This window comes from Culex pipiens, chromosome 1, assembly GCF_016801865.2.
Source record: "Culex pipiens pallens isolate TS chromosome 1, TS_CPP_V2, whole genome shotgun sequence".
Taxonomy (NCBI): Eukaryota; Metazoa; Arthropoda; class Insecta; order Diptera; family Culicidae; genus Culex; species Culex pipiens.
In genome coordinates, this window is record NC_068937.1 from 106,059,384 (window position 1) to 106,127,781 (window position 68,398).

General features: G+C 39.1%; 2 protein-coding genes across 2 annotated transcripts; both read left to right on the plus strand.

The window, feature by feature from the left end:
* Window positions 1-31,792: 31,792 nt before the first annotated feature.
* LOC120428911 (uncharacterized) lies at window positions 31,793-51,296 on the plus strand. Its single transcript, XM_039594053.2, has 3 exons — window positions 31,793-32,340; window positions 44,988-45,131; window positions 50,114-51,296. The coding sequence occupies exons 1-3, from the start codon at window positions 32,190-32,192 to the stop codon at window positions 50,425-50,427; spliced, it is 609 nt and encodes a 202-aa protein (XP_039449987.1). The 5' UTR covers window positions 31,793-32,189; the 3' UTR covers window positions 50,428-51,296.
* Window positions 51,297-51,775: 479 nt separating this feature from the next.
* On the plus strand, window positions 51,776-57,601 carry LOC120428910 (serine/threonine-protein kinase greatwall). Its single transcript, XM_039594052.2, has 5 exons — window positions 51,776-52,198; window positions 52,262-53,254; window positions 56,112-56,278; window positions 56,336-56,437; window positions 56,492-57,601. The coding sequence occupies exons 1-5, from the start codon at window positions 52,082-52,084 to the stop codon at window positions 57,417-57,419; spliced, it is 2,307 nt and encodes a 768-aa protein (XP_039449986.2). The 5' UTR covers window positions 51,776-52,081; the 3' UTR covers window positions 57,420-57,601.
* The last annotated feature ends 10,797 nt before the right edge of the window (window positions 57,602-68,398 follow it).

Here is a 68,398-nt window from a genome sequence, read left to right on the forward strand (position 1 = left end):
ACTTTTGCAGGGTCAGCTCTGCCGGACTACATTGAGCTGTACAAGCTTCGGCTTCCAGTTCGATTGTACGTTCCGCGTGTGATGAGCTGCGAAAACTGCCAGCAGTTGGGACACACCAAGACCTACTGCAGCAACAAGAGCAAGTGCTCAAAGTGCGCCGGCCCCCACAAGGACGTGGATTGCCAAAAGCAGGCTGAAAAATGCCTGCTTTGTGGCGGGGAACCGCACAAAACTCGGCAGTGCCCAAAGTACAAGGAGCGCGAGGACAAGATGAAGCGATCCTTGAGGGAACGCTCCAAGAAGTCCTTCGCGGAAATCCTTAGTCAGGTGACCCACCCCAATCGCTTCGCTCCTTTGGCGGACGAAGACTCGGGGGACGAAGATTCCGATGTGGAGGTCCTCTTCCAGAGAGACGAGGAAAGTGACTCTTCCGGGCCAAACCCGAAGCGCAACAAGGCTTCCAAGTCCAGAAAAGCCGCTGGCGGCAAGGGTAAGGAAAGTGACTCGTTGAACTTCGAGGAGGATTTTCCTTTCGGTCCGTCGGGTAAGCCCGCTCCGAAGCCGGCACCGAAGCCCGTTCCCAAGCTGCTGAAGCCCGTTCCCAAGCTGCCAAAGATCCCCCCGAAACCGGTTCCTCAACCGAACCCGATCACCGATGCCTTCAAAGGAGTCCTTACCTTTTCCACAATCGTGGAATGGCTGTGCTCTTTTGTGAGTGAACCGACGCGTTTAATCATAAAGCGGTTTGAGCCTCTCGCTAGACACATCGGGAAACAGCTTGCTAGCACGATGCCCCTCTTGTCGTTCATTTCCTTTGATGGGTAATACACCAAAAACGAAAAACGGCATCTCCTTTCTACAATGGAATTGTAGAAGTTTAACCCCCAAGTTAAACGATTTTCAACAATTCGCATTCGAACGGGACTGTGATGTGTTTGCGCTGAGCGAAACGTTTCTTATCGGAGATGAGACGCCAGCTTTCCGGGGGTACAACATCATCACAGAGAGCAGGGCAGGGCCAAATAGAGGTGGAGGCGTACTGATTGGGGTCAGGAAATGCCACACTTTTAGAAAGGTCACGCTCCCGAATCTAGGAGGAATCGAAGCAGTCGCAGTACAGGCCAGGATCAGAGGACTGGACATTTGCATTGTGTCCGTCTACGTTCCCCCACAGGTGTCGTTAACTCGACAAAAGTTGTGGGGTATGCTTGAGTTGTTGCAGGCACCGAGACTGGTTCTGGGTGACTTTAATCTTCACAGCACCGAGTGGGGAAGTCACAAGACAGACCCTCAAGCATATCTGATTCATGAACTGTGCGACGACTTCCAGATGACCCTCCTAAACAGGGACAAGCAAGTTACGCGGATTGCAACACCACCAACGCCAACTTCGTCCGGTACGAAGGCGAGTGCCATCGACTTGTCGCTCTGTTCCAACAGTCTGGCAGTTCTCTGTGACTGGAACGTGCTTCAAGATCCTCGTGGCAGCGATCATTTGCCGATCGCTATTCTGGTTAGCCATGGCCCACAGCAATCGACAACGGTGGAGATGCCTTACGATCTGACGCGAAATATCGACTGGAAACAGTACGCGGAGGCAGTCTCCATTGGAGTTGAGTTGCGAGCAGGGTTGGCACCGCTTGAAGAATATGCGTTTCTGGCTAATTTGATCTATGACAGTGCGATACAAGCTCAGACGAAACCCGTCCCGGGACCGTACATCCGAACGCGCCCTCCACTTCCCTGGTGGGACAAGGAGTGTACGGATCTCTCGGCGGCCAGGTCTGAAGCTTATGTGGACTTCTGCAAGTGTGGAATCCGAGCGAACTTCCAAAAGTACAGAGCTCTTGATCGCAGGTACAGTAATACTCTGAAGCGGAAGAAGCGAATGTACTGGCGGGAGTTCGTTGAAGGACTACCAGCAGATACGTCCATGAGCACTCTGTGGCGCGTTGCGAGGGCCATGCGTAGAGGTTCCGTTCCGAACGAGAGTGTGGAAAAATCGGACAAGTGGATATTGGATTTCGCCAAGAAGGTGTGCCCGGACTCGGTGCCGACACAACCATCATTCGACGTTGTTGATGGGAGCGATTCTAATCCTGATGGTAGAGCTCTCCATAGCACTATTGACGGGCAACAACACTGCTCCTGGTCCGGACAAGATCAAGTTCAGCTTGCTGAAGAATCTTCCGGACGTCGCCAAGCAGCGTCTGTTGAATCTGTTCAACACGTTGGTGGAGCAGAACGTAATTCCACACGAATGGCGACAGGTCCGGGTGGTTGCCATTCAAAAGCCCGGTAAGCCGGCGTCCGACCACAACTCGTATCGTCCAATCAGCTTGCTGTCGTGTCTACGCAAGTTGCTGGAGAAGATGATCCTCGACCGCCTCGAACCATGGATGGAACGAGAGCACTTGCTGTCAGACACGCAGTATGGCTTCCGGAGAGGCAAGGGAACAAGCGACTGTCTAGCCTTGCTGGCCACAGGAATCGACATAGCCCGTGGTAAAAAACAGCAAATGGCTTCTGTCTTCCTAGACATCAAGGGTGCATTCGATTCAGTCTCCATCGATGTGTTGGGAGTAAAGCTGCGGCGGAGCGGTCTCAATCCGACGATGTGCAACTTCCTCATCAACCTGTTGTCAGAAAAACACATGCACTTTGTGCAAGGTGATCTGGCAATCACCCGGATAAGTTACATGGGTTTGGCACAAGGCTCACGCCTTAGTCCATCCATGTATAACTTCTACGTCAGCGACATCGATGATTGCTTGACCGGAGACTGCACCCTTATACATGTCGTAGATTTAGAGCGCTTCAAACCTCAATCGAGCAAAAGTCTTTTGTTGTTCCAAGATCCCACCTCCCACCACTTAAAACAACACCGCTCGCTTCAACACTAAACACCAGACTAAAGACCTCTCTCCGAATTGCGATGCACGAATCTACTCTCCCGATACCAACGACCCGAAGCGCACAAACACACACAGAACTCTCTCATTACTATCTCACGCGTCGCGCGTCTCCAGCACGACACTCAACAGAATCGCGCCGACTACACACAACCCCATCAATGCACCAATACAGTCGCACCCGCGCTGCTGGTCTATTTCATAGCACACCGACGTCGTCTCCTTCGTGTGCGTCGCCGCTCGTTCGAAATTCGACACTAATAATTCAAATGGTCATAAATGGTTTCTCACAAATACCTCGCACTAATTCCGATACTCCAAGCCATTTCTACGGAATAACATAACGTACACGCTCTATCTGCGACATTCTCCTTCTCCTGTACTCTGTTAAAATAGTTAAAGTAGTTCTACTTTCAGCGAAAACAATAACAACCGCAATCTTCATTAAAAACTGGCAGATCCTCTCAAACTTCGCAAGTTTTTCTCAACATCATCCCTTAAATCTCCCCTATAACCTCAATCAAAGTTCCAGCGCAACGCGCTATCAGGCACCGCCTCTCAAAACATTGCATCAAACTGATCGAAACTCTCCACACATTGATTATCCTGTTCGCTGTCATTGTCTTCAAAATTTCGGCTACAAAACATCATCCAAGAAAATCAATCCAAGACTCCAAAACAATGCGTACAAAACCTCAAGGCAATCGATTCTCAAATCATCGCTTCCCACTGAGCAAAATTCTCAAACACATCGACACCCCCTGGCTCGCAATCATCATCTTAAACTTCTCCCAAGAAGCTCAACCAAAACTTCATTGCAAAGCATGCAGGCAAACAGACAACGTTTCTCGAATTTCGGATCAAACCAATCAACACTCAACAAAACGACTCTTTACAACTCCCAATCATCCTTCGTTCTCCATAGAAAATCAATTAAAGGCTCCAACGCAAGACGTGTAGAGCCTCAGACTATAGTCTCTCAAATTCCTGCCTCAAATTAGGCGAAACTCTCAAACACATCGATGCTCGCCATCATCATCTTCAAAATTTTCCACAAAAATTAAAATCCATAGCGATTTCCCGCTCATGACCATTATCCCTTCATTCCTCTTAGAAAACAAATCTACACCCAAAGTTAAAGAACGAGGGGATAGTCCTCACGAAAAGAAACGTGAGGAAAGTGCTATTTTGCGAGAGTATAGTCCTCTCGCGTGTTCATTCGTTCATTGGAACAGTTCATCCTATGAGTGGCTTACATAGACAAATATCCGCCACTTAGTCACCGAACCATGGTGGCAAAGGCACGGTTCAATATGCCGAAGGTCTTGGGTTCGAGTCTCGGTACCGGTACTTTTTTTTTTTTATGGGTGAACTTTTTTTGAAGATGAACCCATGAGTAAAGTACTCTCGGTAGTTTCGGGATTTATCCTCTCCGTCCGCACACAGTACCATTTTACTACCAAATCGTGCTCTTTATCCTCTCGTATGCCGATGCCCAGTTCTGGGTGTAAGGCATCAACGAAGTCTATTACAATAACGCTCCTCAAATCCTCGCATCAAACTGATCGAAATTCGCAAACACATCGTAAACACATTATCCACTAAATTCTAACTAAAAATCAAATTCCTAATGATATCGATTTTTCTCTCACAATCATGATCTTTTAAATCTCCCTAGAAAATCTATCAAAGGATGTGACTCGATCAAAACCAACCCTTTCTGAATCTTCCCCAGAACTCAATCGAAGGCTCTAACACAACTCATATGGACTTTAAAACTACCGCCTCTCAAATCCTCGTCACGAACTGATCCAAATTGATAAACTTATCGCTTATTTTCGCTCAAAACCAACCTTTCCAATTCTCTCCACAGAAACTCAACTAAGGCATATAGAGCTATCAAGCCCGATCCCACACACACTGGCACACCATTTGTTTTGCTGGCTGGTACAAAATTTAACCTCACTTTTTTTTGTGTACGTATACGCAATACATGCGCACGTAGATTACTCTATAGAGCTATCTAAGCCCGATCTCACACACACTAGCACACCATTTGTTTTGCTGGCCGGTACAAAATTTAACCTCACTTTTTTCCGTGTACGTACACGCAATACATGCGCACGTAGATAACTCTATAGGCCATCAAGTGCCCGCCTACCACAACTGACTGACACTCTCAAACTCACGACAATTCTTGTTTGTAACGAACATCATTCAACCTCTCTCCAGAAACCCCATCATAGGCTTCAACGTAAGCGTGAAGGCTACCAGGACACCGCCCTTCAAACTCTCGCCGCAAAATGACCGGAAATCCCGAAATCCTCACCTCCTTCTGCAACCAGCCAAATCCCCACAAACTCAACTATCATCCCCAAAATCTCTCCAGCACGTAAGGCGTGTTTGTTATTGATCCACCATCCATCAGAAGTGACTGATACGCTCCTCCTGGAAAACAAATCAAAGGCTTCAACGCAAGGCGTGTAGGCTTATCAAAATAGCGCTCTTTGCATCGATTTTATCGAAATTCTTAAACACATCGATCATTTGGCTTGCTACCATCATCCGTGAAACCTTCACTAAAAAATTAAATTATTAAGCGAAACGACTTTTCGCTCACAATCATCATCTTTTAATTCTAGCATAACATAGTATAGCATTGGTGTCACAGTTGCCTCAAAAAAATCACTCCATGGACCACAGATGAAAAGAAGGAACCAACCATCACCGCTTCGCAACCTTCAAAAGCCCCCTATCATGCTGATTAATCACGGCGCCGCCACGATCATTATCTTTTGATTCTCTCTAGAAACTCAATCAAAGGCTGTGACTGAAATCATAAACCCGTCGATCACCCTCTATCAAAAACAACTCTTTCTGAATTCTCCCCAGAACTCAATCAAAGGCTCCAACACAACTCATGTAGGCCTCAAAGCTACTGTTTCTCAAATCCTCACCAAATTCACAAACTCAACGATTGCTTTCGCTCAAAATCAGCCTTTCCAAAATTCATAACAGAAATTCGGTCAAAGGCCATTTAACCTCTCTCCAGAAACCCCATCATAGGCTCCAAGCGTGAAGGCTACCAGACCACTACTTTGCAAACTTTCGCCTCAAACCGACTGGACATCCTGAAACCCACGATTCCTCCCGCTTGCAACCAGCCTCATTCCCTGAAACTCAACTATCATCCCCCAACTTTCTCCAGCAACTCAATCTAAGCACACAGCACACAGGCGTGCTTGCTATCAATCTGCCGTATATCATTCGACTCGACTGGTCTTCTCCATTCCACCTCTAACTCTCTCTAGAAACACACCAAGGCTCCATCGCAAAGATTGAACTACTCCAACTCCCTTCAAACCTGCAGTTAACAGTCACGCTAATCCCATGAAATCTTCGCAGCAAATGATCAACGCTCGTCTCATCCCTCAACCTTCATACTTTAGTCAACGAACCAAACTCATCATCTGACTGACGTGTCAAAATACATATGCATTCCTGTGGCCAACCTCTCACAATTATGCATTCTTGTTTCCAACAACTAACGCCCGAGTCTTTAATACACCCCTGTAGCCAACGAGCAACGCCCGTCTTTCAAACACCCCGCTGCAGCCATCGTGCAAAGCTGGTCTTGCAAATACACCCTTGTGGCCAGCGAGTAACGCTCGTTTTACAAATACTCCGTTCTGGCCAACGAGCATAGCTCGTCTCATCAAACATGTACCCTTGTAGCCAACGAGAAATGCTCGTCTTACAAACACACCGCTAAGACCAACGGACAGCGGTTTTCTTGCAATCACGCCGTTGTAACTAAAGAGCCCACTTAACAAACACACCCCTGCGGCCAAGGAGCAACACTCTTTCCACAAAAACAAAACCCTGTAGCCACACTCGCCTTATTTATGCACCGTTGTGGCCAGCGAGCAACGCTCGTCTCAAGAAATTTCTCATGTAGCCAACGAGCAACGTTAATCCAACAAACACTCCATTGTGGCCAACGAGCAACGCTCGTCACACAAAATGACCCTTGTATCCAACGAGCAACGCTCATCTATCAAATGACCCTTGTATCCAACGAGCAACGCTCATCTATCAAATACCCGTTGTGGCCAAAGAGCAACGCTCGTCTCACAAATACTCCGTTGTGACCAACGAGCTACGCTCGTCTCACAAAATGACCCTTGTATCCAACGAGCAACGCTCATCTATCAAATACCCATTGTGGCCAACGAGCAACGCTCGTCTCACAAATAACTCCGTTGTGGCCAACGAGCAACGCTCGTCTCACAAACTCTCCGTTGTGACCAACGAGCAACGCTCGTCTCACAAATGACCCTTGTATCCAACGAGCAACGCTCATCTATCAATTACCTGTTGTGGCCAACGAGCAACGCTCGTCTCACGAATACACTCCGTTTTGGCCAACGAGCAACGCTCGTCTCACAAATAGTCCGTTGTGGCCAACGAGCAACGCTCGTCTCACAAAATGACCCTTGTATCCAACGAGCAACGCTCGTATTACAAATTCACTCCTGTGGTCAACGAGCAACACTCGTCTCACGGTTCTTAACATTGTTAACCTGCAAACAACGGTCATCTCACATTAATATATTTTTCCCAATTACAAACATTGAGGTGTTCACCCAAACAGTCACTCTTCCACACAAAAACACATCCTTCAACTCCAAATTTTCACTACAAAATGCAAAATGAGACGCAAACCATCAATTCCGCATTTTATCGACTCATCGTCAACCCGACACAGAGAGAAAGCAATACTTGTCTCACGGTTCTTCGCATTGCTAACCTGGAATAACGGTCGTCTCACAATAGTCTATCTTTCCATTTACAAAATTGAGCTTTCAACCCAAACAATCAATCCTCCGCACAAAAACGATTCCTTCAACAAATTATAGTTCACTAAAAAGTGCAAAATGTGACGCAAACGATCAAATCCTATCTCCAAAACAATGCAGGAAACATCATTCATAAAATTTCACTTCGGTTCTGGATCAACTTGATCCCAACACAACCCAGACAAAATCAAATAATTCGGCACGATGTCGATTCAACATCGGCCCGACATAGGGCAAAAGCACGCCCACATCGGTTGACACGTCGGCCTTACACTTACCCAACTCAGCACAAACACATCACTGTGGGTTTCTTACCGGTTGCTTTTCGTCATTCCTCTCGTCTCGCTTGCTCACCTTTTACACTTCTTGTGGGGGGGGGGGACCATGAAACATCAAGTATTTTCGAAGGTTTTCTATTCTTAATCACTCTAACCTACCAACTGTGCCATTGTCGTAGATTTAGAGCGCTTCAAACCTCAATCGAGCAAAAGTCTTTTGTTGTTCCAAGATCCCACCTCCCACCACTTAAAACAACACCGCTCGCTTCAACACTAAACACCAGACTAAAGACCTCTCTCCGAATTGCGATGCACGAATCTACTCTCCCGATACCAACGACCCGAAGCGCACAAACACACACAGAACTCTCTCATTACTATCTCACGCGTCGCGCGTCTCCAGCACGACACTCAACAGAATCGCGCCGACTACACACAACCCCATCAATGCACCAATACAGTCGCACCCGCGCTGCTGGTCTATTTCATAGCACACCGACGTCGTCTCCTTCGTGTGCGTCGCCGCTCGTTCGAAATTCGACACTAATAATTCAAATGGTCATAAATGGTTTCTCACAAATACCTCGCACTAATTCCGATACTCCAAGCCATTTCTACGGAATAACATAACGTACACGCTCTATCTGCGACAATACAGTACGCAGATGACGCAGTGGTTTCAATCGCTGCCAAGAAAGAAGTCGATCTGCTAGAACCCTTGCAAGATACTCTGAACAACTTGGCCCATTGGGCAGTTGGAAAGGGTATTGAATTCTCTCCGGAGAAGACGGAACTGGTCGTTTTTACGGGGAAGCATGAACCGCCGCAGCTCAATCTTTCTCTCTCGGGAAAGACTATCGAGCAGTCGGACCACTTCATGTACATGGGTACCATCTTTGATCAGAAGGGAACATGGGGGAAGCACATTAACTACCTGAAACAAAAGTGCCTGCAAAGAACTAATTTTCTGCGCAGTGTCTCTGGCAACCGGTGGGGTGCTCATCCTTCTGACATGCTTCGACTGTACAAGACAACGATACTCTCGGTGCTGGAATATGGCAGTTTCTGCTTCCAAACAGCTGCAAAATCACGCTTGTTGGTTCTCCAGCGGATACAGTACCGAAGTCTTCGCATTGTCTTGGGATGCATGCACTCAACTCACAACATGACCCTCGAGGTCTTGGCGGGAGTGTTGCCTCTGCGAACTCGTTACTACGAACTGTCTTACCGGTTCCTGATCCGGTGTGATTACAGGAATAAACTGGTAATTGACAATTTTGAAACGTTGCTGAACCTTCACGTTGAGTCTCGGCGCATGCTTCTATATTATGACTTTATGTCATCGTGGGAGTGGAGCCCGAGCACAACGGTACAGCGCACGCCTGCGTTAACCAGCAGCACCCTGATTGGCTTCGACACGTCCATGAAAGCCGATACTCGCGGTATCCCAAACCATCTTCTGCGGGGAGTTGTACCGTCGATCTTCGCATCAAAGTACAACCATGTTCCTCCAAACAACAGATTCTTCACCGATGGCTCCAAGCTCGACGGCTGTACGGGCTTCGGTGTTTATCATGAATCTTATCAGCTGTTCTTTAAGCTGAAGGACCCGAGTTCGGTTTATGTCGCAGAGTTAGCCGCGGTTTACTGCGCACTGCGAATCATCGAGACCATGCCACCTGACCACTACTTCATCTTCACCGATAGCTTTAGCTCTGTTGAGGCTATCCGGACTCTGAAGCCGACCAGGGAGTCTACGTTTTTCCTCACGGAAATACGCAAGACTTTAAACAACCTGGCGGCTCAGTCCTTCAGCATCACGGTGGTATGGGTCCGCGCTCATTGCTCGATTCCGGGTAATGAGAAAGCGGACTTGCTCGCCAAGAAGGGTGCTGAGAGTGGAGACATTTTTGAAAGGCCAATTAGCCTACAAGAATGCTACGGTTTTCCGAGGCAGCGTGCGCTTCTGGATTGGCAAACACAATGGGACGGCGACACCAAGGGACGTTGGATGTATTCCATACGACCTAAGGTGCAAAGAAAAGCCTGGTTCAAGGGAATGGACTTGACGCGTGGATTCATCAGAACGATGTCCCGCCTTATGTCGAACCATTACTCGTCCAAGGCTCATCTGTACCGTATCAACATGAGTGATACGAACTTATGCGACTGTGGGCAGGGTTATCAGGACATCGACCATCTCGTATGGGCGTGTCCAGATCACCAGGCTCACAGAATTAAGTTGAAAGTTACCCTCAGGGCCCGAGGAAGACCACCAGAAATTCCGATGCGAGACGCGTTATCTCAACTAGACCTTGATGTTCTCTATCCGATCTATCAGTTCCTCTTAGATTCCAATATATCTATTTAGTTTTTCTTTCAGTTAGTTTTCCTTCAGTTAGTTTTCCTTCTGTTAGTATAACTCGCCTTCGCACAAAGCCGTCGTTTCTGGTTGCACCGGAAGCAAAGCAAGAACGCCCCAGCAGCTGGACACCGAGTTGCGGCTGAGGACAAAACGCAAAGGCCAGCAGAGCCAACCAAGACCCCTACACAATCCCCCTTCCCTTCCCACGCCTTGTCTTTAACATCAATCCCTTCCCTACTAACCCCGAGTAGGCCGCGGGTAATCGGCTCCCCTCCCACTAACATTTACACACAAGATCCTCTGTAATTATTAAGTCAAATGTAATTACAAAAGCCGACTCGGTCCTAACCAGGTCCCAGTACCGAAAAGGACCTAATAAAAATAATTTTATGAGAAAAAAAAAAACCCCGTTCACACTGATCATTTTATTCACATTGCTGGTATGGGATTTAATTTTATGGCGAACAGTACAGTCATCCCACATATTCGGAACACCCACAAATTCGGAACACTTGTGTGGTAATTTGTCAATAGGATGCAAAATGCAACTTTTCTGTTGACCTTACTATTTTTAGGACCTTTATTTGGTCATTCTCTTGCTATTTCACTAGTAAAAGTATTACTTTTTAAACAAAGGCAGGTTTTCAAGACTGTTTTATCCAGAGCAGCAAAACACTACCTCCAAATTGCCTGTTCCATGATTGTGGGATGTTATTGTGCCTCCCACAATTGTGGAACACCTGAATTTAACTGATATTTTCACCAAAAAAAAAATCGGACTGTTCATAAACATTACTAAGCATGAGTTTTATTGGTTTCAGACTGTGAAGTCATTATTTTGTAAAAAATAAGTACGCCTGGAGGGAAAAAAAGTTTGTTTACATTGTAAGAAAAAAGTGTTCCGAATTTGTGGATTTCAAGGGTCAATGTTTTTCTTTAAAAACTTGATATAAAACGTAAAAATATACAGCCGGTCTATACATCAATCGAAAGATCGCAAGAAAAGCTTTCACATGAAGGTAAAAGCAAATCGATATATTCAACTATCGATTTTCTATGATTTTTGGAACATCGGCCGATCTGTAAACCGTTCCGAATATGTGGGATGACTGTATAATCAACAAAAACTTTAAATAAAATTTGTACCAGCCTTACGTAGGGGAACAGCAACTAATTCCAACTTTCCAATAATGTTGCCATATCAGCACTTTGACATACAATTACAGCTAATTAAAAGCGATTTCAACTGAAATCGAGTGATAAATAGCTCAATGAGAATTGAGCAAGCAAGTTTCTATCAAAAGTTTAGAAAAATAAGTTGTTTAAATAGTGTAAATCAGCAAATTGGATGGAGTTAGCAGCGAATGCTTAACCTGCCAAACATATGAGAAATCCGAAAAAATACAAATTTCCTTGCAAATTTCTCAAAAACAACATCTAATTATGCGGTTGAATACAAATGTTAATTAGACAAAAACAAATTTCTATTAATTTAAAATATTTAATCAACAGCATACCCAAAAAGCTGTTTGGTGAAATTGAGAAAGAAAATAACTGTTACACGGAGAGACCGGCCGGGGCAAATCTAAGAAAATCTTGGTTAATTTAACTAAAAGTATGGGTTAATTTTTTACACAGCTTTTTTTTTCAACAATCGATTGTTGATTTTGCTAACCCGAAATTGCTGACCACCGGTAATTAAAATTAACTAAAAAAAATACTTGGAATTGCCATTTTTGTTGGTTAAATGGCCGAAAAAAATTCTAGCAGTCGACTGCTAGAATATTTTTTTCAGAAAATTAACTAAAAATTTCTTGTTTTCAGCTGAAATTTTGTGGAATATTCTGTTAAAAACTGGCTGGGAAATGTTTTTCAACTATTTTTCAACAATTTTTTTCGTTGTTTCAACCGAAATATTTTTGCATGCAGTAAATTATTTGTATTTTATAACAAAACATTTCTTAATTAGACATAATTTATGTAAGTGTTGATATATATTTTCTGTGATTATCTAACGATATAGGCTGGACCGAATTTCTAGCTATATTTTAACTATTGTCTTACTTGAATACAGAAAAATATTCGTACATGTAGTCAATAATTAGCTGTTGTTAGCAATATTTTTAATGAATTTGCAGTAAATTTTGTAATAATGCCTCAGAAATTAATGCTGAGTGTTTTTATTTTCGCATTTATTCTGCTTAAAAATTTAACGTTTTGTACTTATTTGTTTTTTTTTTTGCATGAAGTTGTTAAGTTACTGTTCAAAAGCATCAAAACAAAACTTTTTTTTAACTGTTGTTATAAAACATGTAAAGTGTGATTAATGTTTTAAAAAATTACGTTGCATTAAACTAAAAATAATGAAAAGCATATTACAAATTTTGTTGAACATATTTAAAAAAGATGTTTAATTTAACATGAATTCCTGAAAAATAGAAATCGAGCAAAATTTTCACAATGTTTTAAGCTTATATTTTTATTATGTTGTATAAAATTAAGCGTTGTATTCACTTACCATCACTGTGAAATCCGGGTCCAGTGGCGCAGTGGTTAGCGTGGTAGCCTCTCACCCCAGTATGGCCTGGGTTCAATCCCAGACGGACCCGGTGGCATTTTTCGAAACGAGATTTGTCGATCACGCCTTCTATTGGATGGGGAAGTAAAACGTCGGTCCATTAGCGTAAAAGAGGTTTTGAGTGACTCACCACACATAACCTTCGGACGCCTAGAAATTGATGGCAAACTAAGCAAACTTGCAACATGTAGAGAATACGACCAACAGGAAACTAATAATAAACAAAAACATTCGTAGCAGAATTGATGTTGATAACAAAAAGGTTCTTTTGCAGACTTTTGAATTCATTCAGGTGTTTTTGGCATCACTGCAATTGTTTACGAGAGAAAATGTTGACGTTTATGGATAGGGAGCTGATGCGTTTGCGTCTGACGTGAGAGTGAGAGCGCGTCTCTCGCAAATGTCATTCTGTTGGAATAATTTGGAGATGACGGACGTGTGATTGTTTTCATGGACGAGAATTTTGATTATTTTTAACGGTTTACTACATGGCATAGTCGGTAGGTGAGTATAGTGTGGATAAAGTTAGGAATGAAAATGAGAAGATTGTGGTAATGTGAAGGAGGTGGTTGGCGAATCTCCCAACCAACTGAAGAGTGCTGAAGAAAGTTGGCGAACGCCCCAACAAGCTAAAGAGAGCAAACATATGAAGTTGGCGAATGCCCCAACTAGCTAAAGAGAGCTAAAACAACAACAAAACAATAGTTGGCGAATGCCCCAACTATTGAAAGAGAACTAAACAAAAAAAATAAAGAGAGCTAAAAAGAGCTAACACAAAAAAAAAACTAGCTAAAGAGAGCTAAAACAAAAAAAATAGCTAAAGAGAGCTTAAGGAATCAAAAATAAATAGAAAGATTTTGGATTTTACGAATACAAGTTTATGATCAACAAAGGTGATTGAGAGAGCTTTCGTTCCCAATCACAATGATCTCGGCCCTGAAGGAATAGTTGATACAAATCTATTAGAATAAATGGTCAGGTGGAAGCCACGTATAAAAATGGGTTTAATTTGGGTGTTTTTGTTTTCAATCAGGTATGGAAGTTACACACGCCTTTTAATTGAACGCAAGATTAACACCCAATCGAGGAATATATGAAAATTATTTCATTGAAAATGATTTGATGATGATTGGAATCTGGAGTTAATTTTGAAGTTGCAATCGAGATGAGAATTAATTGGCCTAGAGAATTATTAACGAGGGGCGAAATAAATGAAAATGTTTATTTTAAGAATACATCTGAAGCAGTAGAATGCTCTGTCATGGGTTTGAGTATTGCCGTATTGTATCAAAGGTACAATTTTAAGAAACGGTTAATTGAACGAAAGATCGAATCTCAAAAGAGGAATAAATAAAATTTATTTCAATGAAGCAGAATGAAATGATTTAACTGGAATTTAAGGAATTTTGAATTCCCAGTAAGTCTTGAAGTTACAATTGAGATGAGCAAGACAATTAAACGAGTAAACAAATGAGAATAATTTCAAACAGAAGAAATCGGAAGTAGTAGAATGTTCTGAAATGGGTATGAGTATTTCAATCAGTTCTGAAAGCACAATTTGGGAATGATAGCATTGAAATCTACCCAACTTTTAATTGAACTGATGATTGATTCTCAAAGGAGAAATAAATGATAATTATTTCAATGAAAATGATTTTGATACTTGATTAAACTGCAATGAATTTTGAATTACCAGTAAGTAATTGAGTAATTTTACTGGAGAATGAATTTCGAGGGGCGAAATAAATAAGAATGATAGAAAGATTTGAAAAGAATGAATAGAAAATAGTAAAATATTCTGCAATGGGTTTGAGTATTTTTAATCAGTTTAAAAGTTACAATTTCAAGAAACGGTAGCCTAGAAAACTACACGCCTTTTAATTGAACTAAAGATGGACTCTCAAAGGAGGAATAAATGACATTTATTTCGTTGCAGTAGAATTGAGGATACTTGATACAAGAAACTTGGAATTTCTAATAGGTTTGAAGTTGCAATTTAGTTGAGCTAGAGAAAGAGTCGAGCCAGAAAATGAATCGAGATAGAGAATTATTTTCAAGGATTGGATAAATGAGAAAGATTTCAAACAGTAGAAATCTGCCACAGTTATATGTTTTGCTAAAGGTTTGAGTATTTCAATCGGATTTGAAGTTACATTTTCGAGAATCGGAAAATTGCCTTTAAAAGGAGAAATAAATGAAAATTATTAAAATGCATTTGGCATTTCCAGTATGTATTGGAGGTACAATTGAGATTAATTGAGCTAGAGAATTATTTTCGAGGGGCGAAATAAATGAGAATGATAAAAAAAAAGAAATCAGAAGGAGTGGAATGCTTTGCCTCAGGTTTGAGTATTTCAATCTGGTTTGGAAGTTACAATTTTAAGAATCGATAGTCTAGAAAACTACACGCCTTTTTAATTGAACGAAAGATTGACTCTCAAAAGAGGAATAAATGAAATTTATTTTAATTAAGCAGAATGAACTGCAAGGTTCCTGGAATTTCCAGTAAGTTTTGAAGTTACAATTGAGATGAGCTAGAGAATTAAATCAGTAAATAAATGAGAATGATTTCAATCAGAAGAAATCGGAAGTAGTAGAATGTTCTAAAATGGGTATGAGTATTTCAATCAGTTCTGAATGCAAGAATTGGGAACGATAGCCTTGAAATCTAACCAACTTTTAGTTGAACTGAAGATTGACTCTCAAAGGAGAAATAAATGAAAATTATTTAAGTGAGGATGATTCAATGATACTTGAATAAACTGCAATTAGTTTAAAATTCCCAGTAATTAATTGAATAATTGAACTAGAGAATGATTTTCGAGGGGCGAAATAGTAGCATAGTATGTCCAAAACAGGGTCATATAGCCTAAATGAGAATGATTTCAAATCGAATTAATTGAAAGCAGTAAAATATTCTGCAATGGGTTTGATTATTTTAATCGGCTTAGAAGTTACAATTTCAGAAAAAAAGTAGCCTAGAAAACTACACGCCTTCTATGAAGTAGATTTGAGGATACTTGATTTGGAATTTCTAATAGGTTTTGAAGTTGCAATTAAGTTGAGCTAGAGAATGAGTCAAGCTAGGGAATAAATTGAGATAAAGAATTAATTTCAAGGATTGAATAAATGAGACAAATTTCAAACAGTAGAAATTGGCCACAGTTATATGTTTTGCTATAAGTTTGAGTATTCAGATCAGGTTTGAAGTTACATTTTCGAGAATCGGTAGCCTAGAAATCTACACGCCTTTTAATTGAAATGAAAATTGGAGAAATAAATGAAAATTATTTCAAAAATGATTTGGTAATACATGATTAAAATGCATTTGGCATTTCCAGTAAAATTTGATGTTACAATTGGGATGAATAGAGTTAGAGAATTAATCTCGAGGGGCGAAATAAATGATAATAATATAAAAAAGAAGAAATCCGAAGCAGTAGAATGCTCTTCCATAGGTTTGGGTATTTCAATCAGGCTTGGAAGTTACAATTTTAAGAAGCGGTAGTCTAGAAAACTACACTTTTTTTTAATTGAACGAAAGATTGACTCTCAAAAGAGGAATAAATGAAATTTATTTCAATGAAGTAGAATTGAAGATACTTGATTTTACTGCAAGGAATTTGGAATTTTCAGTAGGTTTTGAAGTTGCAATGTAGTTGAGCTAGAGAATAAATTGAGTTCGAGAAACAATTTCAAGGGTTCAATAAATGAGAAAGATTTCAAACAAACGAAATCGAAAACATTAAAATGTATTGCAATGGGTTTGAGTATTTAAATCGGGTTTGAAGAAACAATTTCAAGAGTAACAATTTAATATGAAACACAATAGTTTACAGTATGTTTTGAAATTACAATTAAGATTAATTGAACTGGAGAATTAATATGGAGAGGTGAAATAAATGAGAATGATATCGGAAGAAATCGGAAGCAGTAAAAAATCTGCCATGGGGTTGAGTGTTTCGAACGGTTTAGAAAACAACACGCCTTTTAATTGAACTAAAGATTGACTCTCGAAGGAGGAATACATGAAATTTGTTTCAATGAAGAAGATTTGAAGATGCTTGATTTGACTGCAGGGAATTTGGAATTTCCAGTAAGTTTTGAAGTTGCAATTAAGTTGAGTAGAATTGAGTTAGAGAATTAATTTCGAGGGGTGAAATAAATGAGAATGGTTTTAAACAGTAGAAATTGGAAGCAGTAGAATGTTCTGCATTAGGTTTGAGTATTCCAACTGGTGTTCCAACACATTTTGGGAACGGTAGCCTAGAAATTTACACGTCTTTTCAATTGAACTGAAGATTGACTCGCAAAGGAGGAATACATGAAAAGTATTTCAATGAAGATGATAATTGAATAAACTGCAATGAATTCGGAATTTACAGTAGGTTTTGAAGTTGCAATTTAATTGATTTAGAGAATGAGTCGAGTTAGAGAATTATTGAGCTAAAGAATTAATTTAAGGGAAAAATAAATGATTCGAGATGATATTAAATTAAACGTAAGCCTGGAAACTTTCCGCTTTATAATTAAACTGATGATTGCATTTCAAAGGAAAATAAATGGTTTTTGTTCAAATTATGGGATTTAAAGATAGTTTAAACTGCAATAAATTTCAATTTTCAGTTAGTTTTGAAGTTACAAAAAGCTAAGAAGGAAGTTGATTAATGAAAAACATCTGAAAACATGTGATTTGATTTGAAATTATTATTATTGAATGTGTGATAAAATTTGCATTAATTTATTACTTTTAAAATAATATCAATTCTTCGTAATATGATCTTTATACAAACATTCAAACAACAAAAGAGTAGAGAAGGGGGGTAATGTAGAGAATACGACCAACAGGAAACTAATAATAAACAAAAACATTCGTAGCAGATGTTGATAACAAAAAGGTTCTTTTGCAGACTTTTTCATTCTTTCATGTGTTTTTGGCATCACTGCAATTGTTTACGAGAGAAAATGTTGACGTTTATGGATAGGGAGCTGATGCGTTTGCGTCTGACGTGAGAGTGAGAGCGCGTCTCTCGCAAATGTCATTCTGTTGGAATAATTTGGAGATGACGGCCGTGTGAATGTTTGTTATGTTATAATAAATGAGAATTTGACGAGTATTTTGATTATTTTTAACGGTTTACTACACAACAGAGCCCACTAAAGACCCGGGGGTCGTTAAAGTGGATTGCTTTTGCACTGTGAAATCATCCGATAAGTCATCATCATCTACAACGGTCTCAGGTTTATTTATTTTTCTTGTGGTGGGACACAGAATTTTCTCCAAAGTGAACATTTTGCTGCAAATAGACATGTGAAATTTATTAGTAATTCAAAACAAAATTCTTAATTTCGGCTATAAACTGAAAAAAGGAACGTAAATAAATGAAATTATATTGAGGAAAGAAGAAATATCAATAATGCTACTTACCAAGGTTGCATTAATTTAACAATTACTTTTGGCAACAAACTTTCATTGCATTTGATTCAATTTATTCAACGTACTCCGATTCCTGAAAAAAATGTTTTGAGTTTTACTTACCAGTTTATTGAGCAGTCGTATTTCAACAAAACATTCAAGATAATAATTATCTTCTTTTATATATTCTATATATTTTTTATTTTTATTTATATTTTACTTCATCTCTATTTTTTATGTTGTTTATGTTGCGTACACATGGCATTTCTATGTATTTTATAATTGATGATTCTGAAAAAAAATAATGGTTCATTAAGATTTTATCCGTCGTAAGCACGAAGCTTTTTGATGATTCAGTTTTCTAATAAGAATTACATTAGATAAATTATTGTGCAAAAATAAACCCATACTTACTTGGATTAACCAACATTTTGTTAAATTTGCCTGGGCTGCTCTATCCGTGAAGAGTCGGTCCGCATTTCCCTTCTATTGCCCTCTCGTTCCATCAAACATTCTTCTAACGTGTTCAACTCACTCGCATTGGAGGTCCTCATGGCGAAGGTCGTCCTCTTGCTCTTCATAGTTTATCACCTGCAAAGAAATCATCAACAAACCTACTCACCAATTCCACCTCCCCAGTTGCAACACTTGGATGTGCCACTTCAACATTAGCTAAATAGTGTAATTTTCACCTTTCACATCCTCTCACTTCATAATTAACAACACAAACTCAACAAATCGACCGCTCTCGTTCGAATCCTGACTTCAAATGACAGACGTAAACAAACCCAAGTTCATCTTTTAAATATTCAACCAAATGTAAATTATATTCAACCAACAAAATTTTTGATTTTCCTAAAACCAAAGCTAACAGTCGAGCACGTTCATTCGAGTTCGGGAAATCTGTTAGATTTTTGCCTCTAGCATTTTCAACAAACAGGTTATTAAATTAATACTAAATTTTAGTTATTTTAACGGAATATTGGCAGTAACAAGTACGTTTTTGTTAAAATTTACGAAAGTAAAATCAACAATTTTAATTGTTAAAATTTCTGGGCACGGTCTCTCCGTGTAGTCATGGAAAAAGGCTTTAGCGAAAATAATGATTAGGGGATATGAAAAATCCGGGAAAAATTCAAACAAACGGCAATTGCCGTAAGTGTCACTTCGGGGAAATGGCATTCGGGGAAATGGCATTCGGGGATATAGCCGAGGCATTCGGGGATATAGCCGATTAGGGGAAGTGGTTATTCGGGGATGTGGCCAATTAGGAGAAATGATTTTCGGGGAAATAGAATTTGGGGAAATGTCATTCGGGGAAATGAGCTAGACCCTTATAAATGATCGAAAACCAAGCGCCACCAAGTATTCATTCTAAGAAAAGGTATTCGATGGAGACGCTTGGTTTCTTATATTCCATAGCTTCTGTTACCGAAATTTGATGTATTAGTTTTTGTCGAAAATTGACCAATATTCTGTCGACAGAAACGGCTTCAGGTGACTTCAGGGAGCCCAATAGTAACATGACAATAAATTAGCAATTATTTAATAATTTTTACAAAAGCAAAGCAATCCACTTTAACGACCCCGGGTCTTTTGTGGTCTTTGTTGCAAGTTCAAGTTTCTGTTCATTTCTAGGTGTCCGAAGGTTGTGTGAGGTGAGTAGGGTGCCCAGAAAAAAGAACCCCTGCACCACAGGCGAAAAACAGTTTCTTGGGTTATTTTAAGCATCTGTGCAAATTTTGAGCGAAAAAATGTTTTTCATACAAAAATTACTTTTAAATCGCTAGTTACTTTTCAGGGTCGAGTTTTACAGCTTTGGTAAGTTCTACAAAGTTGTAGAGCATTCAATTTCCAATGAGAATCTCACTTTTGGGAATATTTTGATAAAAGAAGCGCACCTTTCAGACCAAACCGTAATAAAATTGAGTTTTCTTTACATTTTTTTCGATTTTTCCATACAAACTTCACCTTCGAGTATCAATGGGTATGTGTTGACCGATTTTGCTCATATTTGGCCCAAAGTCCTAAAATTGCTCAAGGAACATTATTCAGCTTGTGGAGCGAGGTTTTGAGAAAAGTCCCATTTTCTGGGCACCCTAGTGGAGAGTCATCCAAAATCTCTTTTACGCAAATGGACCGACGTTTTACTTCCCCATCCGAATAACTTTGAAAGTGCAATCCGAGTTTATCCTGAAGATTGTGATTGGACACTCAATAATATTTTAACTGAATGAATGTACATGGAAAAGAAAACTGAATAAATATAAATTAAAAAAAAAATCCTGAAGTTATTAGCGTTGAAGTAGACATTTTATTTATTTGATATTTATTTGGCACAGAGAGTGTGCCCTCAAAACGGGATTGCCTCAAAAGGCCGAAACTCAAAAGGCAGAATCTCGGAAGGCCGAAATTCAAAAGGCCGAATTTTGTCTTTTGCTCAGAAGGCAAAACGTCTCAAAAGGCCGAATGTCTCGAAAGGCAGAATGATTATGGAATTCAGAATTTTATTCATATTATCACGATTTTCATTGATTATGATGTTCAAAGATACAGTAAACTAACAAACTATGATCTTTTTTTATAATTTAAGCGAAATAAGTAGGGGAAATTCTCGTATGTTTGGCAGGTTTAGCACTCGCTCCTAATTCCATCCAATTTGCTGATTTTCACTATTTAAACAACTAATTTTGCAAAACTTTTGATAGAAACTTGCTTGCTCACTTCTTATTGAGCTATTTATAACTCGATTTCAGTCGAAAACGCTTTTAATTAGCTTTAATTGAATGTCAAAGTTCTGACCTGCCAACATTAGAGGCACGCTGGAATTAGATGCTGTTCCCCTACATATTGAGTACATTCTGTTTATTTTTACCGATCATTTTGTTACCATGCATACAAATGAGTAGAGCTCTAGTAGAATGAATTAAAGCATTTCAAAAGTGTTTCAATCTTGTTGTCTATTGAATTATGGTGACGGTAATCGATATTTTATCATTCGTCACCAAGTAGGGGAACTATACCCTTTCTCAGCCTATTTCTATTATCGGCCTATCAGCACTTTGATCATGAATTACAGCTTTCATAAAGTGTTTTTGACTGTTCCAAAGTAATGAATAGCTCAAATAAAAGTGAGCAAGCAAGTTTCCATTGTTGAAACATCTGAAAATGTTGATTTAATAGCGGAAAACGGAAAAGTGATGAGAATTGGTCGAACGGCTTAGAGTGATTAGAATGGGCATATTTCCCCTACTTAAATGAATTCAAATAATTACAATTAATTTTTTGCGGCAAATAAATTAAAACTTTAAAAATTTAGTTAGCAGCAATGCTAGAAAGTTATGCCTTCTTTATTTCGAAAGCAATTTTTGTTATATAACTATGGTTTATGAAAATAATAATAGCAAACCGCGCCCGAAAAGGCGGAAACGCATTCCAAACGAAGTTTGGAATGCATTTCCGCCTTTTAGGGCGCGGTTTGCCTTATGGGAGTCGGCCTTTTGGAATTCGGCCTTATGAGAATTCTGCCTTTCGATTAATTCGTCCTTTTGAATTTCGGCTTTTCGGATTCGGCTTTTTGAGATTCGGCCTTTCGTAGGAGACCCCTCAAAACAGAGCTGTAAATCTGCATGAGTCAAAATCTTGTAGGTTGGAGTCAAAAACGGGTCTTTTTGGAGAGCTAAAGTCGAAGTCGGAGTCACTGAATCTCGAGAAGCTGGAATCGGTTACGAAGTCTCTTAATTTTTCAGAAGCCGGAATCAATGTCAGAGTTGGAATCGCTTCAAAAGCTATTCGCCCGAGCTCTGCTAAGGAGTCACTTTTTTCTTCAACGTTCTTGTTAGTATCTTGAGTGCATTTATCTAAAGATTTTATTTAGTTAGCAGTCTTTATTAAGGAGCCTTTCTTCCATCAATGCTGGTTCGGCTCGGATAAGGTTTCATTTGGCGAAGACGCATTTAAAGTTTTATCAATATTAAGGTTCATTAAAGTGTAGCCCAAGTGTTTGTAACGAGTATACATCGTATTATACTATCATATTATACATCGTTGGTAATTGAAACCTTTCCAACGAAACCTAATGTTTGAAGATCTGGGAACTATGTCACTAGTTATATCCACTTAAGTGATATTTATGTTCTTTTTTTGAAGCTGAAGATGTAACTTATCTGTAAAAAAAACTATGGTCGGATTCATTATCGGACCTTAAAATTTGAAGATCTGCCAACCCTGTTTCAAGTTATAACGCATAAGTGAAATTTATGAACGTTTTTTTAGATCCGCTCATTCGTCTGTGTAAAAACTTTATCTGGACCCAACGGACCTATAGAGTTATCTACGTGCGCATGTATTGCGTGTACGTACACGAAAAAGATTGAGGTTAAATTTTGTCCGGCCAGCAAAATCAAATGGTGCGCTAGTGTGTGTACGCGAAACGTCATAAAGCTCTATATTTGTATATGTAGGGTAGCGAAATACCTTTCAAACAACCCAGTCACAAGATATTGTCAATTAAGTACTTTCTGAGGCCGGATCCTAATTGGACTCAGTTGGTTCCAAATCAAAACCCGAGTTGGCTGCTCGTTTGGTTCTTAATGAATTAATAACTCAGATATTTTTTTCCTGGATCCCTTGTGTGATCCATTTTTGGTAAGTAGTGAGGAAGGCACCAACCACATAGGTGGATTATGTTAGTTTTCATTCGTTAAGCCTTTGCGTTGGAGGTGAAGCCGTAAAAGAAACTATCCGAATCCGCACTCTGGCTCCTTACACTAACCTGTTTTAGATTGTTTAGCCAAATCATCCTCCATTTCAAAACTGCTCAAGTTCAACTAGTATCATTAAGATTAGCGGCGGGTAAGTTTCCCATGAAAAAAAAGCCAGATTTAGTTAAGTGTATCCACAAACATGACGCCGAAGGAGCGCGCACATTAGAAGCTTAGCCACGGTATTCTAGCAAACCACCAACAAACGAACGTTCCGTTTATTTGGTGGCTCTCCAGCTGCTAGATTGTGTGCATAAACTGTACAGAAACAACTTTGGCTTCCAAAATACACCAGTTGCGTGCTGTGGCCACATAAAAGAAGGACGCCCTCAAATCACGATGACCGGGGTTGGCAACGGCGTTGGAAGGAAGGATTCTCGAGAGGAGCCCCTGCTAATAAGCAGTTCCTATACTGTTGTACAGCGGACACGTGGTGCTTGTTGAAGCCGGTTTCAGCGTACGTGTAAGGATGGCATTATCAGCACCCGCTCGCAAGTTCTGCCCGCCGGGGGAGGGGTTTCCAAGTCGTGCTAGTTAGTTTGCAAATGGTGACGACTCCTTATAGTCCACTAATGCTCGGCGGGCCTTTCTTTGTTCTGTAGTACCGTCATGCGATGACTATATGTGGTTCAAAGGGTAGACCTAACTATCTCCATGGCTTAGAACAATCACGACCACTGGCGACTAAAGACTTGGGGACCCTAAGGTAAGGTCCAAGGTGATGGCAATGCTGTGATAAAGTCCTTCTTTGTACTTCCTTGCAGGTTCTTCTGGTCGTTGCTCCAAGGTGTAAGTGAGCATGGCGTGTCTAATTTCACTGGTTTTTAGTAGGGTGTCTCTAAAAATATACTTAAATTCTTCAAAAATTAACGGCTATTGCTGTGGGTAATAAATTTCAGTGGAGACGTATGGTCAAATTAAATTTAAACTCTTCGAATTGTTTTTTTAAATATCCTAACCATCATTATCTCACGAAAGCCAATAGTGTCCCAAGGAACAACAGCAGCAGCAGTGAAGAATCTCCAACGAGTCTTCCAGCTGGGCCAGTGTTGCTGCTGATGGCAATGTGGCGGCTTTGGGTGAAAATCAGGCTCTCCCAAAGTTTTGGTTATCACGTAAAGGTTAAGCTGGTAATTAGGAAAGATGGACGATACATCGTTACATTTTAATAGGTAGGAAATTACCTGCCAGGTTGGCTTCAGAGAGAGTAGGACTATTTTTACAATGTTTCGCCGGAGTACCCCAACAAGTCGTACATCTAGATGGAATGTCGCAACGGTCGTAAAAAGTTCAGTGTTCTTTTTTGGGCACCGAATGCAACAGCTTTTTTACGTCCGAGAAAAAAATAGTAGGGTCGACGAAAGAATAATAACACTGAGAGTGGTTTAATGAAATTTTAAAATAAATTATCGGTGCTAAAAAATCATTGGAAATGACCAAATTTTTGTAACATCTAGTTTGTTACAAAACAACAAATTCACGAGTTTGTTTTCTTTCGGACTTTAAAATATGAAAGTGATTTGCCGTAATAGGGACTTTGAGATTAAAAGAATTTCAAGCACAAATAGTTATTTTTCAAAAAATGCTCCAATATGAGCCACTTTTTTTGGGTATTATTTTAAATAATTTAGACAGTTTACTTATAACAAGAATTGGATCATAAATTTTAGATCAGATTGTATATTTAGTTCAACATGCTCCTCCGTCGTTCCGTCGCATTTAGTCGTTTTATTATTTTATAAAAACCTATAAAACTGATGAACAAAAGATGTTTTTTGAGGACTTGTTTACGAATATAAAATGATTTTGCCGTCGCGTGCCCCTTTTGTGTTTTGTTTTGATTTGGGGAGGTGTTTATCGGGTGGTGATTTCTTTTTCATTCGTATCAAGTCCGGTGTTCGAGAATACGCGAAAATATTAACCTCCGGTTCGAAAGTTAGGAAAAATATTCGGGTTTAAGTGCGCGCGCTTGCACTATTTTCGTCTGCACAAAAGTGATCGAGCCAGGTGCCGTTGTTGTGTGTTCCGACGGGAGTCATCAATTGGTTGACTTGACATCTTCAAGCTACAACGCCCTGGACGTTTTTAATCGCTACCGGTTTGACGGATGATGCTGCTTTTCGGTTGAGAAATGTCCATTTGGAAACATAAGGAGCGACCGTGGCTGACTGGTTACGGTGTTTGCCTTGTAAGCGAATGGCCCTTGGTTCGACTCCCATCTGCTCTCAACGAGAAAGTTAAGGAAATCTTAATTCTGGAAACTCTGAACTTGAACAAAAAATCAAAAGTCGCTCGAGGCGGGGTTTGATCCCCCGTTGCTAATCAATAGGCCATCGCGGCTGGTTGAGATATGACTGGAATTAGGAATACTGTTACTACTGAACTACATACGCTCTGGATCTTTGTCCATTTGACAAGATTTCGGAAGTTCTAAATAACGTTTGAATCCGTTTGATGCAAATGTTCTTTAAGGCGGGGCTTTTCAACACAGCTGAAATACCTCGCGCATGGCTAGCCAGCGTAGAAATGGGTCACCGAAGCTCGTCAGAGCTAACACCGTCCAAATGCTTATGCGAGTTATTTGCATGTATAGAATGTAAAAAATCTAAAATACATGGAAACAAATCAATTTGTAAGAAGCGACCACGTGGTCCCGTTTAGTTGGTTGCACACACACACACTGATTAAGCATAAGCATAAGCATAGGTGCCCACCCGCAGTTGCTACTCCGTTATTGACCAGGACCTCCAGAAGTTACATCCACGAGCCGTGGAAGATGAGTGGGTGCTATCTTTCCTCGCTTCGCAACTTCTCAAAGGCCCCTATCATGCTGATCAATACCGGCGCCGGCCACGACCAGTGGTAGAGTCACGGGGAAGTGGATAGGAATGTTAGTCCGATACTTGAGTGATAGAGACCGCCCAATCGACTGCTGCTCCGACAAAGTATCACATGAGTTTTGAGGGGGTTAGTAGATGGGTATGAGGTCAGGATTCACGAGTGGCAGTGATGTGACCATGAGCATTTTGTTTATCGGTTGAAAATTTTAAATCTTAGGCAGCCGGCTGCGGAAAGATAAATAATTGATTATTTAAAAAGTTTTTTTTATCGAACGCGTGCCAACCGAGCAGTAGTGCTATGGGCTGGACTTATCAGTATATTTTACTGTTTGTACAATTTATATAACGCGAGCAAATTTCAAAAATAGTAAATAAAAGACGCTGAAGAGTATAAATAAAATCGATAGTTTGATGAGTTGATACTAAAACTGCCAGTTTGGAATATATTATTACGATCAACGAATATAAATGAAAAGAAAACAGTACACCACGTAACCGATTGTTATGAAATTAAAGCAATAACTTAAACGAACTAAACCGGCGGCGTGCCTTCAAATCAACGATGATAAAAGAAGGACTTATGAAAAATAAAATATCAAATAAAAGGCTCCAGAAACACGTTGCAGAATAACCGCGAGGTCCCGCTACCAACAATCGAATAAAAAAAAATCAAAAACGCGCGCTAATGGACTATCCTAAATGTTAGCGATTACGATTCTCATCGACTTAATCCTGAAATTTTTGCCTAAGAAGTAACAAGTTTGTGGTTTACTGCATTCACCCAATTACACACCCACACACACACACACACACACACACACAAACACACACACACACACACACACACACACACATACATACATACACACACACACAACATAAAACGAGCTCACCAAATTCACAGGATCCTATGGCGTCGATGGTTGTTGGCTTTGATCACTAAAGCGATTAATTTGAAGACTCTTCAACCAGCATTCTGATCAGATTCTCAAGAGCGACAATTTTAAGTTTTAGCACTTTTCGAATTTCACTCCCCCCTTTCGCCAAGAATTTCCTTTGATTCATTGTGATTGATTTTTTTTTTTTTTAAGTTGATAAATATTATTTCCACTTGTCTGTGACAATCACTGCCACACACACTTTCACCCACTTGACACTTCATACAGCAGCACACCTCGAACAGTCGCCATTCCGGGGGCGCTCTTCTCTCTTCGTTCCTTTTTACGCTCTTCGTTTCCTCACTACTACTCTCCGGCACTTCTCGGAAAACAAGCTCTGCGTAGTAAAACGCTCTCTAGACTTCCTTTCCAACAAAACTCAAACGGCTCTTTCTCTTGTGGTCTCCGGCTCTTCTCTCCCAAAGCAAACCCTCAACGATTTTCAGAACTCTCCCGCTCTCCTTCTCTTATTAACCACTCTCTCCTGATCTTCTCGTCCAAAGCAAACCCTCAACGATTTGCAGAGCTCTCCCGCTCTTCTTCTCTTATTAACCACTCTGTCTCTCTTTTTTTTCTCATGACGCTGTTCGATTTTTTTCCTTCACGCGCCCGCCATCTTGAATAATCGCGTGGTTTTCACAAAATTACAAGGTTTCACAGCTGAGTTTCCACAATGACCACTGTAGTGCACTGTCTCTTCCTTAATAAACAATCCGACCTCCTTCACAGACCATCTGTTTCAACTGAGCCTCCAGCAAACGGCCAGAAATTCGGTCGCGGCCGCAGCACCACCGTGGCTGTTTTGAATAACGATTTCGTGATTTCTTGCCAGAAAACGAAAAATTCACGAGAATATAGCACTTGAAAGGCGCATAAATATCCCCTTTCTTCACAACACACTTCAACACACAAAAAAACGAAATAAAACCGAAAAAAAGTTTAAAAATCACTACGACTCGAGACTGAACGATGCTTAGACGTCCACTCTCGCCCGATGCTCAACGCGCTCTCTCAGTTGCACACACACACACTGATTTTATATTAAGTTCAATACAACGATTAAGCTTATTTTTCTGAGCACAATGATACTTTGAACTGATTTTATACATTAAATGAACTCAATCTCACTACCAGACCCAAAATAGTAGTTTATGCAACAAGTTGCAAAAGATGATTTTTTTCAGCACGAGTCGTACATTTATCTAACGATGTTTACCGATATATAAAAACATAAAATATTTTTATTAGGACCAAAATTGAGCATGATTACATTATTGCGTAGTTTTTGTTTACAAAACATAAAAAATTGGTCAAACTGCAGTGCGTCATCTACAACTATGCTGAGGGAAAGCATGTATGAAACGTAATGGGCCAATGTGGATTTGTAAACAACAATTCATCCAGCTCACGTCCGTTGATGTTGACATTGAGAATGAGTGGGGTAGACTGCTGTCTACAAATCCACTTTGGCCCATTTACATTGTTTTGCTTAAAATGTATGGTGTATTGGTGCTTTTCCGACATGATTTAACATTATTTCATGCAAAAAAGAAACATCACATCATGTACCAAAATATGAAGTACATTTCCTTGAAAGGCAACCGATATGGCATGTACATTTTTTGCGTGAGATGCAGTGATTTAAATTGACATTGCAGATAGTTTGTTTGCTACCGACTTTTCATGACTTTTATTGGCTCTAACAAACTAAGATAGATGTATCTATCATAGGGTTTTTGTTGGGTTGTTGTTATGAAGTGTAACTAATCTTTAAGTTATCGAATAAGGAACAGAAACGTATCAGAATCATTGTTTTTAATTTGTATCTAAAAAATATAACTTATCTACAAAACATTCTTCGTTCTATAATTTTTGGGCCAAGGCTTCGAGTGCAACATTAAAACTAAAACGTCCTGCCACACTGTTTGTTCCTAGTTCATTCCCATTTTTGTGAGCGCCAAAACTAGGCAAAATAAATAACAACGTTGATGGTGGGATGATGCTCAGCGTGAAACATAAAAAATAGATGTGAAAAATCGACAAAACATTCCTGTCCTTACCGGGTAGACAAAGTTCAATGGGTGTATTTTCGGTGGTGGTGGTGGAGTGCAAGAGTTCGATATGGAATCGCAAAAAATATGGAAAACTTATTCTTAATGCTTTATGTCTTGGTATCAACGGTATAACAACCCCGCTGGAACTGAGGAAGTGACTGACACTGACAGTGAAACTTCACAAATCAAAGTACAGTGGAATTGAGGAAGGTTTTCATTTTTTTTCGAAGGCATAGGACAATGAACTGATGTTGAATTAAATGTGAATATTTTTAGAACCGGATTTCTTATATCTAATAAAAATACTAAAACAAACAATAATATTTAGTTATGACTCAGTTCTTACGATTTTCTAAGAAAAAAAATGAAGCCTGAGCTTATAGTGCTAAACTCGCTGCTTATCATGACGGGAGTAAGCACACAAACACGACGAGTGGAGGTCCTTCCCGCAGTCGGTCATGCTTGCAGGAATCTCTTTGGCCAAGAAAGCCGGACCGTTGGGCGGACATCGGGAGCGCGAAATATGGCTTTCAACACGCAAACTTTCGCTGTAGTGAAGTTTCTTCGAGACGAACAGGTATGTGCGATAGGGGAAACACTAGATTTTTTTTGTGCTGGTTCAAACTTCGAAAAGACGGTGTGAGGAAATGAAGAATTTTTAAAATTTGATTTAAACAAATATCCATCGCAATTTGTTTTATTGAATTCACTTGGAAATTAGAATATTACGATACTCAATATGTTGATAATAAGGAATTGCTCCTAAAGTTTGTCAATACAGTCCAGACTCGATTTTCCGAAGCCTCGAAGCCTTATTTTTTAATTTCTTGTTTTTAACATAAAATTTTAGTTCTACGACCCCATTTAAGTCCGATTTGTGTTGTTGATTGCCTTTTAAAAAATAAAATGTATTTTTTTCAATATTGCATTACCGCCATTTTGGATTTAAACATTCTAAATTATTTAAGCGTAGTTCAGGGGTCATACCTAAGCTCGACAATCAAAATTAGACAAGGAAAAAAATTATAATTTCGTAATTGGATTATCCGAAGTGAAATTTTTCCGAGGCCTTCGGATAACCGAGTCTGGGCTGTATGAACCAAAAGATGTTATTTGAAAGTAATCGAGAATTCTACAATTCTCGATTAAATTTTCAAAAGGTCCTATCTGCATAGGAAACCCATGAGGGATAGGTTGTTTTGAAAATTTAATCTAGAATTATACAATTATACAATCCAAAAAAATGCATGCAATATGAAGGAGAAGCAGTTTCGATCTCACTAGGTTTTTTTTTTTTACAAAATTTGCAAGCGACTGACAAGCGGTGGATTAAAAATAAATAGTTGCAAGAAACTCCAAATCTCTATGAACCAGCCAATCACACAAGATGTAAAATAGCTATTTCGGTAAATAAAATGAATTAAATTCAATCGAAATTGAATGTGAAGCGAACTGTTTTATACTTTCAATCTCATCTCAATCTCATCGCTTGTGTGCTATCTTGTGACACGTCTGCTGTAAAAAGATAGGACGTGTCACAAGATAGCACACAAGCGACGATCTTTCACATAAAGTTTTTCATTTTTCGATCTGGGTAAAACGAAATAAAGACTCATAATTAGTTTGTGCTTTTTGTACGAAATCAATTTAATGAGACTTGAAAAACACTATACAAGTTACGGAAATTGCTTTCCGCATAATTGATCGACGCCACCAACATCATCAGCACAGCCGACAACAGTTATCCAAACTGCGAACAAAGCTTAACTTCGTTTACCTCGCCGCGATAACAGCAAGTAGGGGAACTATACCCTTTTTCAGCCTATGTCTATTATCGGCCTATCAGCACTTTGATCACAGCTTTCATAAAGTGTTTTTGACTGTTCCAAAGTAATAAATAGTTCAAATAAAAGTGAGCAAGCAACTCTTCATTGTTGATACATCTGAAAATGTTGATTTAATAGCGGAAAACGGCAAAAGTGATGAGAATTGGTCGAACGGCTTAGAGTGATTAAAATGGGTATATTTCCCCTAGCTAGATTAATGCTCAATAAGCTAAACCTCAGTACCTCATGTGAGAGGCTCTGGGGGACTTTTCGATTACAATACAATCAGAACGTTTTGGACAGTCTAATGAAACGCGTCGGCGTATTTAATTTCGAGAAATCCCCCCTTCGATCATGGAAGTTCCATAACTTACATAATAAATTATGTGTCAAAAAGTAAAAATACTCAAAAAGAATTAATGCGCATTTTCGTGTGTCGTCCTTAGAGCAAATTTTCATTTTCTAATTCTTGGATATATTTTTATTACTGAGTGAATTTGGGAGTTGAAGTCGTTTGAAAAATGACCCGATTCATCAGCCGTGATAAAGGTGAATGATGTTTTTATTTTAATTTTCGTTGGATGTTTTTTAATATATAAAATATTGTATGATTTTTATGAAACTAAATAAAGAAATGTATTGCGATACAATGATATAATTCAAATGAAGCGAATCATTCCATGTTTTTTTTTTTCATTTCAATTACGCAAGATATGAATTACATGATAGCTAATGCTGCTTTGAACCTATGAACCTTATCAACATCAACTCAAATCGCCAATCCATGTTTGTTATCAGGAAAAACTATTCTAGAGAAACGTGCATCAAAACAATCCCCATTTGACCGCACCGCGCGCATGGTACTTTACCCGGACGACGAAGACGGTCGACGGCGGCGCGGTAAACGACGGGGCTGGTCGTGGTCGGAACAACCCCGAGAGCACGACTTGTGGCTGGTTCCAGGCAGCAGTCTGAGCTCATTTTAAAACAACTTCTGCTGCGGTACGGTCGCCAAAGCCGTTTTCACCGTTGCTAATTGGTCGTCGGTCGTGGTTCGGTTCGGAACGGTCCTGATTTATATCGTTTTTTTTCGTCTTGTTCTGCAGTTTAATTGTTTTAAATAACGCCGTTGGTCCTGTTGGTGCTGGTACAGGCTAATCAGTGTACATTTAGTGGATACGTTTTTCCGGCTGTTCCCTACACTGTTTCCGTTGTCGTCGTCTACAGTTAAGATATCACACACAAGCTTGTGCCACAGAAAATTTGAACAACCCGAAACAACGCCTAGATAAGCCTTAAGTTGTAGTACTTAGTACCAGTAATTAGTGAAAAACAGGAAAAAAAGAAAGAAGGATAAAAAATGGGTGCTCTGAAGAAAATGACACGTTGTGGTAGTATAAGTACTTTGTTTGCTGTACTTATTGTGCTATTTGGGGTCAGCTCGTCGGCTTTGACCACTTTCGGCAAATCCAACAACAATCAACCGGCTCCGCCACCGACGAGACCACCAGGTTTGTCCCATGGGATATCATTGCCATATCTAGAAGAGAGTGAAGAAAATGTTGAAGTTTTCAGCGGCGGTGTTATAAAATCTGTAACATTCTAAATAGTTGACAAATCTTTGACAAAACTGTCCTCGGAACACAAACTATGAGCTCATGAAAACATTAAGGTGTTCAAAACTGGCAAAAAGCAAAACGCAACGATTTTCAAATCAAATCCCATTCCCATTTCCAGGTCCTGTCGCAAACAATCAAGCTCATATTTGAGATTCTGGCTCAGTACATCTAGCGGATCATGCCCTGAAATGCCAACAAAATTGATTCGTTTTGTTACATCCTAATAAATGCACTCAGCCAAGTTTTTAATATGTATAAGTATTTTTTTCATTGAAATCCAACTTATGACCTTTCTGCTGCAACGCGGAAAAAAAAATCAAAAAATGGGATTATTGTGGCTAAGGAACTCCAAATAAGATCCAAATCAAAGCACTTTTCATCTAGATTCTGCTGTTTGACGTTTAAACTTTTTGAAATCGGTATGAAAACAAAAAGACTGAAATGATTCGTAAAAAAGTCAAAAAACCAAATATTTAACAGTGCGTAAATCTGTAGGTATAAGGGTCATTCCTTCACAAGTGACCTTTCTCCGACCATTCTCAAATCTGTGAATATTTGGCACGGTTTTTGCCTAACAAAGGATTCTCAAGTTTGGTGACATTTGGTCCAATTTTTGGGTAAGCAAATTTGAAGATTTTTTGACGCGGAATCCAATGGCGTACCCTAAATTAATGATATAACATGCATTTTTAAACCTCCGGATGAGCACTTATGAGAAAACCGACAATAATTGTCAGTTTTTAATAGTATTCGATTGCTGAGAGTAAATTGAGGGTAAATTGAATATTTCTTGAGATATCACGTTATATAGTTGGAATGTCCTATATTTCTTGGCAAATGTTCTACTTATGCATACATTTTCTACAGTATATTGCGTTAAAGCACAGTTATAAGCCTTTGCAATTTTAAGAAATAATTTTTAAAATTTCGTAGCGAAAATAAGTAAATGTCCCAAATTGCCAAAAAATAACACAGTTTTAATGTGTTTCTTTAAAAGCTTCAAGGCAAAAAAGAATCGATAGATTTTTTAAAGGAGCAGAATTTTATGATCTTAAAATTGTCTTGATTTGTTATTTTTCGCTAACTTCAAACGCAAAATTTACATATCTGGCAACACTGCACAATGGATTTTCCGAAAAATTGTGAAGTTTTGGAGATTTGGTGTCTTCAGAAGAGTTGTTGTAAATAAAAAGGGGGTGATTTAGTTGAAAATTAGGGTGGTTCACGATTAAAGTGATTTTGAAAATCTAACTTTTCAGGAATATTTTTGGGATTGTTTGTCTTCTAGAAAGCTGTTAGGCTTGCCAATCCAAGCAACTTTGTTGAAGACACAAACATTTTATCTCGTAATCTACGCCTTCTACGAACAAATTTATAGAAAGCATCTGAGCAAACCTTGAAAAAACTGTTTTTTGAACGTGGCAATTCAGGGTTAAGTTTTAGAAAAATGTTTAATTTGGGGTACTTTTAAGCTCTAAAATAACAAACATTTTTATTTTTGACTAGTCAATTTGGACTTAAGGGTCAAAAGTTACAGCCATTTTTAGGTAAACAAGATGCAATTTAAAACTCAAATATCTCGAAAAGGCGCTAGCCTAATAACTTTCTAGAAGACAAAAAATATTCCTGAAAAGTAAGATTTTCAAAATCACCCAAATTGTGAACCACCCTAATTTTCAACTAAACCAAAAGTTGCCCCTTTTTATTTACAACAACTCTTCTCAAGACACCAAAGCTCCAAAACTTCACAATTTTTTTTGGAAAATCCATTTTCCACTAAGTTTTGCGATCTGGACTGTACACTGTACGAAAATGGTGAGTACGCCATTGAATTCTACGTAAAGTATTAAACTGACTTAACCCTGAAAAAAGATGCAGCGTGCTTAAAAATGGTCTCAACCAAGATTGCGTTTAAATTACCTTTGTTGTTGATCGAAAAATAAATAACACAAAATGTTATGCTTAATTTACAAAAAAATAGAGAAAACAATTTTGTTACATTAGTCACCGACGATAACAATTTTTTTTCAGAATTCAGAACCAGTTTTATATTAAAAAAAATACTTAATCCATCTTTTGGTGGATTGTGATATTGAATCAGATATTTAACTGTCTGGACCCGGTGCCTGCAGTTCCCGTTACAGTTTATATGGAATTCCAAAAAGAATGTAACAGAAAAATTAGGCTTCGGGTCCAGACTGTTAACACATTCAGTCAAAATACCATCATTCCTCCTTAATATGTTTAATAAATTAATCCTCATTACTCATTACTCATTTCTCTTGATTGGGTTTCCAGATCTTCAATATTTCTGGCTCATCGGCAAGGTATTTTGATGACCTATCCAACGATAGTTCGCATGATAGATTCGGACAATATGTTTATCTGAGACCCGGTTTCAAAAAAGTGTATAAATAACACTAAAGTGCTCATAACTTTTGATACGTCTGTCAGATCTCCATTCTTTTAGGCTCGTTGGAAAGGTCTTTTGATTACCCATCCAACGATAGATCCAGACAACGTTTATATCTGAGATCCGGCCTCCAAAAAGTGTATAAATAACACTGTGCTATAAGAGCTTATAACTTTTGATAGGTTTGACAGATCTACAATTTTTTGGACTCGTTGGAAAGGTCTTTTAAAAACCATTCTAAAAATGTGTAATATGATGGATTTTCTTACAAAAACCACCCTCTTTACAATCTTCCGGACATTCCTCAAAATGTTTTTTAAACAAAGCTTTTGAAGTTCTTTACTAAACTTCATTATATTCAATAGGGTCTTATGGGACCCCAAGACGGATCGTTTGAGAGCAAATCAGTGAAAATCGGTTCAGCCAGTTCCGAGATAATTGAGTGAGAATTTCAAACCTATAGAAACTAGAAAATCGGAAAATGTCGAAGTGTCAAAGCTGTGCTTCTTGTTTAGTTTTCAAACAATGTTTTCGGCAATAGAAAACCACCGCAATAAATTTACGAACTCACTGTATAGTCGATCTATTCTATCACTTCAAATAACCTAGCTCAAGTGTTGTAATCCAAAGCAAAATTCAAACGCTTGATGACTGGATTGACAGAATCAATTGCAATTCAAGCATTGAGCAATTAATTTTAATTATATCGCGATTCTTATGACCACTTTTTATGATAAACTCACTCCGCTCAGCTATTTAAATTTGTTTTAGCTTTCAGTGGAGAACATTATTTATGATAAAAAAAATCATAAAAGAATAAGATCTTAAAAGAGCAGTTTCATTTCATTAACCATCTGACCACTCGTTAGCAAATTTCTGGACGTTACCTTCGCAACTTAAAAGTTTTCCCAAGTCGTTGAATGAACTTCCGCCAGTTGCATTTCCGTTCTTTAGTCAGCTAAAACGCACACGTGGTCACCTGAAAAACCTCTAAACGAAGCAAAAAATAAAATTCTACCGATTTGAATCTGCATGAAGCCGTCAATTTGTCCTTCGTGGCATTTTTTTACGCTCATTAGTATTCATACCGGGGCCAGGAGCGAGTGGTGAGCTGCTGCATTTAGCCCCCGGGGGAAACAGGAAACGGTTTTCTTGGGCTTAAAGTGAGGGAACTATTTCCTGCCAGCTAAAGTATTCGTCCAAGCCGCTAACGTATCTAATCGGTGACGGGTAGGTCGTTCTGAAATAGTACGTTTGAACGACTGTAAAGATGCCTGCGTAGAAATTATTTATGGTCGATAAACTGATGATTGTCGCTAAATTGGGGATTGTTGGTGAGCAAGTGTTGTCCTAAACAGTTAAAAACAAAATAGAAGAAATGGAAGAAAGGTGTATGGGTCTTTAAAAGGTAACGTTCACTTTAAAAATAAAACTAAGAATTTTAAAAACTCATGTCAAATTTGCATAAAAATTCCATAAAGGACCATTTCAGTTTATTGCAGTGAAGATTTTTTTCTATCCCATTAAAAACTCCTGCCACGAAGGTAAGCCCTTGAAAAAGTAGGTTAATTCTTTTGCGTGTTCTTTAATCCACAAATTGTGGTGTCCAGTTCCAGGACTTCCCCTTCTTACAGACGACCATGTGTGTTCTTTAGCTCGCACAATGACTTTTTTTTAGATCCACTTGTGTGAAGCTTAAGGTGACTTGGGGTAAACTGTTGTGCTATTAATATGTGCAAATTTTTGTGGCTCACTCATTAGGGTCTACTTACAAATTGTGTAATGCTTTTTTAATGAGACCTTTTACCCCACATTCCCAGAAGTTTCATTGAAGAAAGTATCATGCTGGTGGCCAACCTTAACCGTGGATGATGTATTGAGCTTTCAGTGTTTTTCCCTCCGTCGGCATTCTGCTTGGTAAAAGCCCGCCATGGGTGGAAAACATTTCGGGGTTACACGGCAATGGTATTTGTTTACTAAAGTGAAAGAATTTTTCCGTCTGGTGGGGGAACATTTTTCGGCATGCAACGATGGAGTGGTAATTGTTTTGAACGTATTTCAGTAAATTTCTGGCCGACTTGAAGACTTGATTCAGTAGTTTTATAGCAGCAATGAAAAAATAACCAAACTTTATCGTTAAACATTTGAAGGCCGCGTGGTTTGTGCACGATCCCTATGAAAACGGCACTACTTTTGGGAATGTCAATTTAGCCCGTTACCGGCAATTATCGACATTTCCGACAACTGTATGATTGTATTTAATAAATACTTGTTGGGACGAGGATAGAATAAGCAACTTTTGATTGATAATTCAACAGGTTATCACTGTGCGCTTAATGAATTAAAAGGGGTTATCCTGATCACAAACCCGCATTCCTAAATCAATCTATAATCCTTAAAAAGCTTATTTCTTTCGCAACATATTCGAGACTTATATGAAATCGTATTCGGAACACAAAATCTTGAGATAATGATTTCACCCAATACAGCAACTACAAGAAAAAAAGTCAGCGATTTGATTTTGAGTGTTGCGCTAAAGATTTGGTTGAAATACGTCCCAAGCAGGAGAAAATAACACGGCAGTACCAAATTTCGGTATCACTTGGGCAAATAACTAGAACCAAAAAGTGCCATTACGCTATGGAGTATTTCCATAAAAGAGATTGGTCAAAAAAATGTGTAAACTTTTTTGTGGCTCTTTTGCGTTGCTTGTACTTGTTTTCACAAAAAGGGAAATTTCATATTAAAAAAAAAAATATTTTCGCTAAATCATACATGATATTTAATAATATTATATTTGAACCCACATGCTTTTAAAAGTGAATCTTAATATTTTTATTTAGGGAACTTTAAAGCCAGTAATAAAAAAAGCAAAGCAATCCACTTTAACGACCCCGGGTCTTTTGTGGTCTCTGTTGCAAGTTTCTGCTCATTTCTAGGCGTCCGAAGGTTATGTGTGGTGAATCACCCAAAACCTCTCTTACGCAAATGGACCTACGTTTTACTTCCCCATCCGATAGAAGGCGGGATCAGGCAAATCTCGTCTCGAAAAACGCCACCGTCTAGGATTGACCACAGGCCTTACTGGGGTGAGAGGCTACCACGCTAACCATTGCACCACCGGACCCGGCTAGCCTGTAATAAGTATGCTAAATTAATTTTGCAAGACTAACATTTCAAAAGGGCCAAACATTCAATATTAAGCCCTTTTGAAGTGTTAGTTTTGATCTAGGAATATTAAAAATGTTGATTCCGAAAAGATCGGAAAATTTCAAAAATATTTTTAGAACTGGTCACTATTTAAAAAAAAATCGAAAAACTGCAAATATTTCGTTGAATTGTGGTTTGGTTGAGCGTTTTAGCAGAATGCATTACTATGAATACAAAGAGACGAGTTGTTCCTTTTAATTTCGCTATATATTTTAATATCTTGACAGATACGTATTTCGTCTACTACTTGCAAACTTCATCAGTGTTATGTTCTCGACTGAATTGAAATCAAACTTTAGGTGGCTACATTGAAAACGAGGCACTTTAAATCTTGAAAGTACTTTTCGATTACAAATTCAAATTGACATAAAAAATTAGGTAAAAAGAATATGGTATGAAATTTTTTTTTTTCAAAAATCACAATTACATAAAAATATACGAATTTGACGATTTTTTTTAACCATGCCTTCTATGGCTATAAAGTTGTGGGTTTTGGTCCTCTAAAGCATATAAAAAATCTCGAAAATAAAAAAAATACCAATTTGGAAAATTTAGATTTTGTGAAAAAAAAGTTAATCAAAAAAATCGGCAATATTTTTTCCGTGTACCTATTTTTTCTGAACAGTCCTCATCAATACCTACAACTTTGCCGAAGACACCAAATAGATCAGAAAATTCCTTCAAAAGTTACAGATTTTCGAATATTTACGGAGCATTTTTGTATGGACAGCTGTCAAAATTACATGGAGACTTGTATGCGTGAACCAATGACACAAATAGCTTCTTTGGTCATAGGGAAGGCTCCCAGAAAGTTTGAGCAAAATCAAAAAATATTAAAAAGATGGTCGAATTCAGCCGATTTCGTAGAGAATTGCTCCTTTTCCAAATTTTGTGTTTTGGAATCAAAGATTGGAATTCCCCATAGCACTCCTGGATTTTTGTAAGGCTTTATTGATATTTTGTATTTTTTTCATAGTAGCATTCAACTGTTAAATTTTTTTAAACTTAAATGGATACTGTTTGCAAGGGTCCTGATTGCTCAAAATCAACCACTCCATTCGCGAGCACAAATAGCAAGCTTGTAAGGCCTTGACAAAGTAGGTTAATTCTTTTGCGTGTTCTTTAATCCACAAATTGTGGTGTCCAGTTCCAGGACTTCCCCCTTCTCACAGACGACCATGTGTGTACTTTAGCTCGCACAATGTCTTTTTTTAGATCCACTTTATGAAGCTTAAGGTGACTTGGGGTAAACTGTTGTGCTTTTAATATGTGCAAATTTTTGTGGCTCACTCATTGTGTAATGCATTTTTAAAGAGACCTTTTACCCCACATTCCCAGAAGTTTCATTGAAGAAAGTATCATGCTGGTGGCCAACCTTAACCGTGGATGATGTATTGAGCTTTCATGTGTTTTGCCCTCCGTCGGCATTCTGCTTGGTAAAAGCCCACCATGGGTAGAAAACATTTCGGGGTTACACGGCGATGGTATTTGTTTACTAAAGTGAAAGAATTTTTCCTTCTGGTGGGGGAACATTTTTCGGCATGCAACGATGGAGTGGTAATTGTTTTGAACGTATATCAGTAAATTTCTGGCCGACTTGAAGACTTGATTCAGTAGTTTTATAGCAGCAATGAAAAACTAAGCCAAACTTTATCGTTAAAAATTTGAAGGCCGCGTGGTTTGTGCACGATCCCTATGAAAACTGCACTGCTTTTGGGAATATCAATTTGGCCCGTTACCGGCAATCATCGACATTTCCGATAACTGTATGATTGTATTTAATAAATACTTGTTGGGACGAGGATAGAATAAGCAACTTTTGATTGATAATTCAACAGGTTGCCACTGTGCGCTTATTGAATTAAAAGGGGTTATCCTGATCACAAACCCGCATTCCTAAATCAATCTATATTCCTTAAAAAGCTTACTTCTTTCGCAACATATTCGAGACTTATATGAAATCGTATTCGGAACACGAAATCTTGAGTTAATAATTTCACCCAATATAGCAACTACAAGAAAAAAATTGATTTGATTTGATTTGATTGATTTGATTTTGGAGTGTTGCGCTAAAGATTTGGTTGAAATACGTCCCAAGCAGGAGAAAATAACACGGCAGTACCAAATTTCGGTATCACTTGGGCAAATAACTAGAACCAAAAAGTGCCATTACGCTATGGAGTATTTCCATAAAAGCGATCGGCCAAAAATATGTTTAAACTTTTTTGTGGCTCTTTTGCGTTGCTTGTACTTGTTTTCACAAAAAAGGGAAATTTCATATTAAAAAAAAAAAATATTTTCGCTAAATCATACATGATATTTAATAATATTATATTTGAACTCACATGCTTTTAAAAGTGAATCTTAATATTTTTATTTTGGGAACTTTTAAGCCAGTAATAAAAAAAAAGAAAAGCAATCCTCATTAACGACCCTGGGTCTTTTGTGGTCTCTGTTGCAAGTTTCTGCTCATTTCTAGGCGTCCGAAGGTTATGTACCTCTTTTACCCAAATGGACCGACGTTTTACTTCCCCATCCGATAGAAGGCGGGATCAGGCAAATCTCGTCTCGAAAAACGCCACCGTCTAGGATTGACCACAGGCCTTACTGGGGTGAGAGGCTACCACGCTAACCATTGCACCACCGGACCCGGCTAGCCTGTAATAAGTATGCTAAATTAAATTTGCCAGACTAACATTTCAAAAAGGCCAAACATGCAATATTACACCCTTTTGAAATGTTAGTTTTGATCTAGGAATATTAAAATGTTGATTTCGAAAAGATCGGAAAATTTCTAAAATATTTTTAGAACTGGTCACTATTTAAAAAAATCGAAAAACTGCAAAATTTTCGTTGAATTGTGGTTTGGTTGAGCGTTTTAGCAGAATGCATTACTATGAATACAAAGAGACGAGTTGTTCCTTTTAATTCCGCTATATACATATTCTAATATCTTGACAGATACGTATTTCGTCTACTACTTGCAGACTTCATCAGTGTATTGTTCTCGACTGAATTGAAATCAAACTTTAGGTGGCTACATTGAAAACGAGGCACTTTAAATCTTGAAAGTACTTTTCGATTACAAATTCAAATTGACATTAAAAAAATAGGTAAAAAGAATATGGTATGAATTTTTTTTTCCAAAATCACAATTACATAAAAATATACGAATTTGACGATTTTTTTTAACCATGCCTTGTATGGCTATAAAGTTGTGGGTTTTGGTCCTCTAAAGCATATAAAAAATCTCGAAAATAAAAAAATACCAATTTGGAAAATTGAGATTTTGTGAAAAAAAAAGTTAATCAAAAAAATCGGCAATATTTTTCCCGTGTACCTATTTTCTGAACAGTCCTCATCAATACCTACAACTTTGCCGAAGACACCAAATAGATCAGAAAATTCCTTCAAAAGTTACAGATTTTCGAATAGTTATGGAGCATTTTTGTATGGACAGCTGCCAAAATTGTATGGAGACTTGTATGCGTGAACCAATGACACAAATAGCTTCTTTGGTCCTAGGGAAGGCTCCCAGAAAGTTTGAGCAAAATCAAAAAATATTAAAAAGATGGTCGAATTCGGCCGATTTCGTAGAGAATTGCTCCTTTTCCAAATTTTGTGTTTTGGAATCAAAGATTGGAAATCCCCATAGCACTCCGGGATTTTTGTAAGGCTTTATTGATATTTTGTATTTTTTTCATAGTTCATTCAACTGTTAAAATTTATTAAACTTAAATGGATACTGTTTGCAAGGGTCCTGATTGCTCAAAATCAACCACTCCATTCGCGAGCACAAATAGCAGGCGACACGATACTGCCCTGAAGAACTCCTACCGTTTGTCACTTTCACACCATTCGCTCCCGAACACTCTCTCTTCTACTCTCCTTCTCTCTCTGATCGGCTCAGTCTCCGAACGGCTCAGGCAGGCCGAACGTCACCGATCACTCTGAACTGAAAACATTTTTTCTCTGATGCGCTGCGTTTTATTCATTGATTAGGGTTGCCTAAAATCAATGTTATCAATTAAATTGTGCATTTATTTTGATTTCATAACATTATAGACACCATTCAAAGAAACTTCCACCAAGAAAAAATCAAATTAATGGCAAACTGAGGGCGTGAAGACAAAAGGACTGCCGCGCTGGCATTTTGTGAGAATGGCTCTTCGCTGAGCATGTTAGTGTGTGAGTGTCGTCGAGCGACGGAGTAGGCAAAAATTTTCACGATGTATTTGTTTGCTGAGTGAACAGTTCGGGCCACTCGCTGGCTGCTTGCGAGTATCATTCACTCATGAATGCTAGCGGGTTAGAATAGGCGACGAATGGATAGGCGATGAGTGAGTGGTTTCTGTTCATTGAACCGAAAATCAGGACCCTTGACTGTTTGTTTCAAATAAAAAAAAAATGCGGAAAGTAGTCCCCGTGAAAATTGCAATGTTAGGGATCGTGCATAAACCACGTGGCCTTTAAATTTAAAATTTACAAGCCCTCCTCCCTGCGGTGCTTTTTCTCCATACAAAATTTCATCTTTTTGTATGGAGCGTGGTTTTTTGCTAGACTTGTTAAAGCTGCCGCTAATAAATTAACTTCCCCCCTCCCCCAAAAAGGCCATGTCGTCGCCATCGTGCTAACTTGTCGTACGTGCATTTTGGGCCGAATTGAGTTAGGAACGCAATTTTGTGCAGCTCACAATGCCTCACCTTTTGACCTTCACAGATCCCCAAAATTCGATTTCAATCCTGAGATATTCAGTAAAAACTGAAAAAAACTCCGTGTATTTTTGTCACTTTACATATGAAAGTAGTTTCAATCTTGTCGTGCTATCTTGTCACTCCCTGAAAATTGATGTAAGTGCGACAATTGGCCAAAGGGATTTCAGGTCAGAACGCGTTTGACGCACGTACAAGTTAGACTACCGTAAACATTTGTAATTATAACTCGGGACTCCAGCAACCAACTTCAACCAAACTTCGGGACAATGCACAGAATGGTCAGCCAAACAAAATATGTTTGTTATTGTTTACATTGCATGCTCTAGTTTTCGTTTATTCAAGGTCAAACATTAAAACGCGTTTTTCTCGGAACGTCGAAATGGCGGGTGCGACAAGATAGCACGACGACGTCGATGTGGTTTACGAGCCCTTAAGTCGATGTAATTAAATCTTATTGAAATGTCCCTTTCCCTCGTACATGTTCTCGTCACTAATTTCCGACTGCAAAAATTGTGATTAGAAAAATATTAGTTCAAAAGTATGGTAAATAATGTAATATTCTACTATTTTACAGTTTTTTTTAATCATATTATGGTTGACAAAACAATTTATGGAATAGCTATTTCAATAAAAACAAATTCGGCACCTATAAAAACACTTTCCAGGCTTCCTGAACGTCATGATTGAAAAGCTACAGATTTTTATCCGTGAAAAATGAAGTTACCACGCCATAAAACGTTGCGTCTATGATTTATGTGCGTTCCAAGCTCAAGTCAACAGATTTGTTATCTAGCATTTCGTCGCTGTCATGCTAACTTGTCGCACGTGCATTTTGGGCCAAATTGAGTTAAGAATGCCATTTTGTGCAGCTTACAATGTCTCACTTTTTGACCTTCACAGATCCCCTAATTTCGATGCCAATCCTGATATATTCAATAAAAACCGAAAAAACTTCGTGCATTTTTGTCACTTTTCATATGGAAGAAGTTTAAATCGTGCTATCTTGACACAGCCTTAAAATAGATGTGCGATAAATGGCCAAAGGGATTTCAGGTCAGAACGCGTTTGACACAAGTGCGAGCTCGACTTCCGTAAACATTTGTAATTATAACTCGGGACTCCAACAACCAAATTCAACCAAACTTCAGGACAATGCACAGAGTGGTCAACCAAACAAAACGTGATTATTATTGTTTACATGGTGTGCTCTCGTTTTTGTTTATTCAAGTTCAAACATTAAAACGCGTTTTTCTCGGAACGTCAAAAAGCAACGTGCGACAAGCTAGCACTACAGCGGCGATTCCCAATGACAGGTTTTTTTGGTTTGAATTAATAATCTATGAAGTGGACAAAGAGAGGCGGAAAATGTGTTTAAGGCGACCATAAACGCGTTTGATTGATGGAAGAAAAACGTACGCGTGAAGTAAAGGTTTGACATTTTTTTTACCCTGTTGTTTCTTGAGTCTTTGTTGAGAGTCCCTGTTGAGAGTCCCGTCCGTGTGGATCAATCGGACCGCGCACTGGACTCACAATCCAGAGGTCGCCGGTTCGAATCCCGCGGCGGGCGCTCTAAAATTCTTTGTGTAAATATGGGTATTCGGCGCCGTCGCTCCGTGCCATACTTTCATACACTTAGGAGCCCAGGGCGGCGAAGTCCTTGTAGATAAAAGGAAGACACTAGTGGTTGGTACTAGCAATGGTGGCCGACAGCTATAAAGTCAACTTCGTTTTTTGTTTCTTGAGTTTCGTGAAATATGATGGGAAGTAATTTAACGTATGGCCTTTCAGGTAATTTGCAAGGGCAATCGTTGGATAAGCTGAAAATTGAAGCAAATTTTAACAGTCTTTTGTTTAGCTTGTTCGTGGCATTTGAAAATAAACTTTTGACATTTAATTAGTGTTTGCTAGTTTGAAAATGAGAAAAAAGTTGTTTATCTTGGCAATTTAATCTATTGCACAAAACAGCTATTGCAGTTGAAGTTCCACGATATCGTGTGCCTAAAACAACCTCCACGTAATTAGCAGTCCGTTAGTTATGAGAAGCCAAATACAACTTCCTGGGCCGCTCGCAAAACTGCTCGTGTACTCGAACATTAGACGGCTTATCTTTGCCTTTGATTTAATAACGCCAACGTTTTTTTAAAGCACAAAACTCTTACTCCTTTCTCGTATTTTTTTTGTGCTCCCACAATTTCTTCCAGTAAAAGCCAAAGAATGCACCAGTCACGCGGATTGCGCCACGATACAGAACACGAGTTGTGTCCCGGCCGCGGACAATCGCATGCGATGCCTTTGCGGAGACTCCGAGGCGCCCGTCAACGGTTACTGCCAGGCCAAATTTAAGGGTAAGTACCTGCCCTTGAAGGATTTTGAAGGGAAGTTGAGGGGAGGGTGATTGAGCTATTTGGGAGCACATCAACGCGAAATGAGCTGCTGACAGGAAATTGGCACAATTTCCTTAGGGAGTTTTTTTTTAAATATTTATGTTGTGCATAATAACTAGAAAGATATTTCAGAACAAAACGCAGGCGACTCTGAGATTTAATCATTATTTATATTCAAAAGCTAGAGCCGAAGTCAGAGAAGGAGTCGCTAATTCTCCATAATTGGACTAAATTTTCAAAACATCATCAAGAGTCAATTGAATTGTAAGGGGACCATCCATAAACCACGTGGACAATTTAGGGGGGGGGGGGTATGGCGATTGTCCACGATCCATACAAAAAAGATTTTTTTTGTAAGGACAATTGTCCACGAAGGGGGGGGGGGGGGGGGTAACAGATTCTCAAAAAAGTGTCCACGTGGTTTATGGATGGTCCCAAGGGGAACTAACTTAAGGGGTTACATACATGTAGAAAATCACAAAATTTCATATTGCAGAAAATTTATTAAATCCACTTAAAAGATGATTTTCAATCACTCCTGAAAGTTTCATGAAGATATTTCATGATTTAACTGAGTTAGAGACGATTTAAGCTCAGAATTTTGCCATGCGCAAAGCCAACTGTCTAACTTTCTGAGCGTTTTTCTCTGAACACCAAGTTGATTTACGGGTGCCACGATATCTCGAGATGGGACGGACCAAATTGGCTGAAATTTTGGGTGAAGACTCCCAAGATATGTCCCGTGTGCATGACGAAGCCCGATTTTGAAATTTGGAATTTTCAAAAATTACAAAAATCAAAAACTGTGAGATTTTTTATATGAAAAACAGAAAAATATTTGTATCTTTTTTTAAATAAGCTTTTTGAAAATCGGCCTTCGTCATGAACACGGGACCGGTATAACGAGTCTTCACCAAAATTTTGAGCCGATTTGGTCGAAGCAATGTTGAGATATCGTGGCACCCGTTTTCTGAAACTGCTAACTTCAAATAGCTATATCTCGGCAATGATACAACCAAATGTCTTCAAATTTGTTTTGTTAATAGATGAAAATGTATATTTTAATGCCCTGAAAACAGATTTTGAAAAAAGTTTAAGTGTGTGCTCAAACCAACCTCTGACATTTTTGCCGATTTACATGTATATAACCCCTTAATGGAAATGCAAGATTCGATTGAAAATGCTCATTATAGCATTTTTATAAACTTTTTGCACGATTCGGCTCTTTTGAAATTATTTTGTACATAAATGAAATTTCCATGAAAAGTAGGGGTAGGCGTGGCTGAATGGTTACGCTGTTCGCTTTGTAAGCGGAAGGTTCTGGGTTCGATTCCCATCTGCTCCTATCGAGAAATTATGAAAAGAAGGAATTCTGAACACTTGAATATGAACGAACAGTTCATTAGCTCGCGACGGGGTTCGATCCCCCGTCCTTTGGGTCAGCAGACGAAAATGCTAACTACCAGACCATCGAGGCTTAGTTGACTAGAAGGATTAAGAATGCTATAAGAATCCAAGAAACTTGATTGGAATCTGTGAACCTAAGAACAGGACAATGCAATATTGAATGCAAAGTTGAATTCAAGAACTTACTGGTTGCATACTAGTTAGGCGAATATTGAACTTTCAACACGACCAGAATTCACCACAAAAAGCTTGGTGAACCGAATTGGAAAGCTTTCAAGATGAATCTAAGAACATACGAAGAATTAAGCTTCACACCCATCTTACTAACCCCTTCAAATCTCACGTGATACTTTGTCGAAGACGCAGCCAATTTAGCGGTCTTCATCACTCAAGTATCGGACTAAAATTTCTATCCACTTCTTGATCCACTTCCCCGTGTCTTACCACTGGTCGTGGCCGGCGCTGTGATTGACTAGCATGAAAGGGACATTTGAAAGATGCGAAGTGGTGATGATTGGTTCCTACTCTTCATCTCCACGGAACAATTCTTGGAGGTCCTGGTCAATAACAGAGTAGCAACTACGGGTAAACACCAGTGCTATGCTATGCTTAATGAATTTCCATAAAAAAATTCCGGAAAGAGTTTTTTTCACCATTTTTTTTTAGATTCTGTATGATATTGGCAGTGCGTGGCCGAATGGTTACGCTGTCCGCTTTGTAAGCGGATGATTCTGGGTTCGATTCCCATCTGCTCCAACCTTCCATCGGATGAGGAAGTAAAATGTCGGTCCCGGGTCCCGGCCTTGGTTGTTGTTAGGCCGTTAAGTCATTCCAGGTGTAGTAGTCGTCTCCATGCCATAAGTACAAACAACACTCCAAACCAAGCCTACTCCGGTGGAATCGCAGGCGGCGGTTGGACTCGCAATCCAAAGGTCGTCAGTTCAAACACTGGGGTGGAAGGTTCCTTGGAGTAGAAAGAGGTTTGGGTGCTCTCCCCATTCAAGCCTTCGGACTCCTAGGTTCGAGCAGAAACTTGCAATAGAGACCACAAAAGACCCGGGGGTCGTTAATGTGGATGGTTTGATTTTGATTTGATGATATTGTACGGTCAGTTCCTTACTGGACTCGGTCGTTGGGAACGACCGCCGGCCCAACGACCGTCGAAATAGGCGGCGGGTCAGATGCGGGATTACAAATGTCAAAACCTCACTTCGTCTCAGACAAACAACGGAGCACGTGGTCGCATGATGACGGCATCGAGTCAATACTAAGGATGATCATAAAATAAAAATCGAAACTTTTTCAAGAAAGATTATATTTTGCAAACATAATACAAATTTTCGTTCGTTCTTTCGTTGATACAAATTTTGGAAGAATGTATATAAATTTGATGTTGGAGAAGTGATTTAGAATAAAAATTGTCAGCCTTTGGTTTTTTTTTTCGAATTGAACTTTTTCACACCAATTGAGCTCCTTTAGGCCTATCCACGACCGTTACCAACGACCGTGAGAAGATGCTAGAAAATCCAGCTATCAGCTAAATCCATAGCAATTTCACTAAAAAAAAGTCACTTAAGGTACATCCTTAAAACACGTAGACACGTGTTCCATCCTGATCCATCCTGACCCCCTCCCCCTTCCCCCATGGTGTCCACGTGATTTATGGATGACCCCTTAGCAAAGATGCTATATCAGATGTGTACAAAAAATTCCGGTTGTTGAACAGATTTCATTAGTTATTTTTGCATTTTTCACGTTCCGTGAAATTTCCGTAAAATTTTGTGTTTTCGAATAATGGTCTCCGTTTAAAATTACATTTTAATCTAATCTAATCTAACACAAACGCAGCCAGTCCGATGAAAGCATGCTGGAAAGTCTTGCGTACGTGATTAGCAAAAATTAAAGCGGCCAGCCTCACTACGTTGTGTTTACAGCGGAGAGGATTCTGAGAACGGATCACATTTCACAGAATCTACAGGGGAGGAAGGATGCGTGGACATACCGTACATACCGTATTTGATTATCAAACAATCTTGGGACTTTAGAACTTACTAGTTGCACGTTTGGCATGCACACAATCGAAAGACTTTTCTTCAAGTAAAAGAAAATGTATAGAAAACTTTTCCCCAAAGCTCGTCACGCGGCAAGTGTTGGCATACATTTCCAGCTATTAGTCAAATTTCACAAGTTTCACATGGTGTCTGCCGAAAAAAACATGGCCCAGAATTTGATATGCATCGCGTATCCGTACATGTAATGGGAAGTTGTACAGTTGGTGCTTGAAAGCATCAGCATGCGATGCAGGTTAGCAGGTTTGACTTGATGGGTGTTGTTTCGTTTCTCACCTGTAGTTGAACTTTGTTTTCGGTGCATGCCTCGTGGGGTAATCGAGTGAGTAATTTTTTTAAAAATGTTAGTTTTTCGATAATTTGATATCCTGCCATTAGTGAGACTGCGTTTGTTTACAGAGTATGTTTACTGTATATTTTTTTTAAGAAAAAGTAGTTTAAATTTAGAAATCTTAGTTACACTGGCATATCGAACCTGCAAATTACTCGTAATTACAGTGAGGTCTATTTTCGCTCCACTCGCTTGTTGCATGGGCCACTTTTTGCTTTTAATCCGATAGCATCACCGCCGCCGGGGCCAGAGAACCAACCGGATTCTGACCATTCATCGTTCACCTTCACCTCGTCATTTCCGCCCCAAGGCCCGTGCAGGGAAGTCCTTCTTCACGTCACGAAACAGCAGGGGCTCAAAACGCAGCCAAATTCGCCCAGTTCCAAGACCGTTTCCTTGCTGTTCTTCGCTTCCAGTGTTTCTTCTTCTTCTTCTTACGGGAGGGAGGGAGTGACCTTTTCGGCTGACCACCCATTTCCGCTTTCTTACGGTGGTTAATTTCCGATTTCCACGCGTGTAGTGGCCCACAACTGAAGCCATGAGGGAGAGATATTCATCGAATGACGTGGTGGCCGCGCAAACAGATATTGTACTCGCCAGTCACGTGGTCAGCTCGGCAATTTGGATGCCTAAAGGTCACTAAATTTATTGCTTCCTAACCGGTCCCGTGCTGACGGAATTACATTGTTTTCGGTAATGAAAATTGCCATGTTTTTGAACGATTAATCAAACTTTACAATGGAGCAATTAAAGACTGAATAAACGGCGGCAAACTTGATAAATTTTATTTAACTAGAGATTAAATTCAATTGGTATTTTTAATAGAAATTAACAGTTCTGCTGTTGAGAATTACATTTCAATTCCAAGATTTTAAAAACCTTTCAACTGAGATCAATTTATAAGTCTTTGTCGGGTTAGTAGAGATTGTTTGGATTTAAACTATATTTTAAACCTTTTTTCTAAATGAATTTCATTACTCTTTTTAGTCGTAAAAGTTGAAGAGTGTATCAAATTCATATCAAGATGTTTTAAAATGTTTCATATAACTTGAAAATTTTAGAAAATATCGAAATCTTTTAGGAAACTTTCTTATCTTGTGTTATCACAACTAATTGATTTGCGTGATTTTCCACAGGATTGCGGCACCTCTGCACGGACACCATGCAGTGCGACATCGGGATGCTGTGCGCGGTTGAGAACGTCACAAAATCCACAACCCTCGTGACCAGCAAGACCTTCATGACGAGCAGCATGCTGAACAACACCAACAACTACAAGATGTGCCTCTGTGACAAGGAGCTCGGTTACATGGAGGACAAACATGACCCAGGCCACTGCAACGGTGCGATCGCCCTGATCCTGTCCGGGACGTTGGTTCCGCTGCTGACGGTACTGGTCGGATCTACGATAGCTAGAAAACCGCTCAACGATTGGGCCACAGGCTTTTAAGCAGCAATGTGTGCTTCTAGGTGGATAAGTTTTATGTGAAAGGGACTCAAAAATTTTAATCTGATTGTTTATTACGCTAATAATAACCTTATTTACACGATAAGCTCTAATAAATATATTGTGATTTACAAAAAAATATGTGCTAAGAAGTCAAAATTGCAGTGCAAGTTGTTGCCTTAGAATTAAATAAAAAAGCAATTTTATGTATCTGTAACGCTATACAAATCTATGCAAAGCACCAAATCAAAATCTAGAGCTAGCCAAGTCATTTATACACTATACAACTGTCTTAGATGTATCAGCCTGAAGATCGTTAATGTTCGAATTACTAACATCCGATCTAGTAGCAAGAACATATATTTAAAATACTTTACAGTAAAAATAATTTTTAAAATCTGCACAACACGAATGACAAAAAATCATAAAATGATCTACGTGGAAGAATTACTTATAACAAATTAACGTTAAATCGAATTTTGAACCAATGGTAAGCAGCTATTCCCTACCGATAAAATCTTCAGACAACCTTTGGAACCCAATACATATCACTAAAGAGTGCTTTCAAACGAATTTTCGATGTTAGATATACGGAATCAACGAGACACATTAAAATATGATATGTAATAATATTTGTACGGCACTTTTTATTCAATATTGATATCGTCATGGAATAAGATTGATATTACTTTATTTTTCTTCTCATAATGAAATCATATTACTTTTATCAAAAGATAGTTATAATGTGTAGGCTGTTAAGGGCTAACAGATACTTGATAGACTTAAATGGACATACATATCATCGCTTTAGTGCAGAAAACAAAAGGATACCAATAAATTCGGCAGACAATTCAGAATAAAAATGTTTGAAATTAATTATTTTTTTTTTTAACATCACTGCCTGAACCTCGGTATGAATTGATTTGTGTTTACAATTTTTATTATTATGCTGTCAAATCCCAACACTTCTGTGCAGTGAAGCATACCAAGGCTTTCCAAAAAAAATAACTCCATGTTGCACGCACACACTCTCACTTTTAATTTCTCGATAACATTGGGACTCCGGTGACTGAATTTAACAAAATTACGAAGCAATGCTCAGAACGGTCATCAAAACAAGATAGAAATCCCAGCAAGCTTAGTACAAGAGAACACAAAGGCATCGATTTGTTGAAATTCATTGTAAATAAAGTTGTTCGTAAAATTATCAAAACGCAGACATTTACCATCCCTGGACCAAACGTAACAAAAGCGTCACTCGCGTCGAAAAGCCAGAAAAGCTCTTCGTTGCCTTTTCGTTCTCAGCGAAAGCTTCTTATCCGCGCTCACGACTCGCTCTCTCCTCTCCCGATCGTCACATTAAATTTTGACGTTTGTTGTTTAAATCGCCCGGTGCAGCTGCCACAACAAAACAGCAAAGAAGAAGCAGCTTCAGGACAAACCTTGTCAGGAAAAAAACGCCAACCGTCGTGGCTCTTTAAAAACGTGTGTGATTCCTTGGAATAAACAGAATAAAGCGGTTAATTTAGGGAGTTTAAAGTGTTGATTTATTGTGGCTGTGGTGTCGTTTACGCAATGTTTGGCAAAGTTTTGTAAAGAAAGCGTGAAACGTCCACGAAATCCGGCAAGAATCGACTCCACCGACAGCAGCAAAATAATGGCCATGGAAGAACCGCACAACACGACTCCGAAGAAGAAATCCTGCGGCCTGGAGAATGATTCAATCTTCGGGACGATCAAGAAGTTTACCGCCCCGGCCGGCAACAGTCCCAAGGTGAGTTTAAGCTGGTGACAAAACGGTTGTGCGGATTATTCACCGTATATTGTTCCGTTGCAGCTGCCGACCATCAAGGACTTTTGCATTTTGAAGCCCATCAGCCGCGGTGCCTTTGGGAAGGTTTTTCTAGGTTACAAAAAGAACAATGACCACGACAAGCTGTTTGCGATCAAGGTGATGCGCAAGTCGGACATGATCAACAAAAATATGATTTCGCAGGTCATAACGGAACGGAACGCGTTGGCCCTGTCCCGGAGTCCGTTCTGTGTGACGCTGTACTACTCACTGCAGACCATTTCGTCGGTGTTTCTCGTGATGGAGTACATGGTCGGGGGCGATCTCAAGTCGCTGCTGGCCATGTACGGCTTCTTCGAGGAGTCCGCCGCCCGGTTTTACACGGCCGAGATCTGCCTGGCCCTGCAGTATCTGCACAAGCACGGCATCGTGCATCGTGACATCAAACCGGACAACATGCTGATCTCGGCCACCGGCCACGTAAAGCTGACCGACTTTGGCCTTAGCCGGATCGAAATGCGTCGCGATTTGGAGATTTCCGACCTAATCAACTGCTCACCAAACCTGAACGCCCGAACGCCCGGCCAGCTGCTCTCCCTCACGTCCCATCTGTCCTTTGGTTCGCACGAAAAGCGCCAACTCGAACAACCCACCGACCAGCTGCACCAATCCTCGGAAAACGACTCGGACTGTTCGTTCTCCAACTCCAAACAGAACGACAGCAAAATGTCCGGCGTGAGTCCGTTCTTTTCGGCGGAGCAGAACGGCAGCGTCATCGAGGGTTTGCGGGAAGTTCGAGCGACGACGCCTCCGGCGGAAAAGACGGCCGATATGACGTCATCGTATTACACGTGCAATTCCAGCGTCGACGGCGGACGGAGCAGCAGCACCGGAAGCTACGAGTCGGTCGGCAATGGGCAGGTGCAGGTCGTGGTGAGTGACGGAGGAAGCAATAAGGAGAATTCGGACAGTAACAATAAAGAGGCGCGTGGGGAAAAGGCAGAGCAGCACTCGAAGAACTCGTTCGATTTTCTACTGGTGAGTTATTTTGTTGGTTTGGGAATCGGTAGGCCTAACTTTACACGATTATTTACAAAACTTACAAATTCGGAAGCGATTATTTGGTTTAGCTTTTCCTCAAGATTCCGTCCGTTGGTTGTGGTTTTGGGGGTTCATCGGCACGTTGGTGATGTCCATATCCGGAAGTTCGTGCAAAGCTGAGCCGTTCAGGTCCTACGATTATCGACTCCTGATCGTTCGGATCGTTCGACAACCGCGTCAGTGGCTTGTAGTGTAAGGGGTTACATACATGTAAATTGGCAAAAATTTCAAGGGTTGGTATGAGCACACACTAAATATTTTTTTAAAATTTGTTTTCAGGGCATCAAAATATACATTTTCATCTATTAACAAAATAAATATGAAGATATTTGGATGTACCATTGCCGAGATATAGCTATTTTAAGTTAACAGTATCAAAAAACGGGTGCCACGATATCTCAACACTGCGTTGACCAAATCGGCTCAAAATTTTAGTGAAGACTCACTAAACGGGTCCCGTGTGCATGACGAAGGCCGATTTTCAAAAGTTTATTTAAAAAAAAGATAAAAATATTTTTCTGTTTTTCACATAAAAAATCAACAGTTTTAGATTTTTGTTATTTTTTAAAAACCTAAATTTCAAAATCGGGCTTCGTCATGCACACGAGATATGGTACATCCCATCTAGTGATATCGTGGCACCCGCAAATCAACTCGGTGTTTTGAGAAAAACGCTCACAAAGTTTGACGGTTCGCTTTGCTCATTGCAAAACTTTAAACTTAAATCGTCTTCGACTCACTTAAATCATGAAATACTTTATGAAACTTTCAGGAGTGATTGGAAATCATCTTTTGAATGGATTTAATAAATAATCGGAAATATGATTTTTTGAGATTTGTTACATGTATGTAACCCCTTAAGCACGCTTCCACTTGTATTAGGGTTGTCGCCGAGAACCTTCGGGAGATGGGTTTTGGCCAAACGTACCGCGGCCTCCCATAGTTCGTGCTTGCCATTTCATAACTTTTTAAGGCTAGAGTGTGTCCCTTTCACACCTTATGTAAACTGTCATTTGAGTGAAAGGGATACACTATCGAGAAATTAAAAGTGAGAGTGTGTGCACGAGGAGTCTAACTTTCTGTGCAGTTGCTGTGAAGGTTCCCATGGCACTTTGAAAAGTTTAACTCCATGTTGCACGCACACACTCTCACTTTTAATTTCTCGATAAGGCTTTCTAGGCCCAGTGAAAAAAATATAATTTAACCCAAAAATGACGAACTTCTCGTCACAGTGTCCTGATGCAAACAATGATCGAGCTCGAGCTGTCACAGCCCTGCGAAGTATGTTGGCAGACATATCGGGCGGTCAGTCCAAAAAACCAGCTAAAAGACGCCTGACAAAAAACTTTTGCTAGAAAGAGATAGGAAACCTGATGCAAACAAACTTCCAGCTGTAATGTAAACATACTTTGAATGTGTTGGTAAATTTATGACTAGAAAGCCTTATTGTTTACAAAAGTTATGTGCCCTTTTGAAATGTTAAGCTCCAGTTCTCCGAAATGGTGGGCGCTCGGAGTGTTGAAATGCCACTGATTCTCCTTATCAGTGCACTCTGGGGTTTTTTTTCTCGCGATGATCCTTGCTGCGAAACTGTTCAAACAATCTTTTAATGTCGATTGCGGGCGCCAACAAAGTTGGTCTCGTTGTCTGGGATGATTTCTGCGGGCAGACTTCTTATCCCGATAAACCGTCACAGTGCTTGGATAAAGCGGTCGGTAGAAAGATTCGTCATCAGTGTGGCTTTCGTAAACATGCACACGAATACAAATACGAATGCTTTGATGACCACTCTCCGCGGAGCGAAATCCAGTAATCTACGCAGATCTTTGAAAATTTCTTCAATAACGCTGAAATATACCCTTTCTAGTCAAACACCTATCTTCGTAATATGGAGAGTTTGATGCACGATTAAAGCTCCAAAAATACTATTTAGGCTATAAACTTACCAGCAACAGCACCGCCTCGTGTAAGCACGCAAATGTATGCCATTTACTGGCCAAAAAGATCAAATTTAATGCACTTTTGATCATAATTTCTATTTTGCGAGACCATTTCTCATCACGCAAGATGAGAGCTTAACTGCTTAACGAAAGTCGCCATCAATATCTTTTCACTTGCGCTAGCGTTTTCAAAGCGCTTAAGATATGAAATTGTTTCCAACTACCGGCAACATGTTGTTTTGAACATTAGTTAGACACTCACTTGAAAAATAATCCCGAAACATGTAAATAATTAGCAAGCGCCATCAAAAAAACAAACGCGCCAAGTCTTTTGACGTTTAAATTTTGACGACCCATTCCAATCGAAGGCTGAAGAAACCCGAGCGAGAAGCGAAGGCAAATAAAGAACAAAGGGTGGCCACCAACTTCACCACGGCGCCTGTTGGAGCGAGCCAGTGATGCCAGGAAATTTTCTCTATAAATGCTTCTTTTCGTGAGTGTTCGCTTAAAATTTCATCAATTTTGGCAGCACTAAGCAGACCCAAAAGAACGCTGGAACAAAAAATAACTAAGCTGAAAATGGGCGTGGCCCAATGCTTTCTCGACTGATTAGAATACATTTGGGGGTTTTTTTTTGAAATGCTTGTAAAAGGAATAGCATAACTTTTAATAATAGTGAAAATAAACAAAAATGTTCACAAAAAGTTGCTCTACTCGTTGGTGTTCTTGGTTTTAGTAAATTTCAAGCACCCCTCCAGATTATCCAGCATCATTCAAACACGACCGCTTAATAGGCTTAAAATGGGTATATTTCCTCTAAGCCCGCTGACAATGGTCTCTCTCGCCTCCCGCAGATTCCGAGCCAAAAGTCCAAAACGCACATCAGCAACGACTCGGGCGTGTCGAGCCGCAAGAGTGACATCTCGCACATTCCGGCCGAACTGTCCGCGATCGAGAAGGCCGAGTGTTCGCACAGCAGCAACCGCCAGGACGACTACTCGTGTTCGGACTTTTCGCGAAGGTATTTTAATTTAAGTTTGGTCTTTATGAAAATGTTTAATGAGTTTCAATGTTACAGCTATAGTATGAGCAACATCAACGAATCGAACCACTCGAGACTTGACTATCACTCGCCGATTAAGAACGGATCACGCTGCTTTAAACGGCCCGAATACTTTAGGTGAGGTTCTTTTCAACTTGTTTGTATGCTTTTACGAATTTTGGGTTTTTGCAGAGGCATCAAGCGAAAGCGTCACCTGGTCAGTCGCGTCGACTCGCTGGCCTCCGACCCGGACGGAAGTGCGACCAGCACCGGGTTGACGCAGGAAATCGACGTGATGGACATTGGCAGCAGTACGCCGAAGAAGCGGAAAGCGACCTCGCCGATCAAGGGTGTGCTGAAGGTGCGTTCCCTGTCGGACGATGAAATGCCCGTCAATGAAAACCTGGGCACGGTCATGTTCTCAACGCCGGTGTCTTCGCAGAAGATTCGCCGCGAGGGTGGCCAGCTAGGCAAGCTCAAGAGTACTCGCTTTGCGCTGCCATCGTCGATCGAGCAGCCACGAAAGTCGCAAGCATTCATCAAGATAGCCGACGAGTCGGTCATGTCGCCGATCTGCACGGGGAAAGCCGTAACGAACGTGGAAAATACACCCAAAACAGTCAAAACTCCGTTCCGCACGCCGAAGTCGGTTCGACGAGCTCCAGCCGGGTCGGACGAACGAATTCTCGGCACGCCCGACTACCTCGCGCCGGAACTCCTGCTCCAGCAGGGTCACGGTCCGGCCGTCGACTGGTGGGCGCTCGGTGTCTGTCTGTACGAGTTCATGACCGGCATTCCGCCGTTCAATGACGAAACACCCCAGAAGGTGTTTGAGAACATCCTCAGCCGGAACATCGAGTGGCCCCAGGACGACGAATCGCTCTCGCCTGGAGCGGTCGAAGCCGTCGAGTCGATCCTCGAGATGGACCCCGTGAAACGACCACAAGCCGAGCAGATGATGCAGATGGCCTTCTTCGAGTCGATCGACTGGACCGCCCTCGAGTCGGCCCCGCCCCCGTTCATCCCGAATCCGGACGACCCGCAGGACACCGGCTACTTTGAGGCGCGAAACGTGATGCAACACCTGAAGCTGTCCAACTTTGATATGGAGTCCTATTGAACAGAAAAAAAAAATGCTTGTGACGATGTGTATTTTAGAACGATTTTAGCTCCTAGTGTTTGTCGAACGACACCGATTTTATTATTATTCGTAATTTTTAAGCTGCGACTTTTCGCCGGTACTGTTATAGCTCTAAATGTAGGTTATTTTTGTGATAAATAAATGCTTGTTCAAAACTGAAACGGCAGTTTTTTTTTCCTTGTGTTTTGAAATCAGACGCACTTCCCTCAAGGATACAGTCATACAGTACAGATGCAGTTGATGTCGAGTGTAGCAGCAGATCGTTATCGCTTTTTTCATTTCAAGTTTCCAGTAGAAGTAGGAAGTAGGTTGATCTTGATAGGGCGCTGGTATTGCCTTGGATAGTTATAATCCAGCAGATGAAAGCTAGTGCGGTGTGTGGTAAGTAAATATTGAAAATGTTTCTACGGCAGGACGGAAGCTACCTAAATTCCTATAACGTTGGCTCAAATCTGCACGATAAAATTTCTAAAAAGTGCAAATTACTAAAAAACGACGCTGAAAGTTCAAGTTGCACATCACATTTCAATATATTGACGTTGTCGTGTTGTTTTGTCGCACATCGCAAAACTGGATCTCCTCCTGATTCCTAGAACAAAGATCTGGATGTTATAGGCTTTTCTGAAAGAGCTCACGATTTTGATCCAAATGCATTAATAACTCAAAAACGATAAAAAAATGCATTTGGGACATTTATGCGATCAGGGGCAGGCCCTGTGTAAATTTTTATGTGCAATGATTAAAAACACGCTTAAAAATCATTTCTGATCACTTTTTTATTTATTTTAATGCAAAAAAAAAAGGTTGACTGGACAACATTTTTTTGATGGATCAACTATGGTCCCCATGGAAATAGCTGTCAAGTAGAACCATTTCTGTCAAGAAGGGCCGCGAAAATATTTTTTTTTCCAAATTGAATTAAATATCTATTTTAAACTCTTTGTGGTCGTACAAAGGGTCATTTTACTCAGAAAAATAAGCAATTCCTAATCCGAATCGGTAATAACATTTTAGTGAAAAATTTCGTGACGTTGCAACGCTGGCATGTTAGTTTGACATCGCAATTTTGACGCTCGAGTGCTTTTTAATTCGAATTCATTCGAATCAGCGAGCATTCGAATTAGCGGACATTCGAAGTAGCATAATTGGGTACTAAAGCCCTATGTAATTTTTATGTACAACGGTAAAAACACGATTAAAAACCATTTCTGATCACTTTTTTTCATTTCAATGCAAAAAAGAATTAACAAGACTAGGGAGCGTTCTTTTATTACGTTACGCAAAAAATCGGATTTTTAGACCCACTCCCCCCCCCTCCCCTCGTAACAAAATATCCATACAAATTTTAAAAAATTTGTATGGAGCGTAACACGGCCTCCGACCCCCTCTCCCCCCCAACTGCGTTACGTAATAAAAGAACGCTCCCCTACAAACTGTCAAAAAGTGCCACTTGGTTTGTTCGTTTGTCATAGTCTAATACAGGGGTGACCAAAGTATGGCCCGCGGGCCAAACGTGGCCCGCGAGGTGATATTTTGTGGCCCGCGAACCCATTTTGAATGATCAATTAAAATGGCCCGTTGACCATCTGTAAAATGATTTTAAACTTTTTAAAAATTAAATTTTATTTTAAACTTTTAGAGCTGATCTGTTTTTTTTTGTTAGTATTAAACTCATGATTTATTCTTTTTTTTATCCTTATTTTTTTTTTTTTTTTTTTTTTTTGATTGATTGATTTTTTATTCGGTAGGAAAAGCCACCAAAGCAGTAGCACCAAAAACCTACATCGTTTTAATACAATATACAATAAATTTTAGTGTTTACAATTAACTTTTAAATATCCGGTCAAACTCCATTGGTTTCCACCTGTGAAGGAGTTTGGTTGATCCTGGCAACAGAAATCTGAAATGATATAAAAGAAGTGCATAGATTATGGCGATAAAGGCAAAATTATAGAATAAAGATAATTGTGTCGGAAAACTAACTTTTTAAAATACGATACAAATATGTTGTTCAAAAATCTTTCTAATTGAAACTTTTTTCACACGTTTCAATGTAAGTAAAACTCGTGTTGAAACTAGTAAATATTGTCAAAATATTCATCAAATATTTTTGGAAATGTTAATGAAACGTTCAAATTTGACTTAGGTATAAAACTGGGAGGGCCTCGTGGCGCGGTTGTTAGCGGCTTCGGCTGCCGATCCCTAAGTTACTATGGGGCGCGGGTTCGATTCCCGCCTTATCCTCCTGGCCTTCTATCGGATGGGGAAGTAAAACGTCGGTCCATTTGCGTAAAAGAGGTTTTGGGTGACTCACCACACATAACCTTTTTGATTGCTTTGCTTTTCTTTATAAAACTGTAATAATAGCAAAAATATAAGCATTACATATTAATTTAAAAGTCATTATGACCATGTCAATAAACTAAGCCTCAAACTTATTTTGCACTTAGAAACATTCCACCTCGGGATTCGAATTCATGACAGTTGGATAACGAAACTTATTGACTACCATCTGATTCAGACAGACACAATTTTTAAATCGGAAGAATAAGGCGGTTGCAAATATTTTTCAAAGCTTTTGTTATTTAAGTGCAATCAGCTGAAATCCATTTAAAATGCATTCCTCTGCGTTTAGAATCATTTTGAGCATGCTCGGGTTTATTCAAAAATAATTTGAATTGTAGTGAACTTTCGATAAACAACAAAAAGTGTTTTTCGCAAAAATGTATTTTTTTCGTCGAATCTTACATATTTTGAAAATTATGATTGCAAATCTAAGTGTGTTTTTCTGACATTTCCAACATTTTTTTCATTGAAATGTTGAATATTCTGGCTTGTATTTTCAATTTTCATATTTCTTTTAATTGGTATTTGCCTCCCCTCGACCATGGCCAGAGTTGAGGGACAAAGTCTTTTTTTAAATATTTGCATCGGCCTTATTGTTGGAAATTTTTTTTAACCATTTTTCATGAGTGTAACAATTCAAAGATAAAATTATGCTGTAGCATAAATTGTTCTGATTTTACGTTTTCATTTTCAAAATATAGACAATACTTACAATTTAAATGAAAACACAAGTACATTCAACTAAATACATTTTTTCAAATACCCAAAACAATTATATCAACAAAACTGATGGAAACTGTCATTTTCCGTTTTCTATTACTTTTAAATAACGAAAATGTATTTTAAAAAACAGAAATGTAAAGAAAAACTTCAAGTAATAGATATATTTTTTAGTCATTTACATTTATATAACGTAATTTCATTATATAAATAACCAATTTAATACACATGGCCCGCAAGCTTATTTGAGCTTCAAAATTGGCACGGCATCCAAAAACTTTGAGCACCCCTGGTCTAATACATCTGCAAGGCGTGCACAAATTCAGGAAAAAACGTATTTTTCATCCAAAAAGTTTAAAAATAGTTTTAATTCACTGCCATTTCCCGGTACTAAACTGTCAAAAATAAAGAAACATGTCATTAAATGGAAAATTCAACAAACTTTTCGAATCTTAAAACTTAGAGAGGTTATTTTTTAATTGAGTACACCATTTTCAATTTTAAAATTACATGCTTTTTGTAACTTTGAAGGTTTACTTTTTAGAGTGTATTAATGTTCTACAAAGTTTAATACAAAAATCAAAATGTTGGTGTGTAAACAGAAGGGATTTGCAAGTACTCTTCACGAGTTATGAGAAATTTACGGAAAAGTTTTTTGAAAAAGTGATGATTTTGACAATTTTTTACAAGTTTTTGAAGTTTTAACCCCTAAAACTTGATCGTTTGTTTCAAAAAGTTCAGCAAATTTAGCATAAGAATGGCCCTTTGAATGTTATTGTGGCTCGTGCATTGAAGAATGGGAGTATTTTATCTTTAAAAAAATATTTTCGTGAAAAACGACAATATCTGTTTTGTTCCTTTATTCTTAAGAACATAACGGCTTTTTCTGGAACAGTAAAATCCAATTTCATGAGCCCGCTAAACCTTTTTCTGTATTGTTTGGACCTAGGTTAAACCAACAAAAAAAAAATGGAGAAAGTCGCCATTAATTTTACAAAATTGCGCAAATCACAGCTTAATATTGAAAAGAATTTGTTCTGCAGTCTATTTTCTATAATCTGATTGCAACGACATTGTCTAAAAATGCGGTAGTGTGATTGGGTAAGAGGATTTCAAAATATTTTTTGAAAATGTCATGTTTTTATATTTCGACATTTTTTTTGTCCATTTTTGCACAGAATTTGGTTCACAAGGTACTTTAGCTGAGTTTTGGGGTATTTTTTAAAGAGAGTTAGATAACTGGGAAATTTGCATTTGAAAACTTTTGTTGGTGTTACAGTCCAGACTCGATTATCCAAAGGCCTCGGAAAAATTTCATTTCGGATAATCAAAACTTCGGATAATCGAATAACGAAAAAATAAAAATTTTGCTGTCTTATTTTTAATTTTAGGGCTTAAGTATGACTCATAAACTACCATCAACTGGGGCGAATCGGGACTACAGTCTGCATAGGGACAGCGCGTTTTAAATCACTTTAAAGTTTCAAATTTGGAAATGAATGTACACATTTTGTTGCTCTGAATCTGGTCTAACCGAAACCACTCAAGAATATCATAATATTAGGCTGCAACATTGCTAAAACTGCTGTCCCAATTCACCCCATGTATCCCGATTCGCCCCAGATGACGGTACTCATAAATAACGGAATTTTTTTTTGTTCGTGATGAAGTCGGATAATCGAACTTCGGATAATTGAAACTTCGGATAATCGAGGCTTCGGATAATCGAGTCTGGACTGCATTGGTCAAATATTTGTTACGTAATAATAGAACACTCCCTTATTATGTGTAAATATAAAAAAAAATATATGTAAAATTTTATGAAACTCATAATTTTTGTTTCAGATTCGGGAGAAAGTGTGCGTTCAGTTTGAAAAGCAAATTTTCACCACCATATTGCTTGCAATTGGGTCCTAAAATGAAGCTTAGATTGCTGGTTTTATTGTTTACAGCGATAAAGCTTATTTTTCTGAGTACAATGAACCTTTGTACGACTACAAAGAGTTTAAAATAGATTTTTAAATCAATTTTGAAAAATTAACCTCGCGGTCCTTCTTGACAGAAAAGTTCCTACTTGACATCCAAGGGGACCATAGTTGATCCATCGAAAAAATGTTGTCCTTAAAAAAAAAATTGGGGGGCCATAGCCAAGGGGACCATAGTTGATCCATCGAAAAAATGTTGTCCTTAAAAAAAAAATTGGGGGGCCATAGCCAAGGGGACCATAGTTGATCCATCGAAAAAATGTTGTCCTTAAAAAAAAAATTGCATTAAAATTAAAAAAAGTGATCAGAAATGGTTTTTAACCGTGTTTTTTACCGTTGTACATAAAAATTGATAAGGGCTTTAGTACCCAATTTAAAGAATAAAGAGCGATCACTACGGGACAGTGAATGGTGGGGTGTGTTGAACTCTGTAGCACAATAACAGTGTTATTTATAATTGGAGCCTTTCCTTGCTGAACTGTGTACAGTTGTACATGCCATCGCTGATTTATGATACACTGAGTGTTGTTTTTGGGTTTTCAATGTCACTATCGTGATGTGGAAAGACTACTGACCTTTTGAAAGTTCACTTGCTTTATACGGTGCGTCGCTATTTATTGATTGATTCTGGAGATGTTTTATTTTTATTTTGAGATTTAAAAAAAATACTGAAATTGCCTATTTATATTTGCACTATTAGTTTGATTTGTTCTTTTAAAGTAAATTTTCAAATATACCGGAAATCTTTGTCTGATCTCAGACAACAGACGTAGCAGCTAGATCAAAATAATTTGAAAATCTCGAGTAAAAACATGGTGGGTGATACACTAACGCCATCTCGTAGTCTATTGCCTCTTTCAATAATAAGCCTGATTGTAGATTGCAGTGCACCACAGCTTCCGCAGGAACCGCATTCTGATTATCACCAACCTGATTTTGATGATACTGCTCTGAAATTAACTAACAATTATCAGAAGCGATACTCAAAATAATTACATTCGACATTTCAAAACCTTTTTGACGTAGACTTACGTCTTTGTCGAAGGTACTGGGGTGTCATTCCAAAAAACCCGGGCCGAAGGCCCTGGATTCCTGCGTCATCCGTCAAACGCTTATATCTTCCTTCCCTCTAATCGAATCGACACGATTTATGTGCCATTCGATTTGAAAATTATTCAGCAATTTGCTATAAAACTTTCATTGTTGGCAAAATAGTTTAACTATTGAAACAATTGAATGTTTTAAAATGTTTTCAAAATGCACAGATTTTGCAAGCAAAATGAGCGCTTCCCACTCACGGACGGGAATGTCAAGTACCTATTTTGAGGGGAAAATCATCCGAGCAACGCGACCGAGTGTCGGTCGCGAAAAAGGAGGGGAAGTAGCGGGCCGAAAGGCTATATAAGAACGCGCGCCAGAGCCCATTCTATCATTCACGTCTCAGACGTCGGACCGTCAGCAGCAGCAGCAGCAGGAAAGCTCAGCCCAGAGCAGCAGCAGCAGGAGAGACCAGAGCAACAGCAGCAGGAGAGACCAGAGCAGCAGCAGCAGGAGAGAGGGACCAGAACTGGAAAAGAAGCGCGCATCGCCTTCTCGACGTCACCGTCAGCCAGTTGCCTCTCGATGGCCGGACTGTTTGGATCTTTCGTGGTTGCCGTGGTTCGGAGTTGCCTCACTCCCCGTCCCTCGTCCCACCCGGGACGAGGCATCAACGAGATGAGGCGCGCGCCTGCTGCCTTCCGCTGAAGAGCCTCTCGTGGGTCAAGCCGTGGTTGTGAAACAACAACTAGCTCGTCGCATTCGCGGCGAGCGTTTCTGAAAGAATTGCGTCGTGTCCAATTCCAAACTGTTGAAAGAGTTGCCCTCATCCCTCGTTCCACCCGGGACGAGGCAGCGAGCTAATTTGAATTTAAATTTCAGGAACAAATTTTGGTCTTCGGGGGCGACGGAATGCACAGCTTTCTAAGGCTGCTCTCGCCCCCAACCCCTCTGCCCTCCCCCCATTCTGCTCTTAGCATTCTTGCAAAAATTCATCCAATAAACGCAATCAATTCCCAATTGTTAGTGCTTTTGCCCTCAGGGCATCTGCAACGCTGGAGTGCAAATCAAATTTTGCATCCGGCTTATAAATACCGAGATCAAATTTGCCACCTTGAAAAAACTCCGTCATTGCCACCGCTAGGGTAGCAAATTTGACACCGAAACAAGCCCACCGCGGGAGGCAAATATGGGTTTTATCATCTTTTGCTCTCGTTTACCTTCAAAATCAATAATTATGTATTGATTCATGCTTAGAAATGCTAAAAATTTATTAGTCTTTTTAATCCTATTGAAAATATCAAAGAATTTCATTTTTTCGAAAATGTCGACAATGTTAAACAACTTGCTACCCGATTTGATTCTCACCAAACCCACACATCTAAACTTTACGTAGTCTACGCCATTCCGGTTATGTCTGTGACATAACTACTTTGACTTTTTTGATCTACACACCAATTTTCTCAACGAAAAGAGGCATGAAACTTTTGATGAGAATGAGAATATGCTTTTCAATGTTGTTGTTGACACTTGAGAGCAGCGCGGGAGAGTTGTCAAAATTTCCTCTGTGACGACAGAGCCACAAACGGCTTGCCATTCTCGACAAAACCGTTGCATGTTTTTACACAAAGTGGTGATCGAGCCAAAACGTCTGTTGTCTGTGGTCTGATTCCCTTTGTCGGATGCTGCGTGATACAACCAGATCATCCATTTCTCACGCCCCCACTACTCTAATGCTCTTGTTTCCTGTCGAGTTCGAGAGTCTCGTTCATATGCATTGATACCAGCCGGTTGCAGTAATGAGCGATAAGAACGTGCCTGGTCAACTCGTACATTGCGTGCTGTAATGCAACGTTTGTAAAGTTAAACATTCGTGGCCGAGCCGCGTGGCTTCACCTGTCAATCGCTACAAATTGCAGATGAAGGTGAATCAGAACCTGCATCTGATTATGGTTTTTTAAAGTGAACTCCATTCATAGCGCGGGATGTTTGCACACGTGGGGGCGCTTCAATGACTGGCAAAATTTTCCGTTAGAAATGAGGCAATTGCTGGTTTTTAGGGCACTCTTTTAAAATTATTGTTTATTTGATTTTTGTTTAAAAACATACAATCATGATTTATTTTTTTTTTGTATTTAAAAAAAAATAAGACCAGAAAAAAATTCACTAACTCCGATTAGTGAAAACAACAGATGGAAAATCTCGAGAAAAACTGCACCGTAATCATGACGAAATGTCATTAGAGTGACGAATGTCATTAGAGTGGCGTATCGGACGTTTATGGGCCACCCATGGCTTTATGAGGGTGTGGTTGCCGCTGAAAATAGCAGTTTTGGCGGGAGATTCGCGCTGAATTTGGCTGATCACAATGGCTTGCTGTGATGACTGGACGACAGATATCATTCATCTGGCGTATCGAGCGGTTCCGCGCCAAGCTTGCTTCGATCGTTATCGGTTAAACTCTTCTCTCCTTCGATCTGGCTAGTATGCTGATTTTGCGTGGGGTTTCGTCGCGATTTTAGATAACTGAGGTGTTAATTTTTTGAAATCACAGTTTTTTTTCGGCGATGTTGACCAATGGATATTCGGCCTTCCAGCTGTGCAGTTTGTTTCTGGTAAGTTTATGTTCGTTAGCAGTGTGGAAGAATGACTTTCAAAATTTAGTAGTTGGTTATTTTGCTGTAAAATTGAAACAATAGCGATGAAGGTTCCAACAGGATTGAGGTATGCTGAATTTTGCTTTAATTCGATAAAGAAAATTGAAGATAAAATCGAAGGCCCCAACTAAAAAGTTAAAAAAGTTATTTAAAAAAAAGCATTATTGAAGCTTTTCCTTCATTTTTCAAATTTATTTTCAATTTTTTTTCGCCAGATTTTGTATTATTCTGACACCGTGGCATGAAAAACGCTAGATTTTTTTTTTCTAAAAGCATATACAAAATTTTGAAACTCAAAAATATAAAAAAAACATTTTTTTTTACCTTTAACCTTTTTAACAAAACTTCTCAGAAACAGAGGTTTTTTTTTAAATTTATTTACATATTGTTAGCATAAGGTTGACATCAGGTTTGGGTGTGCGATTGGGTCATAAAAATTTCTGCAGATGTGTTTGCCAAATATTAATTCCCATACCAATGTCCCCCCTACTGACGGTGCTCATTTTTTTATGAAGAGCAAGCAAAATTTTATTGAGGCTTGTAGGAAAACTAATGATGCAAAATGGATTATTTTGGCAAAGAGAAGGCTTGTACAAAGTTTCATCCAAATTATAAAATATAAAGATAATTTGATCTGCGAAAATGTAACACAGCCTAACTAGAGTTCTTTTTCAAACGGTCCTATGCGCCATGAGTTTACTAATCTAGCAAGCAGGGATGGAATAATCGCAAAAATATCAATTTCGCTAGCGAACTTTCTTCACCCGCGAAAGAGAGAGGAGGCAAATCACGCAAAAAAAAAATCGCTCCCGAAATTCTTCATTAAAATCAATCTGCTAATGATTTTTTGTGAATTTCCTTGGCAGCACCACTTAAAAGTATTTATTTCACTTTGTTTACACACATTGCCCATCTACAAAATGTGACAGGTCGTTTTTCGACGTGTTACGTTACACTTGCAAGTGTAGTAGTGAATAAGATGTACCGCCGAATAATCAAGATGATGATTTTTTTTAGATTCCTTTTACCGATCTTTCGTGCGCGAGAGAGGAGAGCCATGCCTTCTTCGGATTTTTCTCTTGATGAACGTCCAATGATTTGCTTTTGATGAATCATAATCATAGCAAGACTTAATTTTTCAAAGTTTCGATAATCCAATGTTTATATAAGGTTTTTAATTTTGATACTTTTTTTCTAGCTTCAGAAAACTAAATAATTTTTTTTAGTTTTCTGAAGCTAATGTTTTTTTTTAAATTTCAGCCTCGAGTATCAATAGCATCAAACTTACATCTATACCACCGAATTGGTTTCGTTGATTATTTTCAGTCATTTTTGAAGAAAACATAGAAGTTATTCTCACTCTAATTGGGTCCTAATATTAAGCTTAAAATAGTGATATTACTGCTCACAACGATAAAGCTTAATTTTGACCATTAGTACTACCGAAAAGGATATAAAATGGATTTTTTATTATGATTTTTTTATAAATTAACTTTGCGGTTCTTTTTGACAGAATGCTTTCTACCTAGATGCAGAATAGTGGTTCGCAAAGCGGCCTCAATTTAGAACTGTCAAAGCGGAACCAATTTACTGTTCGCAAAATAATACTATGAAGTGGGAAGTATTGTAATCGATCTATAATTTATTTTGATTTAAAAATTTATTTATATTTGAGATATTCAAAGTTAACAAATCTTAAGAAGAGGATTGAAATCAAGATTGGCATAATTCGTCGCTAACATTTCAATAATAATTTTAAAATTTTAGCGACGGATTTTCAAAAATTATAATCGGCACCTGTCAAATAATATTGAATAATCTTACTCCGATATTATCGCTGCGCATCAAAGATACATAATCTCGGAACATCCATTCGTTTCCTCTTCTGATTCACAAAATTTCACCCACTTCTGAAGCAATTTTTCGTCACATGGAAAACAAAAAAGACCTCTTTTGGCCGCCCATCGTTTAGTCTACGAACAAAAAAAAGCGCGAGGCACTTAATTTTTCAGCAAAAACTCAACAGATCCAAAATGTTTCAAAACAAGTCACTTCAGCAGCAAAAAATATGTCACGCTTGAGCATGAACATAGCCTTCTACTTTGTTTATAGAGCTATCTATATAGCTATATCTTGCTGGCTGGTACAAAATTTAACCTCACTTTTTTTCGTGTACGTACACGCAATACATGCGCACGTAGATATCTCTAGG

Bases quoted from the DNA above. Each gene is read 5' to 3' on its own strand.
- LOC120428910 (XM_039594052.2), top strand. From the start codon at position 52,082: ATGGCCATGGAAGAACCGCACAACACGACTCCGAAGAAGAAATCCTGC. The intron at 52,199-52,261 runs GTGAGTTTAAGC...GTTCCGTTGCAG, and splicing joins CGGCCGGCAACAGTCCCAAG to CTGCCGACCATCAAGGACTT. The intron at 56,279-56,335 runs GTATTTTAATTT...TCAATGTTACAG, and splicing joins TGTTCGGACTTTTCGCGAAG to CTATAGTATGAGCAACATCA.
- LOC120428911 (XM_039594053.2), top strand. From the start codon at position 32,190: ATGGGTGCTCTGAAGAAAATGACACGTTGTGGTAGTATAAGTACTTTG. The intron at 32,341-44,987 runs GTTTGTCCCATG...AATTTCTTCCAG, and splicing joins GCCACCGACGAGACCACCAG to TAAAAGCCAAAGAATGCACC. The intron at 45,132-50,113 runs GTAAGTACCTGC...GATTTTCCACAG, and splicing joins CTGCCAGGCCAAATTTAAGG to GATTGCGGCACCTCTGCACG.